Here is a 72,089-nt window from a genome sequence, read left to right as displayed (position 1 = left end):
CAAACCAGTTAGCATACTAGAAAAACTTTTCTGCATAACTTTGAAAACTTTAAAACTTTACACCAAATCATAATCAAATGCTTTTAGGCCATTGATGATATTTAAAAGAAAATAATTGAGAGATTAAAAATAAGTGTTATTGACTTCTACTCCTCAATTATTTTCACAAGTAATCCTAAAAGTTAAAACTAACTTCTATACTACACGTACCTTCAAATTTAATCTTCAATGCAGCTTTGGAATGTAACTTTTTCTTCCTTTTTCTTCTTTGATTCATCCTGTGTTATCTTAAAATGTCATCTTTTCTTTAAAAGCACAAATCTATCATGAATTCCTTGAGTCTTTGTTCTTTGAGAAGCACAACACTTAAAACAAGGTTAGTTTGATTCTTAGTTTAGTTTTGTTATCATCAAAATCTATGCTCCTTTGAGCTCATGGGGTCAACAAACTTAAATCAAATAAATTTCAACTATTAAACTATTTATTTTCTTTATATAATAACAAAAAATTTAAATACTATATTAATGTGATTTAGCAATATTTTATTTAAACCAAAATAACGGATTAAATTAAAAATTAATTTTAACACTCCATTTTATGATAAGAAATTGATTATTATAAATAAATTATTAAATTTAGTTAAAAAAATTACAATCAATCTAAACTTGTAATTTCATTATGAACTTTTTGTAATTTTTTTAAACTGATTTTAAACAATAATTTGATGTGTACAAAATCAATTTATAGTATTTTGTTTTCACCTAGAAAACTAAAAATCTAAAAGAAAACCAAAGAGTTTTAGTTTAATGGTACTAAATTTGTCACTAAGGTTATAAGATTTCCAGTTCAAGTCCTAATCAGAATTATGTGTACCAAAAACACATAAAAAAAAAAAAAAAGAAAATCACTATGAATTACTCTTCCAAATCTCAAATGATATATATATCAAATATATTTTTTTTAATTCTAAGTATTTTGTAATTTAAGTAAAATTATTATTTAAAGATTATCTAATAGTGTCTTTCATTTTATTTTATATTTTAAATTTTAATATCTATATATTTTAAGATAAAATTATTCCATTGAATATTATCTAATAGTATTAACTATAAATATAAATAAAAAAAAGATAAATTAAAGTAAATTTAAAATTATTAATTATGTTATAAACTTATTTAGGTCTTTCCATATAAAACTAATTTCACTTTTTAAAAAATAGCAATTTAATTTTTTTTTAAATTTTAAATATTTTATATACACTAATAATTAAAAAATAAGTTAAAAAATTAAATTTCAAATATATATTTTATCTTTTTTAAATTTTAAATATTTTATATTTTTAAAATAAAATTATTATTTTTTAATTATGCCAAATGTTAATTATGGCAAATACACTTGTGAATAAATTTTGAATATATATATATATTATTGTTTAAAATCAATTTAAGAGAATAATATAAAATTTTATAACAAATTTATATTTATTGACTGATCTTAATTTTTTAACTAAATTTAATAATTTATTTATAATAAATAAATTTCTTTTATATACATAGAGAGAGAGGGACGGAGTCAGGGATGGGAAAGGGGGGGTATTTGGCCCCATTGAAATTTTAAAAATTTTCAAGGATTTAATGGTAATTTCTCAAAAAAAAATTTTTTTCTATCTTATATTAAAATTTGATGAGTATAGGACTTTGAAGATTTTAAAAGTTTTAAGTAAGTTTAATAGTAGTTTTGTATAAATTTTATTTTATAGTTATGAAATGGTTATTATCATTAATTAATCAATCCCTTCAATCGACACTTAAGTAAGTAATTTATTAACAAATCACGTATTTTAATTGGAGCCCCCTAAACTAAAATTCTAGCTCCGTCATTATATATATATATATATATATATATATATATATATATATATATATATATATATATATATATATATATATATATATAATTACAATATATCATCACTCATAAATTTAAACAAATGAAAAAATTCAAAAAAATAAAATAAAAGTGTCATAATGATCAATAAATAAATAATAAAGAAAAATTAAAAAAAGTAAAGATAAAGAAAAAATTATGTAAAATCAACATTGAAAGCTTATTTTCATACACATTTACAAATTATTACATTTGCCTTGTTACTATTGCTTTTTTTTTTAATAGTTAATGCTACTTGATCTTTTGGTTTTTAATTCAATGGATTCTTTTTAACATTATAAGGAATCAGAAATTAACAGAAATGTAAAAAAAAAAAATTGAGAATCAAGACCCACAAAACTTGAATAGAAATAATAAAAAATAGAGCAAATAAAAAAAAAAACAATTTGAAAGCATTAGATGATAGAAGATAATTTGGTAATCTTCAAATAGCACAAAATGCTTACTATTTATAAGCAAGATAATAATAGAAATTTAAAATAAATTTAATTCAATCATTAAAAAATTTTAATTAAAAAAAAAGAAAAAGTTACACCGTTAACTTTGGTATTCAAAGTTTGACCCCGTAGGTTATAAAACAATAGTTATAAGTTACATATCAATGGACACTAAATGTAATTTATTATTTATTTTAAATTATAAGTTAACATAACTGATTAAAGAAAAATTTAAATATTAATATAATAAAAATAAAAAAATTAATAATTAATAATTAGAAAGCAAAGCTTTTCTTAAAAAGTGTCACGTGGTAGCTTTTAAGGAAAACTTCGTTTGCTTTTGATAGATTAGCATTTCAATGAGAGTTGATTCGGTTGTCAAAGCTCAATCAGGGCTCCAATTAGGAATTAAGAGTTCAAATCTTTCTAGTTGTCTCTATTACTGGCTAATAGATAAAATTCACGATTAATCCCTCAATAAATACTCAATCTAAAAATTTAAATTGATAACTGAAAGTCTTAAAAATTATTTTGTATCTTTAATATATTATGCACGTTATGTGAAAGTCTACCAGACTTTAAATGTAAACAAGCACCCAAAATGTACTCTTAATTTTATTTTAACTAATAAATGCGATAGTAATCAATTTAATTGTTCAAATTTTTTTTTATTTGAATTTGATTGAGTTTTGAATTCGAGATCTCATAACTTTAATATAACTAATTTAAATCTTATTAATTTTTTTTTTTAAACTTTGATATGATATTAAAAAAATTACACCATCTAAAAAATTTAAAATTGTAATTATAGACAAAGATTCTAAACATAATTTTATATCCTAAACAGATAAAAGAAAATGAAATAGACTTTTATTCATTTAGAGATTAATAAAATAAAGAATTAATCAAGTTTTACTGATAACCGGGAAAAAGTATAATATTAAGTGAAATTCTTATCTAAAAATCTAGTTTATCATGTATTTTATATGTATATATGAGTAAGATTGATATATTTGTACCTTAATCTATATATAATGAATCAATTTTAAATATATTTTTCAAAAATTAAAGATTAGAACGATGCTGAATATTTTGATAAGTAGCATATCTTAAATCATTTTACTACTAGCTTAGAGAATTTCTTTTTTTAATATTTTTTCGAAGAAGGCTTATATTTAATAATTTTCCCTTTGTATATATAAACCAAGATTGAAGATGGAAGAGATTTATGTGTAAATTTCAACCATGAACTCCATTAATTGCGGTTTTGAGCTAAAACTAAGGGTTGATAATATATCATTGAGATCTTGCTGAAAGGAATTCATGTCTGTCAATTTTTCTGGTACTTATGGTCAGGGGTAGGGGTATTTTTGGTACTCTAAAATTAGGTCTTCGCTTCAAGCAATTTTAAGAGTGCATTTTCCCCACAATATCGGCTTAGTGTACTCAGGATAAATACTATTGTAGTACTCAATAACAGAATCAAACTCTGGTTAACAAGAAATGAGAACTCTCATATTTACCAGAAGACTAACTCTATTAGATATGCTTTATAAAAGTGTCTTAAATTAAGACCGGTCTAAATTGAAAAGGGGAATGATTAATGCTACCTATTAAAAAAAATTAAGATTGAAGAGGTAAAATGCTAGACAAATTTGTAGGACATGAAGTTAATATTATTTAACAAGAATATGAAAGGGGCAGGACATGAAAGCGCGTGCATGTTTATGAGAATGACACTCATCATAGGCTCAAGACTAGACCATTATCAGTACCTGCACTCTGTAACCCTCTGAGTCTCTCTCTCCATAAAATTGGGACCGCCACTGATCTACTATATATCTATAACAAGTATATGTATGAACCTTTTCTGCATTTCCAATTCAAATTTCAGCAAATCCACACTCAACACCACATGGGAGATGAGAGATGAGATTCTAAAGTGAAGATGTGTTCTTGCAGGTCCAAGATACACTTTCCATCTTAGTGAAAACAAGAGAAAAGGGTCTCTCTCTTTCTATCGATCCCTTTCGCTTATCATCATCTTCGATCACTTTAGTACCCCAACAATTATGTAGCCAGTAAGTGATAAGCTTTTTCCACCAACCCAGCAACCAATCCAATCTAATCTCCACCTCTGCCCTCTCTATCTAGCTATCTATCTCGTTTTCAGTACAGATTTTTGGCATTTCCTGTCATTCTCTACCCACGTCCTATTCTCCAACATGCTACTCTCTATGTGAGACAGCTATGTAGTGCACTACCTAGAAAGCGAACACACACACACACACATATAAAGGAGAGTCCATTATGTGCTTTGGTTGAGACATTTGAGAGGAGAGAGCATCCAACCCACTTAATCACTTTTTCCCCTTAAAGAATATTCTTGGATGATCATCGTTGAGTATGCTTGTCTCCATAATGCATGTTGAAAGCTAACTAGCTAGAGGTTTTTCATTTTTTCCCCATTTGAAATGTGGCGAGTTAAAATAACTCTCTTTTTCTGTATGATTCTTTTCTGAGCAAGACATGCATATGCCATAGCTACAGCTACATCTACCTCCTCTCTTTATTGCCATTTTCACCAATATCTAGCTCGTTTGAATGTTTGTTATTGCCTGGTCAATTCCTTCATGAAAATGGGTACTCAAAATTTTCCACTAAAATTTAACGTACCATATGCCCACTATTATTAAGATAAGATAGGCACAACTAAAGCAAACCCAAGAGAGTTGGTGAGGTAGGTAGCTGGCTACCCTTCTAATAACAGAGCATACAATATAAAAACAACGCTTGTGTGCTTTTTTATTTATGGGAATTAATGGGATATTATTAAAAGAAAGCTGCAACTCTTGGTCCTTTATTTTGATCATTAGGGTAGACAGTGTCACCTCTTCTTTAATTTTCTTTACATTTGGTTCGTTCTTTTTGTTTGGGCGTTTGAAACCGCAACCTGCACGAATAGCTTTCTTGATTTGTGGTGAACAGCCTTTCTTTCTTGTTTTATTGATCTGGACCTTAATTATAAATTAATTAATTAATTTCTGAAGTTGCTACAAGAAATGTCAAATTTAACGGTAAAAATTTTTATTGTCAAAAATATAAAATTTATTGCTATAAATTTATTATAGCAATATATGAACTACTGCTATAAGATTATGATTATAGGAATTTTATAATAAAATTTTTATTGCTGTAAAAAAAAAATCATTGGAAGCAATAATTCATTGCTGTTGAAAATTTTCAATTATAATAATAATTGCTATTATACCTTTTTTATACATTATCAGTAGTAATAATTTAGCTTCTATAAGATTTTGCCCATAATTTTAAAAAATTAATTTCTTTAATGTGATCCGATATTAATTGATATTTACTTCAATTAAAACAAATTATAATTCTAATTGTATAAGGATTACTTGATAGATGTATCAGATTAAGTATCGAGTAGAGAGATGACCCAGCTTATATATATATATATATATATATATATATATATATATATATATATATATAAAAGTTGGGTCATCTCTCAACCCATAAGGTCACACACATCCTTTTTCATAAAGTTAAAGATAATAGGGTCATCTCAAGAAAGTTTTTTATCATGAAAATTTTGTGTGTGAATCAAGAAAGGTTAAGAGGGAGAAATCGGTTTATTGAATCAATGGGTCTCTCTCAATTATTACCATGGCTCAATTAAACTCCGTACCAGATACGTTTTCTAGATTTGTGAGAATTTATTTATTCAAAGTCTATTATTAGGATAATAGTTGAATCTTATGTTTGTTATTCATATTATGTTTAGATTATTATGATATATTAAGAATTATTTTATAGTATCAAAGCCCTTGGTTTGAACAATTAAATTTCTTTATTAAATTTATGATGATGAACATGATGTTGATATTTTTGCTTGTTGTTAGATCTGGGTAAAATTAAAGTGTAGATCGTGAAAGTTTAATGATTAAGATTATTGATTAAAATAATAATAATAATAAATTGACCCAATTAAGTTTTGGACATGAGTATTATTAATATGACAAAAAATCGTGTTACACATAAATTTAAGTTTGAGATCAAGTTCCCTTAAAAGAAAGAAATTAAAAGAAACAAAATAATAATAAATATATTAAAGTAGCTAAATTGTTTTGATCATGAATTTCAAATCACATGAAATCGTGTTTGTGATAGAAGATGCTTAAAATTAATAAATTAATAAATTAAAGTTTTGGTCCAAATTTAATTCGGCCATGAAAGTTCAACACAATGACGTGTTGGAAAGAATATTTTTTGGGAACATGTTCCCTCAAAAGCAAAATAAATAAATAAATAAAATTATATTTTTTACTCAATATTAAGATTTGTAATTAAACCTAATAAATGAACAAATATTAGGTTTATTAAGATATAAAATTTATATGCATGACTTATATTTTTTATTTTGGTTTGTTAGTCATCAAAGTGGCCAAAATAAAATAAAATAAAATTAATAGTTTATTAGTCATCAAAGTGGCCAAACTATCAATGATGTTTATATGTATATAAAAATTATTAATTATCCATACTAATAGATGCCTATAATGAAAAATGGATTAATTGATACCTACTAATCATTAGAACTTAATGATTTTACCCAAAGGTAAATCAATTATTATATGAATAGTAAGAATTATGAGGACAATAATATTTTATTAAATATATATTAGATGTCCAAAGACAATATGTATAATTGATGCAAGTTAATTATTGTTCAATCAAGTTTAAAGGCATTTAATTTAGGATAGTATATTATAGTATCTACCCAAAGGATAAATGTAGTGTATTCTAATTATTTAAATTATCTGATTCTATTTTGAATATATAAATATCATATTGCAGTTGTTTCTCTTCATTTGCAAATTTAATTTGTTAATATTTTAATGGGTTGAACTTCTTTGAATGGTGTGACCAAGTTAAGTTCCATTTAGGTGTCTTGGACCTCGACTTGGCATTATTGAAAAACTAATTCATTGCTATTATGGATACAAGTAGTGAGGAAAAGAAGTTATACCATAAGTAAAGGAAATGGTTAAACAGATTGACCTTATATTTTCAAATTACTATTACCAATAATTTTAGGGCTACAATTTCACAAACTGAAAAAGCAAAAGAATACTTTAACCTTGTGAAAGATAAGTTCTCTTCTAAAGTTAAGTCACTCACTGGTACTCTAATGGCATAACTCATGACCATGAAGTATTATGGTTCAAAGTATATGCCAGAGCATATTATTAGAATAAGAGATAGTATAGCAAAAGTAGAAACTTTAAGGATGACAGTTGATGATTCCTTCTTCCTGTAGTTCATTCTGAACTCATTATCTCCTGAATATGAGTTATTTCAAATTAACTACAATATTATTAAGGATAAGTAGAATGATAATGAATTGGCCAGTAAGCTAGTTTAGGTGGAAACAAGGCTGAAAAATCAAGGGACTCATTTCGTCAATATTATGGATTAAGAAGCTGATAAAAGACTTAAAGTTAAAGCTTACAAGTTTAAGAAGAAAAAGACAGGATCTTCAAATGTTACTCAAGCTTAGGAAAAAGAACTAATGGTAGATAAGTGTCACTTCTGTACGAAAGTAGGAAACTATCAGAAATATTATCTGAAACATAAAGCTTGATTTGAAAGGAAAGGTAATCTTTATGCTTATGTATATTTCAAATCAAACTTATTTGAAGTTCCTAATAATACTTGGTGGCTTGATTTTGGTGCTACTATTTATGTATCCAATTTGATGAAAAGATTCCTCACGATCCAAACTAAAAACCCAATTAGGACTTCCTATATGGGGAACCATATTAAGGTTTCAATTGAAGGCATAGAGACTTACTGTTTGGTCTTAGATAATGGCTATCACCTAGACCTATTATAGACCCTCTATGTGCCTTTTCAATTTCTAGGAATGTCATTTTGTATCAAAACTTGATGAATTTGGGTTTAATGTTAAGTTTGGGCATGGATGTTTTAGTTTGTTTAATAATAATGATAATTCCATTATTGTTTCTGGAATTCTTACTGATGGTCTATATAGACTAAAACTTGATGATAATTTTGTTAAACCCTTGCCTATCATTTATAGCAATATTGGAGTTAAGCATAGTAGACTGAATGAGAATTCTATTTTCTTGTGGCATAAGCATTTGGATCACATGTCTAAAGAAATGTTAAAAAGGTCAATAAAGAATGAGATTCTACCGAGTATAGATATTACTGATCTTGATGTGTGTGGATTGCATTAAGGGAAAGCAAACAAAACAAAATAAGAAAGAAGACACAAGAAATAGTAAGTTTCTTGAAATAATACACGCTGACATAAGTAGGTCTTTTAATGCTCCATCTTTTGGTAGTGAAAAGTATTTTTATCACATTTATTAATAATTTTTCACGTTATGTACATAATTATTTGCTTAATGAGAAATCTCAATTAATATATGTACTAGAAGTGTATATAAATGATGTTGAAGGTAATTAGATAGAAAGGTAAAAATAATAAGGTTAGATAGAGGTGGTGAATACTATGAAAAACATAATGAATTAGGACAATATGTTTCTATGTATTTGTAAAGTTCTTAGAAAGTTATGGCATATATGTATAGTATATTATGCCAAGTACTCCTCAATAAAATGGGACTAGAATGAAACTTAGTTTAAGGCACTTGCATATTTGGGTTTGTCGAGCGAAAGTAAGAATTTATATTACACATGAAAAGAAATTAGATTCTCGAATAATAAGTGGATACTTTATTGGTTATCCATAAAAATCTAAAAGGTATAATTTTTATGTTCCAAACCATAGTCCGAGAATTATGGAAACTAGTAATGCTAGATTCCTTGAAGAATGATGAAGTTAGTGGGAGTGTTAAGAGACAAGATATGGATAGACAGAAAATTAAAGTTGATTTTCCTGTGCCTATTAATATTTCTATATCCACCCCAACTCTATATGTTGCTCTAGCAGTTGTTGAATGTTCTAAAATGTTACACAACATGATGATGAAGCACCCTTAAGAAGCTAACCCATGAAGAACTAACAAACGCGAACCATAAAAAAAAAATGCCATTAAGAAGATCTCAAAGAGAAAAAATATTGCCAATCTGATGATTATGTGATTTACTTGGAAGAGTTAGATTTTGATATAAAGAATCAATAAAGATTCAGTTTCATTTTTATAAACCATAGGAAAGTACTGAGTCTAACAAGTGGTTAAATGCTATGAAAGATGAGTTCAGATATATGGAACAAAATAAAATATGGGATATGGTCGAATTGCCTAAAAGATCTAAATGAGTTGGGTGTTAATGGGTTTTAAGACTAAGGTCGACTTGAATGGCAATATATAGAATGATATAAAGTAAGACTTGTTACTAAGGGTTATACTCAAAAGTATGGTGTTAACTATAAGGAGACTTTATAAGAGACTTTCTCACCAGTTTTAAAGAATTAGACTCATTAAGAATTATTATGACATTGGTGGCTCATTATTATTTAGAGTTACAAGAAATTAATGTGAAAACAAACTTTCTAAATGTAAAACTTAAAGAGGAAGTTTATATGGACCAACCTAAAAGTTTCTTAGTTGAAGAAAAAGGCCATATGATGTGTAAACTTAAGAAATCAATATACAGACTTAAGTAAGCTTCCTACCAGTGGTGTATTAAGTCTAATGATACCATAAAGTCTTTTGATTTAAAGAAAAAGTCATTGATCGATGTGTATATCTTAAGGGTAGTGAAAGTATGTTTATTTTCTTTATTTTGTATATTGATGATATCTTACTGGTTGCAAATGATTTGGGTGTATTATATAAGACTAGAGATTTTCTCTCAAAGAATTTAGAAATGAAAGATATAGAAGAGCCATCCTTTGTGATTGAAATAGAAATTTTCCATGATATATCACAAGAACTATTAAGATTGTCTTATAAAGCCTACATTGATAGAATTTTAGAGAAATGTAATATGCATAAATATTCAACAAGAATTATTCCCATACAGAAAGGGGACAAATTTAGTCTCAACCAATATCCAAAGAATGATGTGAACTATTAAGAAATGGAACCAATTCCTTATGCTTCAATTGTGGGCAATTTGATTTATGCTATAACTTGTACAATTCCTTATCCTGGAATTGATTACTAGAAAGCTGTAAAGAAAGTTCTATGGTACCTGCAATGAACTAAAGATTTTATACTCACTTATAAGAGATCTAATCATTTAGAAGTGGCTGGATAGCATATTTAAATTTTAAAAAATATATTGACAGTAAAAGTCTATTTTGGCTATCTATTCCTAGTAGTTGAAGGAACAGTATCATAGAAAAATGTAAAAAATTGTTTGTTATTACTTCATCCATTATGAAAGCATAATTTGGAACATGTTTTGAAGTTATAATTCACGCATTATGGACGCAGAATTTTATCTCAGGACTTGAGGTAGTCAATATTATTAGTAAGCTGCTGAGAATTTATTATGATAATTATGTTGCAGTATTTTCTTCATAAACGGCTGTCGACACCATATTTTGGCCGATCCCCAAAATCAATAAACTTCAAAACCGATTCCCAGCACTGAGTCTCCCTTTTGCCAGCCAATCACATTTCCGATCTCTCTTTGCCGGACAACCACATTTCCGATCTCTCCTCAAAAGAAATCGAATCAATACCAAGTCCCCATATCATTCAAAGTCTCACCGACCTCTGAAACCAATTTTCAAGTCTCCTAATCAGTCAATCACATTTCCGATCTCTCCTCAAAAAGAATTGAATCAATACTAAGTCCCCATATCATTTAAAGCCTCACCGATCTCTCAAACCAATTGTCAAATCTCCTGACTAGTACATTTCTGATCTCCCTTTTAAAAGTTTGGGAATAGTCAAGTTAAGGTTCCAATCTGGTTTAATAATGATTCCGATCTTAAGTAGTGAAATCAAATTTCCAATTTTAATCGAGTCCCGTTTAGCATTTGTTCTCAGCCGATCTCATGCTTATAGAGTTTTCCGACCTCTCACACTTAGATTAATAATCACTTTTAGTTGTTGTGATATGATCAGACAAGTGCTTAGGCTATTCAGATACTTTCCGATCTCATTCATTCATTGAACAAAAAGGGAATTTCATTTCATTTCATATTAAAATTTATACAAGTCATTCGGCTGGGGGATCTCCCCCAGCCTGATCTACATTTTGTTCGCTCCCTCTCTCACCTTCAGCCTCCTCCTCACTATCTTCACCTTCGTCCTGGGGAGCCAGATCTACCATCTAAGAGAAGTCCTCCTTGGGATACCGCTTCTTGAGCTCGGCCAAGAGATCCCCATGAGCGTTCACATAGGCACCGGCCTCCCTCGTCACTGCCTCTTCTTCTTTTGCTTTAAGCTCCTCAGTAAGGCGAGCGACTTCAGCAGCTCGAAGCGCCCGAACCTCTTCAAGAATGTGAGCCTGCTCGGCCAGCTTATCCTCATAAAATTTCATTCGCCCCTCAATTTCAAATATGTAGTTTTGGGAGGACGAAAGTTGAGATCGGAGGGAAGCAGCTTCCTGACCCACTTTCTCGACATCCTGCCTCAAGCGGTGAGCCTTCTCCCAGATAATATGTTGGTTCACCAGACTCTCCACGCTTAGGCTCATGGTTTGTGTCAGGATATCGTCAAGGCTGTTCGGGGTTAGCTTATCCCGATCTTCCCAAAGGCAGATAGAAGATCCCAAAACCTTGGCAAAACCCGGGTTCTCTCAAACCGTGCGGTTCTTCTCCAGCTAGTGGATCAGGATCTGGGCGTCGCGGGAAAGGGTCCTCACAGGTGGTTGGGAAGGACCCCCTTCCGCACTCGAAGGGACTGGAGGAGGTGGAGGCGGCTCTTCTTGGTGAGGAGGAGACCGGACCACTTCTATGATCGGCGGTCTCGAGGGTTGAGACGAACCTCCTTGCATCTCTCCGGGATCATGGCTGGGCGTCTGAAGCAGATCGGCTCTCTTCATCTCCCGCACTTTCCGGGAGACCTCTCTTTTCCGCTTCCGGCTCTCTTTAGACGCCTCGTCGCTTGCCATACCTGCACAGAGAAAAGGTCAGTGAGATCGCTAAGGCTCAAAGATCAGAGATGTAAAAAGTACCGAAGCCGAGGTCAGAGAGCTGAAGCCCGCGTTCTTGACCGGTGATCAGCTGCATAGTCCAATGATGCAGTTCGGCCGTCACTGCATCTAAACAAGAAAACTTTTGCCTGGCCACCTGATCTTTCAGTTCCATCACCATTAGGCCCTCTTCTCTATTCAGGGTGATGCGCTTCGGAAGTAACGGGCCTTGGTGTAGCCAGCTATGGGGGAAACCCTCAAAGCCGTTCGGAATTTTTCTCCTCAGGATAAAAAAATGATTCTTCCAATTCTTCAGGGAGGAGGGCAGATCGGTAAAGAGCCCGCAGTGTGGCTTCGCCTGAAAGAACCAGTACTCGTCGTCCTTTCGGCGAGTTAGCCTATGTAGCTCGACGAATACCTTCGCCGTTGGACTGAGTCCTTTGGCTCGGCAAAGGCCTCTGAAGGCCACTAGGATCCGCCATGAGTTCGGGTGAACTTGGGCTATGCACACTTGGTGAAATTTTAAGACTTCCTTGAAGAAGTCGTCAAGAGGGAACCACAGCCCAGATTTTAATTGCTCTTCGTATACCATAATCATGTCATTCTCTTCGAAGAAGTGATCGGCTCGGAGATCGCTGTGACACCGGATAAGTTCGTATGAATCAGGCTCAATGTTATACTCCTCGCTGAACGACTGCAGGTCGATTTCTTGAAGGATTGATGGCAGCTTATCCATAGGAAGATTTTCTCTCCCTGAAGAATGCGCATGCCTTGAGGGTGCTGCTTGACTGCGGGCCGGAATGGAGGTCCTAGGGGGTTCAGATCGCTCGCTTGTTCCAACTACCTCTACCTCATCTAACGACCATGAGACCTGAACAGAAAGGGGGCTCGCCGCTCTCTGACCCTCGGCGCCGCTCATTTTCAAAGAAAAGAGAAAATTTAAACTAAAAAAAAAAAAGATCAAAACCCTTACCAGAGTGTGATCGGTGTCGGAAGAACTTGAAAAATGAGAGGATTTTTGGAATTGTTCGTGAGAGGCCGAAAATGACATAAGGAAGCAAATGGCTGACCCATCCCCTATTTATACCCGTCCGAGCATTTAATGCTCACGGTGTCCCAAGCGACGCATCGGTTAGCGGGATTCGCCAGCCTTTTCTGACACGTCTCGGCAATATTCCGGAGATTCCTTAAGGAGATCGGCTAGTTAGAGATCGGCAGATTGAAATATATATTTTGAATTACAGATCGATTAAGGGTCATTCAAATTAAGAGTTCGGATCGGATAAACACATCAGAGAGCGGAAAATAATCGGTGCAATAATAATAAAATGATAGTTGTCAAAATAAAATTTTATTTCCGAAAAGGTCGGATTACATCATTTGGGCAATCTCTAGAGATCGGATTACATTAAAACTCGAATTACATCATTTGGGCGATCTCTAGAGATTGGATTACATGGAAGGTCTGATTACATCGTAGGGGCGATCTTTAGAGACCGGTGGAACATCCTATCTAAAAGGCCTATGTCAAAGCCTAGTCTTGTGGCTGAGTCAAAAGATGTGTTTGACCAGGAGACCGGCCGTCGACATCGGATAGATGTACAGCTCAGATGGGGGGACTATGACTCATAAGAATGAGAGAGGTCGCCATCAGTGTTATCGCTCGGAACCGAGCCGCTGTCGGGACACCCAATGTGGTGGGAAGCCGAATAAACTTTGAAGAGCAGTTACCAAATATCGGAGGGATATTAGCAGTTTTCTCGCCCAAAATTAGTTCGCCGATTATATCGGTCGAACGATTTGAGATCTGCGTAATCGAGGTCCTCGATCCAAGTCGGCAAATTAGTCCGGTTCTCTCACTGTCATCAAATGAGGTTGTCATAATTCTCCGATCACCGGGATTGTAAATTTTCAGTCGGGGAATAAAAAGGACAATCGAAAAAAGATCAAAAGCAACTATCATGGCCGAGATTATTGTCGAAGCGGTTAGAACAGGAAATGTGAGAAGGAAAGAGGAGAAAATCAAATGCGGAGAGGTTTCCTGTTGAAGGTATATATATAGAGAAAGTCTGAGCATTTATTGCTAGCAGAAAACGAAGCGGACGCTTCGGAAATCGAAGGAATAAATGCTTTGACTGGACCGGACCAGATAAAGGAGAAGACTGGAGTGATAGAGATCGGAAGAGGGGAGGCCGGCATGAAAGATCGGAAAGGGAGCATGTTAGGAAGACTGAAAAGGAGGGGAGGTCGGAGAGCAAAGAGAATAAGACAACTTCCGCTAACTGTCGTCATAATCAGAGCCGAGGTAGTTAAAGCGTTGCAGACGAGATCTCCACCGCACGCCTCAGAATCGCCCACATTACTGACAGGTGCCAGAATATGTCATGACAGTCCTGTAACTATCTCCACCGCTACTCTGCTATTTTTAAGCTTTCGAAATAGGAATACTTCAGAAACCATTTTTCTAAAGTATTATCTTTGAAGGAGTGTTGGACACTGAAACTCTTTATTTTCAGTTTGTTCATTGCTCTGCGATACTCTCTCTTAGATTCAGTTCTGTTTTCATCACCTTTACATCCACTCTTATTTCGCGAGAACAATCTCATTCAAGTCCGGGTATTTTCATTTCGCTTCGACTGCATTTTAACTTGGTACTCTTTATTACAAGGCAAAAATTAGTCCCCAGACTATTAGCGCGTAGCCCTACTATATTCGTGACTCCATAGTTAGTTCAGTAGATTCAACTCCTTGCAGGTAAGATTTTAGACCATGGCTTTATCAAGTGCATCATTTTCTTTATATTTATTTTCTTTATTTTTCATGCTCACAATTTTCATCAAAGTTTATGTTATGTTAAAAACCCCACGAAGATGGTTATCCTCTTGAGTTTAATTTTGTTCACCCGCTCATGTCATTTACCTTTTTAGCCTTTATTACTTTCAAACGTAGGTGTTTTGGTCCCAAGTAACGTGTAGGAAGCTGTTAAGAAAGTTTCTTCTAAATAATAAAAGTTTGGATGATAAACCAGAAGAAAATTATTAAGTCGAACCACTAGACTAGCTTAGGAGATGACTGGGCATAGCGGGGAATCGAAGTAAAGTCGGATCCAAAACTAGTAAACAAAAGAGATCAAATATTGTGCGTCGAGAAGCACTGGTAAGGTGATCATATAGGAGATCGGTAAAATTCAGTCTAGTATCCTTCCTTTAGTTATAAGGTGCCAATGGGATAAGAGAAAGCCTCGTTCGGGTCTCCGATGTCTTTGAGTGCCAGGACCCTTAGTCTGAGGATCTTATAATACGTAGCTGTAACCAAATTTTAAGAGGTCGAAAAAGTCCTTATCCGACCCTCATGCCAACAGAAAGAGATCGAAGGAGAGTTCTTATCCGATTCTCAATCTAAATTTTTAATAAATACCTAAAAGAGATCAGAGGAGAGTTCCTATCCGATTCTCAATCTAAATTTTTAATAAATACCTAAAAGAGATCGGAGGAGAGTTCTTATCCGATTCTCAATCCCATTTGTAATCAAATATTTAAAAGAGATCGGAGGAGAGTTCTTATCCGATTCTCAACCAAAAATTTTAATAAATATTTAAGAGAGATCAAAGGAGAGTTCTTATCCGATTCTCAACCCAAAATTTTGATAAATGTTTAAAAGAGATCGGAAGAGAGTTCTTATCCGATTCTCAATCCAAAATTTTAATAAATATTTAAGAGAGATCGGAGGAGAGTTCTTATCCGATTCTCAAATCGAATTCTAACAAATATGCAAAATAACCCCTTAAACAAGACCGGTATGCAACAACAACTCACTAAGGGTCGTCTCATTTACTTATGTATCTGGGTGATCCGAATTAGTGAAAAATCAAATATTCCCTTTTATCAAAAGGATTAACATTTCCATTCGACCCCCCCCCCCTAACTACCAATTTTAGTTTATAAAGAACGTAAGGTTAAATCTGCTCACCCTCATTGAGGGACGAGGTGTTGTGCCTAACACTTCCCCACCCGTTTACGGGCCCTGAACCTAGAATCTCTGTATTTGAAGTGGTTTCATTTTAATTTGCATTTCACAAATGGTTTTCTTTAATTTTCCTCAAAATTAAAGTGGCGACTCCTCACTCTTTCCCACTTCGGTGAGTATTCGTCCAAGCGACCGCAAAACACCTTACGACAGCTTGGCGACTCCACTGGGGAGACCTGACTTAACCCCGGTCCAGAGGTCCAAAAGTAGATTTAATTTTGCAATCAAACCATAGTTAGGTGGGCTCACTCCGCAAAATTCTATACGTTAATTATTGTTATTCCTACTAACAGTTTTGCTTGTCTTGCTTGTTTTACTTCCTACAGCGCTCTCCGTTTAAAAGAAAAGAAGAGAAAATTTCCCCATACTAGGAAGAGGTAAAGGTGTCCCTTCACACACTGAACACTCACACGATGTCCTCACACACTTCAGCCCTATACCCGGGCTTTCTTACCCTTTTAGAAAAGTAGGAGGGGGTCATGTAGCGGTACCCATGGGTTTTACCCCGTTAGTATCCGTGAAGACTTCTGCTCAGATTGAAACTCGTTCTATTTACTGTGATACCCGTGGAACTTTCCCGACAGTATCATGGGGGATAGAATGGGGCTCTCTTGTTCTGATGAGGGGCAATTTGGGAACCTGTGGCTTTTAGAAAATTAGACCTTGAGCTAAACTATCACGATAGCTGGAAGCCATAGCAAGCTACCTTATAAGATAGAACTATCCAATTAGGTAGCACCTAGCCGGTACTAGGACTCTCCTTCTTTTAAGACAAAAGGGGCATACTTACTCTTACCCTATTCTGCTTGTGTTTTATTTTATTCTTATTTTTGAAGGTAATCTTGAATCATACTGTTAAGAAAACCTACACACTTTCCTACTTTGATAAATGTGTAGGTGTCACTCTGCCAACAGTATAATTCAAAATTACCTAAATTTATCCTGCTAATAAGTTTTTCCTGCAGGCATCACCAAATTAAGGTCTGTAAAAGGATAAGCATTATTTTTTAACATGGCATCCTCAAGTCAGTCGGCAGGAGAAGTTCTTAAATCAGAACAGAATGCTAAACCATGGCCCGAACCGCCTCATAGTCTAGTGCCTCCACAAAGTGATACTAGCTCATTACCTCCATTGGACTTGAGCAAAATTGAGGTCAGAATGAACAGTCTTGGGGGTCTGGCTAATGGTTGGAAGTCATTTCCCGATCAGGTCAAAGCATAATTTGAGAAGAGATATGGGAGGATTGCAACCTTGATATGAGTTAAAGTTCAAGTCCCGGTATTAAAGGCTATGTTGCCAGTTTGGAATCCTAAGTATGGGGTGTTCTCTTTCAACGATATCGATACTGCTCCCACTATGGAAGAATATCAAGCATTGCTAGAAATTCCTTATGCGGAGCAAAATCGGATTTACCTACACCTCGAGCATAGGCAGACCTGGAAACGGTTCGCACATATGATGAGGATTCCACCGGAAGAAGCAAAGGCGAGGAAAACTGTCAAAGGGAACACGCATGGATGGTATTGGACTTATCTCAAGAAGTGGCTGGATCAATGCATCCAAGATAAACAGTGGGATCAAGCTTCACTGATGCTCGCTTTAGCAATCTACGGCCTGATCTTGTTCCCTGGACCTTCCGGAATCATAACTTGCGGCATTGTGGAAATGTTCTGGGCAGTAGAGAAACAGAAGGTCAATCCAGTACCGGCAATTCTTGCTGAGACTTTCTTAACCCTTACTTACTGCAGACAACAAGGCAAGAGATCCATTAAGTGTTGTTCTCAATTGTTGCACCTCTGGATCATTAGTCATATGTTTCCTGTGGAGACGAAGAGGTTGACTTGGTACCTTGACCAGCCTCTCATCGAGAAGATGACTAGATTAGTAATCAGCTCAAAGGATGAGCCGCAGTGGCAAGAACGGATTTTGAGCTTCAACAGCCATGACTACTGTTGGAGGAAATTGTGGACACCGGGTCAATCCATTTTGGTCAGCACGGGGGGTAATCAATCAGCATCCCTAATCGGAGTGACTAGATACACAAGTTACACTTCGGCATTAGTAATGAGACAATTCGGCTCAACACAGCTCAGAATCAACATTGAAAAATACCACCGAGGTCATTTCTACCATGAGCTCAATGATGAGGAAGGATTGAAAATAGCTCGCAGATCCTAGGAAAACATCACTATGATGGAAAGGTTACCTAAAGGTCCGAGTGCCACGGATGATTATCTTGAATAGAGGGCTGGTAGGGATCAAGGACACTTAACTGTAGATCCAACCAAATTCGAAGCCAGCAACCCTCGTCAAAATGTCCTTTCAGAAGAAGCTAGTAATCATTTGGCCAATTCCCTACAAAAGGCAAACACCGAAAACTCGCAACTGCAAGAACAAATAAAGCAGTTGGAGGACCAACAGCAGATCTTCAAAAGAAAAGTAAGAAGGCTCAGGGAAGAGGTAAAAATTGAAAAGATAGGGTTCGAAGAGCAAGAGACATGGTGGGAAAAGGAAAGAAGCTCTCTCCAAGCTGTCATAAAAAAAGCAGAAGTACAGAATAGCAAGCTTTAGGAGAAAATGAAATATCATGAGATACTCATGGAAGAGTATAAACAAGAAAGCAAAAAGAAGAAGCTTGAACTGAAGGAACAAGCACTGCTTATCAACGATATTCTGAAGGAATGTGCTAAAGAAAGGAAGGAAAAAGAAAGACAAGCCGCTTTCTATCAGGAGCTGAAAGGAAATGTTGACCAGCTGGAGAAAATGATAGCACAGGGGAAACAAGAACTCCTACCTGAATCCGAGTATGCTCTGAAAGTGTTCAACCCAGCCAGACAAGAAGAAAGGCTATATGAGTATCTCAGAAAATGTCATTACATTATAAAGAACCTCCCTGAGCCTAGGCCGATGTAAAAATGCTGTGTACGAATTATTCAGTTAATGGAATAACTTTTGGCCATTGTTTAGCAAATTGTGAATGAATACTATAACTCCAGTAGGAACCCCCTCGCTAGGGTTATGCGAAAAATTGGATGTGCCATATGGACAAGTATCATATATGCGCATTCAATCCAGTCATTCACAGTCGAACTATCGAACGATGCCATGATAAAATTGATGCAATCATTCTTCCACAAATTTTATTTTGGCTCCAAAATGCCACTGTATCCTTTGTCCGAACCAGGACCTTTAATTTTTTTTTTTACGAAATTCAAAATTCATTAAAACTTTTTTTACTCCTTGCAGAAAATCAATATTGCTTCAAACAAAGCAAGCCTGACTAGACACGCAGTTCAACCTAGGCGAGTGTACTTAACAAGATCACGAACAAAGAAGATAATGGAGGACCAGGAACAAGTCCAGAACCTACAAGGGCAGGTTTTTGAATTGAAAGACCAAGTCTCGGAGCTCATGAGACTAATGAGGAAAATGTCCCATAATAAGCCTGCTTCAGACCCTAACTTACCACTACCTCCCCTGCCTCCTACAATGGTTGATTCTCACTATGCTTCAACTTCTTTCATTTTCCAGCCATCGATCCCGGATCCAACAATCAATGTCAATCCGGCCCCACTAAATAATGAACCACCTTTCTCCTATTATCCGGCTATCTCAAATGTTGAACCATCCCCTTCAGTCCTGATCCCTCTAATCCATTCCGCCCCTCATTTCCCAACTGGGGGAGTACCTCTTGCAATGGGAGGAGAAAATAAAACGAGAGAAAACGAGAAGCTGTCCACTCTAGAAGAGAGATTGAGAGCTATAGAGGGGCTGAACATGTATGGTTCAGTCGATGTGGCGTCACTTAGATTGGTTCCTGATGTGGTGGTGCCGCCCAAGTTCAAAGTCCCGGACTTTGACAAGTACACCGGGAACTAAAACCCCCGCATTCACCTGGCCACCTACATTGCCAAGATGTCCGCCCTGACAGATGACGACAGACTTCTAGTCCACTTCTTCCACGAGAGCCTCTCCGGGGCAGCCCTGAGATGGTGCATTCAGTTGGATAGAAGCAAACTGCGCTCCTGGAAAGATTTGGCAGATGCTTTCCTGAAGCAGTATAAATTTAACTGTGATGTGGCCCCCACAAGGAGAGACCTTCAAAATCTAGTACAGAGAGATAGGGAAAGCTTCAAGGAATATGCCCAAAGATGGAGGGAGAAGGCTGCAGAAGTATATCCTCCAGTAACCGACAATGAACTATGCTCCTTGTTCATTGAGACGTTAAAGGCTCCTTATTTCAATCTGATGATCGGAAATACCTCCAACAGCTTCTCAGACATCATCCAAGCTGGTGAGAGAATAGAAGCTAATTTAAGGATGGGACGACTACAGGAGTTGACTGAGAATCCTACGAAGAAAACTGCCGGTTTCAGCAAAAAGAAGGAGGGTGATGTCCATTCCATCACCCGTCAGAACATACAATCTTCATTACCTCCAAATAACTACCGGCCATATCTCCCCCCTCATGGCCAAACCATTGCAAACATTCCACCTCCTTTCCCAAATTATCCTCACCCACGCCCACAGTATCCACCACCTACAAATTACCAACCCAGACCACCTCCTCCACCTACTCAATCCAGACCACCTCAAAATAACCCGAGACCACCAAGAAATCCTGATCCACCTCTTCCCCTACCACTTAGTGAAATATACCAATAACTCGTCGGTATAAACCAAATAGTGCCGATTCCCCTCGACCCAATTCAATCGCCATACCCCAGGTGGTATGATGCCACTGCCCGGTGTGAGTATCATGGAGGGGCACAAGGGCATTCAATCGATAATTGCGGGGCACTCAGGGGAAGAGTGCACACCCTGATCAGGAATGGCTGGTTGAAGATTGAAGGGAATGGTTCTCTCCCCAATGTTACCTCAAACCCATTGACCAATCATGGTACAGGCAATGGTGTAAATATGATAGACTCAGATGGAGAAGGGTCAACCCCAGAGATAGATGAACTGATTCCTCACTTTGAGGAAATTTTTAGAATGGCCATGAGGGAGGGTTAGCTCCACCCTCAAGTACCAGAACCCAAAGATGGGGCAATATGCCCCTATCATGGAAGGGCAGCTGACCATCAGCTACAAAATTGTGAAGAATTTAAGCAAGAGGTTCGGAACTTACAGTCCCTCAAAGTCTTAAGATGCCAAACGAGGTCAAAGATGGAGAAGGGAGTAAACACAACCCGATTCAGCCAAAAGACCCCTAATCACAGAATCACTTTCTCACCCCCAATATCATCCCCACCAGTAACAATCATCCGAACCCCGCCTCAACTCCCTGTCACAAACACCCATGCCATACCTTGGAATTATAATTTCCAAGTTTTCACCCAAGGAGCGTCAAGCAGTACATTGGCTCCTAATCTCGCTTCACCTTCGGCACCTCCAAAACCGTGCTTCACTCCCCATGAACATTTCAAAATGACTTATGCCGGACCTACCAGCAACACTACTCCCCAAGCTAATCCTCAACCCGTCGCTACCACAAAATCCTCCCCGCTTGAGCCAGAAGTTGAGTTTATAACCAGAAGTGGGAGGTGTTACGGGAATGAGGAAAAGGAAAAGAAGAAAGGGAAAGTAAAAATGGGAGAGCCACGAGAAAATACTGAAGAGGAAGCTGAGAAAGCAGAAAGGGAAGAACCTACCAGACCTAAAGAAGAGGAGGAGCTGTTGCTTCAAATAATGAAGCAAAGTGAGTACGATGTGGTGGAACAGTTAAGAAAGACACCTACTCGAATTTCACTGTTGTCGCTAATTCTGAGCTCTGAGGTGCACCGTCAAGCCTTGCAGAAAATTCTGGATCAGGCCTTTGTGAACCCCGACATCACACCGGGGCAGTTCGAGAAGATAGTAGGACAAATTCAGGCATCCAGTTTTGTCACTTTCTCAGAAGAAGAGATAGACCCTGCAGGCTTAACGCACACTAAAGCTCTGCATGTGACGGTGAAATGTAAAGGTTGTATAGTGGCCAAGGTCCTTATTGATAATGGATCCGCACTCAATGTACTGCCTAATGCCACTTTGGCTAGGCTACCGGTTGACCGTTCCAATATACGTCAAAGTGCTATGGTGGTAAGAGCCTTTGACGGTACAAGGAGAGAAGTGCTGAGAGACATTGACTTGCCCCTCCAAATTGGTGCATGCACCTTCAACGTCACATTCCAAGTGATGAACATTGAACCTGCCTACACTATGTTGCTGGGGAGGCCTTGGATCCATTCAGCGAATGCCGTTCCTTCAACTTTGCACCAGAAGATAAAGTACATCATGGATGGCAAAATCATCACTGTGAGAGGGGAAGAAGCCATGTTGGTCACCAAGCCACAATCACTTCCTTATGTGGAAGCTGCTGAGGAGTAGTTGGAAAGCTCCTTCCAAGCCCTCGAATTACAAGAAACCATCTCAAGAAATGAAGGGGCTATGGCTATGGTAGCCAAGGTGATGTCGAGGAATGGGTATGAAGAGGGCAAAGGGTTAGGCGCCGCATTGCAAGGGATTGTTGAACCTATACCGGCTATCCAGAAGGTGGGCCGTTGCGGTTTGGGCTATGAGGAAGATGCCCTCATGGATGGGCGATTCTGGATGAGAAATATGCTTCGGGATTGAAGATTTGATTAGAAAATCGAGAAAATGAAGATAGTCCTGAGAATCACGGAGGTATTCACTAAACCGGTCATTGAAAATCCGGCAGAGGTCGAGGAATCACCCGATGAACCATCCATCGATGTCATCCATCTTGATTCCTTGTACGAGGCTCTGGTCTCGCCGATAGCTGAGGGGCAAGAACTGGACAACTGGGCAGAAGAGGACATCCCTGCACTTAATTTCGAGTAAAGTACTTTTTGTTATCTACACTTGATCATTTTGTCCACGGTGGCAAGTGTAATATTGTAAATGGACCCTTTTCTTATGCCATAAATGTTAATGATTAATAGCGCATTTTATATCCAATTCTCTTTTTCTTTCCTTTTGAAATCCATTCTTATAATATATTCCATTTTCGTTTATTCAGGACCATTCATCAATTAACACCTAATAATTCAATAGACTCAGAAATTCCTCTGGTTAATTTTGAAATCCCCATAACTGCCATTACTTCAAGTGATTCTGAAGTGGAACTCACAGAAGAAAGAGATGAAAGAGATGAGCATTCCCTAGTGCCTTGTGGGGACAAAACGCACACTGTAAACTTAGGCACGGAAGAAGTGAAAAGGGAACTTAAGGTTGTGGAGAGTGAAAAATTAGAAGCTATGATTAGTTTGCTCAGGGAATTCCTAGACGTATTTTCTTGGAGCTATGATGACATGATTGGTTTGGACCCTCATATAGTGGCGCACAAAATTCCCCTAATTCCGAGGACAATCCCGGTAAAGTAGAAATTAAGAAGAATGAATCCTGACACACTGCTCAAAGTTAGGGATGAGGTCAAGAAACAGTATGATGCTGGGTTTCTGGAAGTGGTCAAATATCCCCAATGGATAGCTAACGTCGTCCCAGTGATGAAGAAGGACGGAAGAGTCAGGGTGTGCGTTGATTACAGGGATCTTAATAAAGCAAGCTTGAAAGATGATTTCCCTCTCCCTCACATTGACATGTTAGTAGACAATGCTGCGGGATTGGGCAAGTGTTCATGTATCGATGGGGCATCGGGGTACAATCAAATCCCAATGGATGAGGAAGACAAGGAGAAAACTGCCTTTATCACTCAATGGGGGGTATTTTGCTATCGGGTCATGCCTTTCGGGTTAAAGAATGCTGGCGCCACCTACCAACACGCTATGGTCACATTATTCCATGATATCATGCATAAAGAAGTGGAGGTGTACGTGGATGATATGATCATCAAATCCAGGGGAGAAGAGAGCCATGTGCAAGTGCTGAGAAAAGTATTCGCGAGACTCAGGAAATATCAGTTGAAGCTGAACCCTGCCAAATGCATATTCAGAGCTAGATCTGGAAAATTATTGGGATTCATAGTGAGCGAGAAGGGAATAGAAGTTGATCCAGACAAAGTCCGAGCCATTCAAGAGATGCCATCCCCAAAAACAGAAAGGGAGGTGCGCAGTTTCCTGGGGAAGTTGAACTACATATCAAGGTTTATTTCCAATCTCACTGCTAAAGCTGAGCCTATTTTTAGACTACTCCGAAAGAACAACACCACTCAATGGGATTCAGTTTGTCAAGAGGCTTTCGAGAAAATCAAGCAGTACCTGTCAAACCCACCAATATTGGTTCCGCCGGTGGCGGGAAGGCCTCTGATTCTGTATATGGCAGTCCAACAAAGCTCAATGGGATATGTTTTGGGGTAACATGATGATACCAGCCGAAAGGAGAGGGCTATTTATTACCTGAGCAAGAAATTCAATGATTGCGAGTCGAGGTACTCTTTCCTAGAGAAAACTTGCTGCGCGTTAGCCTGGACAGCAAATCACCTCAAACACTACATGTTGAATCATAAGACCTGGCTCATCTCCAGGATGGATCCTATTAAGTATGTATTCGAAAGCCCATTCGTGCCAGGAAGGATAGCCAAATGGCAGGTCATACTCTCCCAATATGACATTGTCTATATGACCCAGAAAGCAGTCAAAGGTAGCGTGATCGCTGATCTCCTAGCAGAAAACCCTATCCAGGATTATGAAGCTCTGGATTTTGAGTTCCCTGATGAGCATATTAATGAAGTAGACTGCGGAGAAGAAGAGCCAGCTGATGTATGGGAAATATATTTCGACGGAGCTGTCAATTTGTCCGGTAATGGAATCGGAGCTGTATTGGTATCCCCGGAGAGGAAACACTTCCCGATAGCTATCAAGTTGAGATTTGACTGCACCAACAACGTCGCAGAATACGAAGCTTGTGTGATGGGTCTACAGGCTGCCATCGAAATGAAAGTCAGGAAGTTAGAGGTATATGGAGACTCAGCCCTGATCATTTATCAAGTCAAGGGAGAATGGCAAACAAAGGATCCGAAGCTAATCCCATATCAAAAGTACTTACTGGAGCTGATTAAGAAGTTCGAAGAAATCTCTTTCACTCACCTTAGTCGAGATAAGAATCAATTTGCAGATGCCTTAGCTACCCTGGCTGTTATGGCTCAAATAAAAGAAGGGCAGACGACTCAGGTACTAAAAATTAAAGCAAGGAGTGAGCCGGCATACTGCTTCATGATCGAGGAAGAACCTGATGGTAAACCTTGGTATCATGACATCCTGCTTTACATCAGAACCAGAGAATTCCCCTCAGGGGCGAGCAAAAACGAAAAGAGGATGATTCGGAGATTAGCATTGGGATACTTTCCCAGTAGAGAAACTCTATACAAAGGGAGCTCCAACGGCGAATTGTTGAGGTGTGTAGATGCAAAAGAAGCGAAGAGAATCCTTTTCGAGACTCATGAGGGAAACTGTGTAACCCATGCCAATGGGCATATGATGGCTAAACAAATCATGAGACGAGGATATTTTTGGACTATCATGGAAAAGGACTGCGTCGAGTATTTCCGAAAGTGCCATAAGTGTCAAATCTACGCGGATCCGATAAATGTTCTGCCTCACCAATTGTTCAACCTCGTTTCACCATGGCCTTTCGCAATGTGGGGCATCGATGTGATTGGTCCCATCAACCCTAAGGCATCCAATGGGCATAGATTTATCCTGGTGGCTATTGATTATTTTTCTAAATGGGTCGAAGCGACATCATATGCCCACATTACACAGAATACATTTCTCAAATTCCTCAGAAATAATATCATCTGCCGGCATGGCCTCCCCAATGAAATCGTCACTGACAACGCCAAGAATTTGAATGGTCCAAAGATTCAGAGATTGTGTGATCAATACAAAATTCGACATCTCAATTCCTCACCATACCGTCCCCAGATGAATGGAGCAGTGGAAGCTGTAAACAAAAATCTCAAGAGAATAATTCGAAAAATGACAGTCACTTATAAGGATTGGCATGATGTGCTTCCTTACGCCCTTCACGCATACCGGACTTCTGTAAGAACATCAACTGGGGCAACCCCATACTCACTGGTTTATGGGATGGAAGCTGTATTGCCTATTGAGGTAGAAATTCCTTCTCTAAGAATTTTGAAAGAATCAGGGATTGATGAGTCGGAATGGATCCAGTCAAGGTTGGACCAATTAAATTTGCTAGATGAGAAAAGGCTAGCGGCGGCGGCTTGTCACGGGCAGTTATACCAAAGAAGAATAGCCAGGGCATTTAACAAAGGTGTTCGCCGGCGTGAATTTCAATCAGGGGACCTAGTCCTAAAGAAAGTGCTTCCGAATCAAAACGATCCCCGAGGTAAATGGTCACTAACCTATGAGGGACCCTATGTGGTTAAAAAAGCATTTTCTGGTGGGGCCTTGATCTTGACCCACATGGACGGTGAAGAATTCCCAAGACCTGTGAATGCTGACACCGTCAAAAGATACTATGCCTAAAAAAAAAAAGAAAAAAAAATCTAGGGGTGAAAACCTGAAAGGGCATCCCAAGAACCAAAAGGGAGAAATAAGGAACGGGGTATGAAACCGAGTATGGAAATAAACCGTTATGGCATGAGGCTTCAGAGTACTTGAAATAATGGCAGTTAAGAGATTTCAAAGCCAACTGAAAGGAATGTGTGAGATCTATCCCTGTACCCTTGTTTCTTAAAACCATAATAGAATCATACTTTCTTCACGTTTGTCTCTTTGCTTTTATCTTTTCCGTATACTCACTCTTTAATATTGTCCTTCTTCAATCTCTTTATCTAATGCGCTATTAATCAGTTAAAATTTTGCCATAAGATTAGGATTTGAAAATTGATAACCTCACATACTTTGCTATGAGATTTGAAGGAAATGACCTAAAAAAAAAAAAACTAGAGGTGAAAACCTGGAAGGGCGCTTCTAGTCAAATGGGCGAAAGGAAAGTGAAAACCCGCAAGGGCGCTTTTCGCAAAATAAGAAGAAAGTAGAGAACAGAAAAGGGGCATCCGAAGAAATGAGGTCGTAGGTCAAGTCTTGTTGCTCATCCTCCATTAATCATTGGCCTTCGAGATCCTGTTAAGTACACTTCGTCGTGGAGGAACTCCTCGTGTCGAGATTAGACTTGCGTTGTAAGTTGATTTTAATTTTCCTGCACTTTAAATTTCTTGTCAATCAACCTCTGGTTCCTTGATCTAAGTTGATTTTAATTTTCCTGCATTTTAAATTTCCTGTCAATCAACATCTGATTCCTTGATCTAAGTTGATTTTAATTTTCTTGCATTTTAAATTTCCTGTCGATCAACCTCTGGTTCCTTGATCTAAGTTGATTTTAATTTTTCTGCATTTTAAATTTCCTGTCGATCAACCTCTGGTTCCTTGATCTAAGTTTATTTTAATTTTCCTGCATTTTAAATTTCCTGTTGATCAACCTCTGGTTCCTTGATCTAAGTTGATTTTAATTTTCCTGCATTTTAAATTTCCTGTCGATCAACCTCTGGTTTCTTGATCTAAGTTGATTTTAATTTTTCAGCATTTAAATTTCCCGTTAATCAACCTCTGGTTCTTTGATCTAAGTTGATTTTAATTTTTCAGCATTTAAATTTCCTGTTAATCAACCTCTGGTTCCTTGATCTAAGTTGATTTTAATTTTTCAATATTTTAAATTTCCTGTCAATCAACCTCTGGTTCCTTGATCTAAGTTGATTTTTAATTTTTCAGCATTTAAATTTCCTGTTAATCAACCTCTGGTTCCTTGATCCAAGTTGATTTTAATTTTCTAGCATTTTAATTCCTGTTACCAATCTCTAGGTCACTAACTTAAGAAGGCCTTAGTTTCCTAACCTTGAATACCCAATCGCCCAAAATATGGGTCTGAATCTTTACATAATTCCTACACGGGAAAATTTTTCCTTCAATAGAAATTATGTAAAAAGGGGCAGCTGTCGACACCATATTTTGGCTGATCCCCGAAATCAATAAACTTCGAAACCGATCCCCAGCACTAAGTCTCCCTTTTTCCAGCCAATCACATTTCCGATCTCTCTTTGCCGGACAACCACAATTCTGATCTCTCCTCAAAAGAAATCGAATCAATACCAAGTCCCCATATCATTTAAAGTCTCACCGATCTCTAAAACCAATTGTCAAGTCTCCTAATCAGTCAATCACATTTCCGATCTCTCCTCAAAAGGAATCGAATCAATACTAAGTCCCCATATCATTTAAAGCCTCACCGATCTCTCAAACCAATTGTCAAGTCTCCTGACTAGTACATTTCCGATCTCCCTTTTAAAAGTTTGGGAATAGTCAAGTTAAGGTTTCAATCTGGTTTAATAATGATTCCGATCTTAAGTAGTCAAATCAAATTTCCAATTTTAATCGAGTCCTGTTTAGCATTTGTTCTCAGCCGATCTCATGCTTATAGTGTTTTTCGACCTCCACACTTAGATTAATAATCACTTTTAGTTATTGTGATATGATCAGACAAGTGCTTAGGCAATTCAGATACTTTTCGATCTCATTCATTCATTGAACAAAAAGGGAATTTCATTTCATTTCATATTAAAATTTATACAAGTCATTTGGCTGGGGGATCACCCCCAGCCTGATCTACATTTTGTTCGCTCCCTCTCTCACCTTCAGCCTCCTCCTCACTATCTTCACCTTCGTCCTGGGGAGCCAGATCTACCATCCAAGAGAAGTCCTCCTCGGGATACCACTTCCTGAGCTCGGCCAAGAGATCCCCATGAGCGTTCACATAGGCACCGGCCTCCCTCGTCACTGCCTCTTCTTCTTTTGCTTTAAGCTCCTCAGTAAGGCGAGCGACTTCACCAGCTCGGAGCGCTCGAACCTCTTTAAGAACATGAGCCTGCTCGGCCAGCTTATCCTCATAAAATTTCATCCGCCCCTCAATTTCAGATATGTAGTTTTGGGCGGACGAAAGTTGAGATCGGAGGGAAGCAGCTTCCTGACCCACTTTCTCGACATCCTGCCTCAAGCGGTGAGCCTTCTCCCGGATAATATATTGGTTCACCAGACTCTCCACGCTTAGGCTCATGGTTTGTGTCAGGAAATCGTCAAGGCTGTTCGGGGTTAGCCTATCCCGATCTTCCCAAAGGCAGATGGAAGATCCCAAAACCTTGGCAAAACCCGGGTTCTCTCGAACCGTGCGGTTCTTCTCCAGCGAGTGGATCAGGATCTGGGCGCCGCGAGAAAGGGTCCTCACAGGTGGTTGGGAAGGACCCCCTTCCGCACTCGAAGAGACTGGAGGAGGTGGAGGCGGCTCTTCTTGGTGAGGAGGAGACCGGACCACTTCTATGACCGGCAGTCCCGAGGGTTGAGACGAACCTCCTTGCATCTCTCCGGGATCATGGCTGGGTGTCTGAAGCAGCTCGGCTCGCTTCATCTCCCCCACTTTCTGGGAGACCTCTCTTTTCCGCTTCCGGCTCTCTTTAGACGCCTCGCCGCTTGCCATACCTGTACAGAGAAAAGGTCAGTGAGATCGCTAAGGCCCAAAGATCAGAGATGTAGAAAGTACCGAAGCCAAGGTCAGAGAGCTGAAGCCCGCGTTCTTGACCGGTGATCAGTTGCATAGTCCAATGATGCGATTCGCCATCCGTGCATCTAAACAAGAAAACTCGCGCTGTGCTGATCTTTCAGTTCCATCACCATTAGGCCCTCTTCTCTATTCAGGGTGATGCGCTTCGGAAGTAACGGGCCTTGGTGTAGCTAGCTACGGGGGAAACTCTCAAAGCCGTTCAGAATTTTGCTCCTCAGGATAAAAAAGTGATTCTTCCAATTCTTCAGGGAGGAGGCGGATCGGTAAGAGCATGCGGTGTGGCCGCTGAAAGAACCGATGCTAAATCGTCCTTTCGGCGAGTTAGCCTATGTAGCTCGGCGAATACCTTCGCCGTTGGACTGAGTCCTTTGGCTTGGCAAAAGCTTCTGAAGGCCACTAGGATCCGCCATGAGTTCGGGTGAACTTGGGCTATGCACACTTGGTGAAATTTTAAGACTTCCTTGAAGAAGTCGTCAAGAGGGAACCGCAGCCCGGCTTTTAGTTGCTCTTCGTATACCATAATCATGTCATTCTCTTCGAAGAAGTGATTGGCTCGGAGATCGCCGTGACACCGGATAAGTTCGTATGAATCAGGCTCAATTTTATACTCCTCGCTGAACGACTGCAGGTCTGTTTCTTGAAGGATTGATGGCAGCTCGTCCATAGGAAGATTTTCTCTCCCTGAAGAATGCACATGCCTTGAGGGTGCTGCTTGACTGCGGGCTGGAATGGAGGTTCTAGGGGGTTCAGATCGCTCACTTGTTCCAACTACCTCTACCTCATCTGACGACCGTGAGACCTGAACGGAAAGGGGGCTCGCCGCTCTCTGACCCTCGGCGCCGCTCATTTTCAAAGAAAAGAGAAAATTTAAACTGAAAAAAAAAAGATCAAAACCCTTACCGGAGTGTGATCGGTGTCGGAAGAACTTGAAAAACGAGAGGATTTTTGGAATTGTTCGCGAGAGGCTGAAAATGACATAAGGAAGCAAATGGCTGACCCATCCCCTATTTATACCCGTCCTAGCATTTAATGCTCACGGTGTCCCAAGCGGCACATCGATTAGCGAGATTCGCCAGCCTTTTCTGACATGTCTCGCGAATATTCCGAAGATTCCTTAAGGAGATCGGCTAGTTAGAGATCGACAGATTGAAACAGATATTTTGAATTATAGATCGGTTAAGGGTCATTCAAATTAAGAGTCGGATCGGATAAACACATCAGAGAGCGAAAAATAATCGGTGCAATAATAATAAAATGATAGTTGTCAAAATAAAATTTTATTTCCGAAAAGGTCGGATTACATCATTTGGGCGATCTCTAGAGATCGGATTACATTAAAACTCGAATTACATCATTTGGGCGATCTCTAGAGATCGGATTACATTAAAAGTCGAATTACATCATTTGGGCGATCTCTAGAGATCGGATTACATTGAAGGTCTGATTACATCGTAGGGGCGATCTTTAGAGACCGGTGGAACATCCTATCTAAAAGGCCTATGTCAAAGCCTAGTCTCGTGGCTGAGTCAAAAGATGTGTTTCACCAGGAGACCGGCCGTCGACATCGGATAGATGTACAGCTCAGATGGGGAGACTATGACTCATGAGAATGAAGAGGTCATCATCAGTGTTATCGCTCAGAACCGAGTCGCTGTCGGGACACCCAATGTGGTGGGAAGCCGAATAAACTTTGAAGGGCAGTTACCAAAGATCAGAGGGATATTAGCAGTTTTCTCGCCCGAAATCAGTTCGCCGATTATATCGGTCGAACGATTTGAGATCGGCGCAATCGAGGTCCTCGATCCAAGTCGGCAAATTAGTCCGGTTCTCTCACTGTCATCAAATGAGGTTATCATAATTCTCCGATCACCGGGATCGTAAATTTTCAGTCGGGGAATAAAGAGGACAATCAGAAAAAGATCAAAAGCAACTATCATGGTTGAGATTATTGTCGGAGCGGTTAGAACAAGAAATGTGAGAAGGAAAGAGGAGAAAATCAAATGCGGAGAGGTTTCCTGTTGAAGGTATATATATAGAGAAAGTCTTAGCATTTATTGCTAGCAGAAAACGAAGCGAATGCCTCGAAAATCAAAGGAATAAATGCTTTGACTGGACCGGACCAGATAAAGGAGAAGACTGGAGTGATAGAGATCGGAAGAGGGGAGGCCGGCATGAAAGATCGGAAAGGGAGCGTGTTAGGAAGACTGGAAAGGAGGGGAGGTCGAAGAGCAAAGAGAATAAGATAACTTCCGCTAACTGTCGCTATAATCAGAGCCGAGATAGTTAAAGCGTTGCAGACGAGATCTCCACCGCACACCTCAGAATCGCCCACATTACTGACAGGTGCCAGAATATGTCATGACAGTCCTGTACATTCCAATCTCCACCGTTGATCTTATTGGTAAGGACGGGCCCGGAGCCTTTGGATCAAAGAAGAAGACGACAAGACCGGCTCTTTTTATTCCCAGCCCTCGGATCGCCCTGGACAAGAAAATTAGGGACCATCAGATTAGAAGAGAAAAAGGACAAATATTCTGAAAAGGATCTCAGCCGTTCATTCTGATTCTCTTTAATCCCCAAGCATCAGATCATGTCCTTTAAAATCCAAACCTTCCATCTCCCTCAAAGAAAATCCTGACCCTTCATTGGGAACACCCGGTCCCTATAAATACCTGCATGAAAACTGTAGCAGGGGGGGACGAAAAAAGAAAAGGTGGTGAATATAGTGGAAAGGCTCTGAAACTTAATTCAGCTTTGCTACTCTGCTATTTTTAAGCTTTCGAAATAGGAATACTTCAGAAACCAGTTTTCTAAAGTATTATCTTTGAAGGAGTGTTGGACACTGAAACTCTTTATTTTTAGTTTGTTCATTGCTCTGCGATACTCTCTCTTAGATTCAGTTCTGTTTTCATCACCTTTACATCCACTCTTATTTCGCGAGAACAATCTCATTCAAGTCCGGGTATTTTCATTTCGCTTCGACTGCATTTTAACTTGGTACTCTTTATTACAAGGTAAAAATTAGTCCCCAGACTATTAGCCCGCAGCCCTACTATATTCGTGACTCCACAGTTAGTTCAGTAGATTCAACTCCTTGCAGGTAAGTGTTTAGACCATGGCTTTATCAAGTGCATCATTTTCTTTATATTTATTTTCTTTATTTTTCATGCTCGCAATTTTCGTCAAAGTTTATGTTATGTTAAAAACCCCACGAAGATGGTTATCCTCTTGAGTTTACTTTTGTTCACCCGCTCATGTCATTTACCTTTTTAGCCTTTATTACTTTCAAACGTAGGTGTTTTGGTCCCAAGTAACGTGTAGGAAGCTGTTAAGAAAGTTTCTTCTAAATAATAAAAGTTTGGATGATAAACCAGAAGAAAATTATTAAGTCGAACCACTAGACTAGCTTAGGAGATGACTAGGCATAGCGGGGAATCGAAGTAAAGTCGGATCCAGAACTAGCAAACAAAAGAGATCAAATATTGCGCGTCGAGAAGCACTGGTAAGGTGATCATATAGGAGATCAGTAAAATTCAATCTAGTATCCTTCCTTTAGTTATAAGGTGCCAATGGGATAAGAGAAAGCCTCGTTCGGGTCTCCGGTGTCTTTGAGTGCTAGGACCCTTAGTCTGAGGATCTTATAATACGTAGCTGTAACCAAATTTTAAGAGGTCGGAAAAGTCCTTATCCGACCCTCATGCCAACAGAAAAAGATCGGAGGAGAGTTCTTATCCGATTCACAATCTAAATTTTTAATAAATACCTAAAAGAGATCGGAGGAGAGTTCTTATCCAATTCTCAATCTAAATTTTTAATAAATACCTAAAAGAGATCAGAGGAGAGTTCTTATCCGATTCTCAATCCCATTTGTAATCAATTATTTAAAAGAGATCGGAGGAGAGTTCTTCTCCGATTCTCAACCAAAAATTTTAATAAATATTTAAGAGAGATCGGAGGAGAGTTCTTATCCAATTCTCAACCCAAAATTTTGATAAATGTTTAAAAGAGATCGGAAGAGAGTTCTTATCCGATTCTCAATCCAAAATTTTAATAAATATTTAAGAGAGATCGGAGGAGAGTTCTTATCCGATTCTCAAATCGAATTCTAACAAATATGCAAAATAACCCCTTAAACAAGACCGGTACGCAACAACAACTCACTAAGGGTCGTCTCATTTACTTATGTATCTGGGTGATCCGAATTAGTGAAAAATCAAATATTCCCTTTTATGAAAAGGATTAACATTTCCATTCGACCCCCCCCCCCTAACTACCAATTTTAGTTTATAAAGAACGTAAGGTTAAATCTGCTCACCCTCATTGAGGGACGAGGTGGGGTGCCTAACACCTTCCCCACCCGTTTACGGGCCCTGAACCTAGAATCTCTGTATTTGAAGTGGTTTCATTTTAATTTGCATTTCACAAATGGTTTTCTTTAATTTCTCTCAAAATTAAAGTGGCGACTCCTCACTCTTTCCCACTTCGGTGAGTATTCGTCCGGGCGACCGCAAAACACCTTGCGACAGTGACAAATATATCAAAGGTACCAAGCATATGAAATTTAAGTATTTTGTCTTTAAGGAGGAAGTTCAAAAATGAAAAGTGTCTATTAAGCATAATAGTATTGATATCATGATAGCAAACCCGTTAATTAAGGGTTCACAATCTAAGACATTTAAAAAACATTTTTTTTTATAATGGGTTTTGATTGTATTAACGCATAATGTATTAGTTTTGACACTCTAAGCTCATTAATATGTTTCTGACATATATTAAACTATTTTCTGTTTCTCATGATTGTGTAAACATAACATTTTGAGTGAATGATAACGGAAAAAGTCTTTTTAAGATATTATTGTGAATTATGATGTGATATACATATATCTATTATGAACCTACTATGGTAAGTTGTTAGTGTTGTGGTATATGGAAAGGAATATGTGATTAAACAATGCACAACTGTCATAACCCACACTTAGTAATTTATTATAAGAAAATAATTATGAAATATATTGTGAAAATGATTTATTTATTTTATGTGTACCTAATATTTATACTATTAAAGATTATATCACTTGATTATTGTACCAAGTGGGAGAGTGTAAGATTTACCAATAACTTTAAAAAATTAAATAGGCAAAAATTAATTTCTTTAATATGGCCTGATATTAATTGATATTTACTTTAATTAAAATAAATCATAATTCTAATTGTATAAAAATTACTTAGTGGATGTGCGTATATATATAAGATTTTACTTGTAACTTAAAAAAATTAAATAGGCAAAAATTAATTCTTTTAATATGGCCTGATATTAATTGAAATAAAATAATGAGGTACATTTGTAAATATAATTATAAATTATTATTAAATTATATTCAATTTAATAATTATAAAATAAATTTAGAATAAAAGAAATTAATTCGTTTTGCTTCCAAATCAAAGAAGCAGGCTAGGGAAGAAACATAGTCGCCTTCCCAGTTATAGTGTTTGTTTAGTATTATAATTGGAGACTCAATTATTTTTCAAATAAAAGAAATTATGTTATGGAAAAAATAATTTTATTATTTTAATATTTTTATAATTAATTAAATTTAATTTTAAATTATTTTTTAATATTTTTTACTTAATATATTTTAAAAAATATTATTTTCAACAACAGTTTCACCGGTAGTACTATACAGGCTCTGTAATATTAGCTCCCAAGTACTAAGTTAATGGAGCCCGGTCCTTGTGTCTTTTTAAAACTTTGAATTGTTGACATGGGCTTTTACATAAACCTTCTTGGGCCGGCTACTAATTTTTCATAATCAATTATTCATTTGCTTTTTTTTTTTTTTTTTTTTTTTTACTTTTTAAGAAAAATATAAAATCCATTGCATTATATATTTCTATAACTTTTTAAAATTGTTTAAATATAACTTATCGTATTTGTATAATTTTAGTCTTTAAATTTAAAATAAATTATTGAAATTTTATTTTTAAATATATAATCATTTACTTTTAAAAATTAAAATCTAATTTTTAATAAAATCTCAATTATCTATTTTAATTTAAATTTTAAATTATATAAATATGTAAGTTATATATTGTACTTGAAATCCTGTATAAATAACACTCCCCTCTTTTAATTATCATTCTATAATTCAATTAATTAAACAACCTTTATTATTAACATTTCTTTAGTGGATTTTTAATAATAGTCGTATTATAAAAAAATATTTCATCCAATTTCTCATTTTTAAAATATTAAAAAAAGACAAATAGAATCATGTAATATTAGATTAACTTACGAAAATCAGTTTAACTTACAAGCATTTAAAATTTTAAACAGTTATATGTTTAATTAAAATATTTATAGGACTGATAAATAATTAATGAGTTTAATAAAAAAATAGCATATAAGCATATTTATTATTAAAATAATTAAAAAGGATATTAAATAAAATTTATAATAAACTTTTAAAAATTAAATAAGTATAATATAGTAAAATATTTTATTAAACTAACTTATAAATACAAAAATTAAAAACACCACAATGAAAAGTTAAATTTTAACTTATTTTTTTAACTTATAAGCTCAATTATAAGCTAAAAAAATTATTATAAATAAATAAATCAATCTATAAATAAGTCAATTTATTTTTAGAACTTATATATTAATTTAACTAATTTATAAACTAAGACAATCCCTTTATGTCATAAGTTTAAAAACTTAAATTTGAGTTGCCCACTTAAAAATTTAAAGGCTTAAACTTGAAAATTATTATACTTTTACAATCATCTTTTTCTTTTATTAAATTTTAATCGGAGCTAAAACTCAATTTAAATGTGGAAAGAGTTTTAATACTATTAAATTAAATTTTAATTTTTTTATACTCAAATATTATTATAATATAATTATGTAAAATAAAATACACTTTATTATATATATTTTGGAAGCACCATGATTTGAGTCTAAGTCTAGGGCCATATTCTTTATGTCAATTTTAACCCATATTCAATCCAAACTCTACCCAAGCCCATCATCCATAATAGATTACTCAGAAGTCCAACAAAAGAAGAGTTAGAAGATGCTGATGATGAATATGATGCCCTAAATTTAATTAGGTCCAATTTTCGACCTAATTGCCGGCCCATAAAGACAGACCTAATCATCCATGGCCACTGCATTCCCTAACGCAACTCTGTCCATTCTCAAAACCCTACAGATAAATACCTCAACCTCGATGTGCGGCAACTTTTCTCCGCTCACCATCTTATCGGCGGGTCGCTGCAGCTAGAGAAGAAATGGTACTCTCTTGTTTTTCGTATCCTATTTGTATTATATAGATTTAGCATGGATTGGTGATCAGTGATTAGATGTAAATTTTGTTTGTTAGGGGAAAGGGACAGGAAGCTTTGGGAAGAGGAGGAATAAGACCCACACCCTCTGCGTTCGATGTGGTCGCCGGAGTTTCCACCTTCAAAAGAGCCGTTGCGGTGCTTGTGCCTATCCTGCCAGCCGCGTCAGAAAATGTAAGGGCTGATTACAAAGCGTTATTATATTTGAAAGTATATATTTTTTCGATTTCTTTAATTGGCGGATTAGAAAATAAGGCAAATAGGTAATAGGATTGGAAAATTAAGCTAGATAATGAGGAAAAATATAGTGTTAATTGGTCATGTCCTGCTTAGATAATGAGGATTGAGAGGTTTCCATATTTTTGAATTTTATGCGTTTTGATCATGAGGAAGATCCTTAATCATCTGGGTATCTGTGATAATGAATTTTTGAATTGCTTTTTGCTGCTTTTGAAGGTCATTTGTTGTTTCTACAACGATCAACGAAGAAGGTTTTGATGATAGGAACATGGTGTGCTTAGTTTGACTATAGGTTTTTTATGATAATATGCACAGGCAAATTCTGATTGTGAGTTTGTAATTGTATTATTGTTGTGTTTGGCTTCAGATAACTGGAGCGTGAAGGCTATTCGCCGAAAGACAACTGGAACCGGCCGCATGAAGTACCTCCGTCACGTCCCGCGCCGGTTCAAAACTAACTTCAGGGAAGGTGAGTTGTTAATATTGAAAGAAATTTTGAGCTTGCTATTAAATTCTGTTTAATTATTTAGAAAACAAAATAGGAATATAGGATTTCCACGATCTATCAATTCATTTCCATTTTATTTTCATTTTCAAAACATTGCTGTTTTGATCGAATATTTGTTATTCTGTATTTGGTATAGGAACACAAGCAACTCCAATGAACAAGGGAGCTGCTGCAGCCTCTTCGTAAGCCTTAAAAGGGCAATGCAAGTCTGTTTTGTTTTCATATTTATCACTGTTTAATAGACATTCCTTGTATGCTGAGAGTTTTTTCAGAACATTAACAAGTATTTACTGTTATATCATGATTTTGGGTGCTTATTACCTTTTATTGCACTCATGGCATGTTCAATTATACTCAACCATTGGGCTAGAAACCTAATGGTAGAATACTTGCCTAGGTGGTTAGTGTTCAAACCTTGACAATGACAAAATCCTCTTTAAGAATTTTCAGAGTACCAAAACAGAATTTCCATATTTTCATAATCATCGTTTTCAATTGTGTAAGATTACAGTGGTTCATTTTAATATTTCAAACACAAATAGACAATCCAACAGCTGCCTTTCAGATATTGAAGAACCGAGTCCCTGGCCCTGCCTTTTGGGATCGCTTCTTTCATTTCTCAATTCGCTGTTTAGGCGATCTAGTCTGCCTCAAGTAAGTTGAGTAATCGCTTCTGCGTCTAAGGGATTCAGACTTAAAAGAGTTGAGCTTGAGTGAATCAATTTCTAGCCGTACAAATATAACGACAACAGCTTTATTCCCAAATCATTTCTTGCCATTTCTTGTAAAATATTGGAATTTGATATCCAGATTAAGGAGGTAACTATGCCAGTAATCGAAAGCAAACACCTCAACAAGAAAGGTCTGCCAGTACAACAAACCAATGCAGAAGGTTTTTAAATTCAAGAAGACATACCAGTAAGACTAGAAAAAAATTCTCGATTCTGCATTATGTTTATGTTAGTGTTTGAGCCAGTAGTTCCGCAGTTGAGCCATGTGCAAAAGTATCTCATCGCGACCTTGATTGGTAACACTACTGGTCATAATCCAAGGTGGTGCTGTCTCGAAGAATCCATTTATCAACTCCTGAAAATCCTTCACATTTTCTTCGGGCCTTTTCCCTCCATTCTTTTTCTTCTTTCTCTTGTCACATTTGGTAAAAATCAATGTCATGGGTATCTGAAAGACCACAGATTAGCCTCCAGTTTTCCCCTTTATCCAATCACAATTTATAGTGAACACCAAAATTATCATCTTTGAAAAGTTCTAAATGCAGAGTTGGAACACCATTGTGCATTTTATAGCAATTTGGAGGGAAAACAATGTATCTGACAACCTGACAAGTTTTACTTATAAAATTTCATGAAGAAAGAGAAGCCGTAATTGTATAAATATCATCAAGAAAAATTGCTAATTAAGTTAAAAATGACAGGATTAAAATTGATAATAAGCCTAATGTATCTAACGTGGGGTCAAACCATCATTTTGTATCATTTGCTTTTTTACTTGAATTAGATAGGGGGGAGTAAATATAAAGAAAAAGACTTTACCTGATTCTGACCCAGCCAACTGGCATATTCAAGATCTATTTTCTTTGCAGGGATACTAGCATCTATAAGAAGGAACACTGAGACCAAGGATGAATGATTGAGAAAATAATCTTTTGTAAACTTGTCCCAATCTGTCCGAAGTTCCTGGGGAGCAGCTGCATACCTGTTCAGAGAAGAAAAAAGTGTTGTACCATTACAACCTGTGACATGAGTGATGCAGGTAAAAGTCCTATGTTTTAGTTAAATGAAATTGATAGTACAACTGCAAACAACATGACTAATATCATAAGAAAATGAAATAAACTCAGCAAACAAATGAACTAATGCAATTGAAAGGCTGCACTACTATCACCAATGAGAAAAACACACAAGTATTTGTAAGGGATACATGGTAAAGCACATTGAGTATAGATCAAACAGATACACTTAATACACAGGAATCTCTCTTTCTTATTTCACTTGGAACATGAACTTCCAGAGTAGATAATTGCGAGAAGCATCTCAGATTGAACAAACTGGATAAAATCAATAGTAAGGATCAAGAAAATGAAATAAACAATTACAGGCGTCAACATAAAAGATAGATGCGTTCATGACTAACTACATTATTAAACAGGATACATCTCACATGGCCAAAGGTGTTCCACTCCCTGAAAAATATTAGAAGTGCACTACACACTGCTAGCAGAAATACTAATGATCACACACTTTAAGGTTAACTTTCATCATCATCCTTGCATTTAGTGAATATAAAAGCCCTCCTTACCTATTATAATCAATTTCCCAGTTACAAAACTGATCTGATATTTAAAAATTAAAAAAAAAAAAAAAAAAACAAACCTTAAAATATCTTAAATAACCTAATATAAAAGCCTATCCATCTTCCCCATCCACCCCAACCCAACCATTTCCGATCCTCTGGGTTAATTTTCGATTTCATCTCCTTTTCTATCGATTTGTTCCTTTCTTGGCTCCTTCCTTACCTAGCCCTTTGCCTCCCTTTCCTGTTTCTCAATTTGGTTCGAAAGTGAGGAACGAAGGTGAATCCTTCTCTGCTTTTTCCATGAACCAGAAATTAAAAAAGATATAAATTTCAATTAAAAAAATGTCTTGCTTGTGCGGGTTTGTGAATTAGATTTGTTGTTTGTATGGTTTTGTCAATTAGAATTGTTTATTTGGGAAGTTTGAGAGAGAGATGTACGGAGATGGTGAGAGAGGTAGAGAAGAGATAAATTGGGTTTCAAGAAACCACCCAACTAATCATGCGATGGACCACCAGATCATAGGTTGCATAGGTGAAAATGGAGGTAAATTTGAAACCATTGATGCAATGGCATGTGGGGATTGCAGTCTTTGAGCTTGTCCAAAGCTCCCAATCAAGTTATGTTACTGGTTCTCAATAAATCTCGCCAGCTGTGATTGACTGATCAGCCATGGAAACCAAGAAAAGAAGGTTTAAGTTTGGTAGGTCATTGTGAGATGATTAGAGAAGCATATTAATAAATTAATCTTTTGATTTTTAGTTAATTTGTGTTTCTGCGACGTGATTTTTGTAATCATTCGGAAATGGATTTGTTTTCAATTATTGAATCTGTACTAATTTTCTTTATTTTTTTTTTTTACTTCAATTTTAAAAACTTTCTGTAAAAATTTTTGAGAAATTTATTCATGAATTAAAAATTTTGTTTAGATTTGTTAATGGGTTGAATTCTTTGTCAATAGTTTGTGATTGTTCATTGCTCAGTTTGGAACTTCAATTTGTAATTTGTCCATGGTTGATAGAGATTTGATGTTGAGAAGAGACAGAGAGAATGAGATAGGGAAGGAAGAAGGCTGAGAGGATTGTTACAGAGTGAGAGATACAGTGGGTGGGGTAGGTGAGGTGTAACATGGGCATTTTCATAGTTACTAAAGGCGTGTCTCAGCTCAAGACTTACAAGGCTCCAACCCTAGTTCCTTTACAGGAAAAAGGCAAGCGACATTCACCAAGCCCTCGCCTTATGCACTTAGGCGTACACCTTGTTCCAAGTACAAAAAGGCGCGCCTTCTTTATTTCCACTTTCGGCGAGTAATTTCATTGACAAAAAGCACCATCACTCAACTCGAAATTTGTCTACCTACCAAAATCCAATATTGACGTACTAATAAGTTTTCGAAATTAGTATTACTAGTGATAACTAGTTATCAAAATCTCGTCAAACCACCACACCTAAAATCACAAACCTTCCATATTTTCATTTTCAACACTACCACTCTTATTATCTTTTTCATATATATATATATATATATATATATATATATATATTGCATTTACACCTATTTCAAAATCTATGCCAAAAAAAAAGGGAAAACATCATCCACTAACTTGAGAACTAAATAATACTTCTTTAATTCTTAAAGATGAGGAAAATGATGAAAATATTGATTTTGAAAATGAGTATCAAGAGAATGAAGGTATAGAAGAAGATGAAAAAGATTATGATGCTAATCTTAATGAAGTTTGAAGAGTTGTTATTTTATAATTGCTTGACTTTATTTTTTAAACATTAAAAGACTATTTAAGTTTTAATATATTAGTACTTGAATGCTTATTAGTTATTATTATTTTTAGTTTAATGTTATTTAAAGTTTGATAGAATATTCACATTTGTTTGACTTTTATGATTTTTTTTTTTTTTGCCTCACGCCCTCACCTCACTCAGGCTTGCACCTGCGCCTTATGCATAGGCTCCAAGACCCCTTAGCACCTTAGTGCGCCTTGAGCCTTTAATAACTATGGGCATTTCATTTTTTTTTTTTTTTCCACATCAGCAAGATAACAAGGAAATTGGTTATCTCAAGTTAGAGGGGCTTTTATGTTCAATCAACTAATGTTAGAGGAGTTTTACGTTACAAATTGAAGTTTATAGCGGCACAATTACAATGCCTTAAATTTAAGGACAACAGGTGAAATTTATCCCACAGTGTAAGTATTGAACTCTGCACTATAAAATTTATGTATTCAATTCCAGGGGGAAAAAAGTCTTATGAATCAAGATGTAACTACAGAAAACTTTGAACCATACCCATATCCAGGCAAATCAACAAGGTACCAGCTATCATTGATCCGAAAATGATTGATGCATTGCGTCTTCCCTATGAGAGGAAAGAATAATTAACAGTGATTGGTGAATCTTTACCATACCTAAGATGCAGAACCAAAATTAAAACTTAACAGTTATGGTTAAGTTCAAATAAAAACTCCTCAAAAGAAAGTTCAAATAAAAACTAATACTCTAAACTATAGATGAAAGCTACAAATGTCATCTCAATCATTAGAATGAAATCACAGTTTCAAAAAGTAATAGGTTTTTTGCGAGCATAAGCAGAGAATTAAGCACAACAATAATATTCCATATACAAAGAATTAATAGATAGTAAGCCAATTTAGCCCTTGTATTTGCACCAAGGCTTAATTAGTCATAGAAATAACCCTTGCGGGTTGCGGCCAAACTAAGATTTAGTATGGTAAATTAGGTCAATTTGGCACAAAAATGAAATGTGTGCCAAACACACCCCAGATCAAAATTGGCATTTTACAATTTGGACCCCTAAGTTTATAAAAGCTACATTTTGGTCATCTCTTTGTGCTTTTTATCTCCCAACTTGGTCTCCCTTACTCCATCCATTTCTATACCTTCTCTTCCAAAAAAACCGCAAAAATACAAAACATAATTAAAAATTAAAATAAAAAATACCATCAATTCTTTTTTAAGTACCTCAATTTCCCCTTCAAATTGAAATCAGAAACAACAAATTAAATAAATATTCAATAATTCCTAAATCAAAAATAGTATGTAAAAAATATTTTCCTTAGAGAACAATATTTTTTAAAAAGTCCTTAAAAAATAATGATTTAATTATCATTTTCATAAAGTATCAATGACTAAAATGTAATTTGCCAACCCTCACGCACCTTTGTTATGTTGTGTGTCTAACAATATGTTTGAATGTAGTGTATGGAGGTTTTTAAATTAGAGGTAAGGTAAGGTAATGGAAGATAAAGTATTAAAATCTCCCAAATCCACCAATTTGATAGATTGAAAAAGTGGGAGTTTTGGAGGTTTTAAAACCTCCAAAAACCTTACCTCCTTTAAAAAACTTTTATCCCAAATAATCTCACTACTTTAAAAACCTATATCTTACCTCCAAAATCTTCCTCCCAAACAAGCCGTAACTGTAAGTTTCCAAATCTATATCAAATTGATTCAATTTTCCAAATTAAGTGTCAATTTGGCTAGAAAAGTTATTTTTGTGTCTAATTGAGCTTTATTGCCAAATACAATGGCAAAATTCGCATTTTGTCTGAGAATTAATTGTATGAACTATAAAAGTAACTTATTGTGTCTTTCCAACATTTCGTAGTAAACTCTTAAATTACACTTGTCATACATGAACTTAAGGGTCTATAGTAGCGCAGTACCTAAACTTCAATTTATAACACAAACTCACAAATTTAATTTAGTAAACACAAAAGTTCTTCTTACCTTTGATAGTCAATTTCTCAGTTAGAAAAATTTATCTGGCACTTAAAAAAATTAAAAAAAAAAACTTGTAATGTCTTAAATAGCCTCCAATAAATATCTATTCCTCACCATGCTCATCTCTCTTCTCCAAATCCCTAAACATTTCTCTCTCTCTCTCTCTCTCTCTCTCTCTCTCTCTCCACACATCTCAGCCCAAGCATTTCTTCTTCTTCTTCTTCTTCTTCTTTACATATCTCAACCCAACCTTTTCTTCCCCAAAACCCCAACCATTTCATCTTCTTATCTGGCAAATACAAAAATTCTTCTACCTTTGATAGTCGTTTTCTCAGTTATAAAAATTCATCTAGAACTTATTAATAATAATAAAAAAAACCTTGAAATATCTTAAATGCCCTCCAATAAATATCTATTCCTCACCCATGCTCCTCTCTCTTCCCCAAATCATTAACCATCTCTCTCTCTCTCTCTCTCTCTCTCTCTCTCTCTCTCTCTCTCTCCACACATCCCAGCCCAACCTTTTCTTCCCCAAAACCCCAACATTTTCTTCTTCTTCTGCTTCCCACCTATCCCAGCTCTTTCTTCCCCAAATCCCTAACAATCTCCTTGTCTTTCTCCTTCTTCTCCTTTTTTTGGTGTCCACTTATAGCAATAGAGAAACCCAAATCTAATATTTAATCACATATTTTACTTTTAATCTTTTTTTTTTTTTATGATGATGAATGATGATACAATGTTTCTTGGTCAGTTTGGTTCTAGTTTTGTTGTTTCTCTACCTCTTTTTCGCCTACTTCTTCTGCTTTGTCAAGGCCCAAGGGTTTATCCATTTTCTGTAATAGTGGCTTTAGAGAATGAGGGGTTTGTAAGTATGATGAGATGATGCCTATTAGGTTCTTGCTTTGATTGGGTTTGTGGGTATGATCAAAATGGGGGTTTTGAAGAATAGGGCTTTGATTGGTTTCTTGTTGAATTGGGATGGATGATAAAGCATGGGAAAGGCATTGCAGAAACAAAGTGTCCTCCACACGATGAACCACGAGCAATAATTTAATAAGCTCGAATTGCAGCAACAAAGCTTCTTGGCATAGCTCCAACCCAATAAACAATCAGCCTTCCTTTTTCCAATTGAGTTTGTTCAAGCCAGATTCTTTGGCAACAGTGAACTAGTGATCTGGTGTCTTTCTTTAATTGTTGGGATAATGAATGTGGAGTTTTTTTTTCTTTAAAAAAAAAAAAACAGGTTTTGTTGATTTTATTGTAATCTTGTGTTCAGTTGAATACATTTGTTGATTTTTTATATTGAAGTTCTCAAATTTATTAAAAGAACTTGTTATTTTATGATTTGAGAAATTTATTTGTAGATTGAAAATTTTGTCATTCTGATTTGTCCATGGGATGAAAAATTTTTCATTTTTTAAGCAGAGAGAGGGAGAAACAGGGTAGAAAGTGGGGGAAGAGACAAAAATGAGAGAAGATTAGGATGTGGGTGGGAAAGAAAACATGTTTGTTTGTTGAGAAAATAGAAAAAGACGGAAAATAGAAGAAGATGGCAAAGCTCCTGTGTAGGAGAGTGAGGTAGATGGTAAGGCTATTTAGCTCTTTTGTTTTTTTAACATGACGCCACATCAACAGAAAACATGTAAACCCATTATTATAGGTCATAAGGACTTCTATATTAACTAAAAACTAAATTAAAGTTGGTGGGTTTTTATATTACAAATTGAAGTTTAGATACCGCACCTAAGTTCAGAGACCACTTGTGTAATTTACCCCTTATACAATATAAATTTGCTTTCAATTTTGGTAAGACACGAAACAGCTACCTTCTCAGTTCTCAGAAACATATTTTCAAACACATAATTAACATCAACTCTCAACCATAACTTCTCAATAATTTCTGGCTAAAGCATCTGCTAATACTAGCAACAAAGTTTCCCACAACACCACAATAGAACAACAGATATAATCAGTAAAAATAATGTGACATTGACAAACCAGGTTTCTTAGAGGTAAGCGCAAGCCGCTTTCTTCTCACAAGCGAATTGAGCAGTGAGGATTTGCCAACATTAGACCTTCCCACAAGCGCAAACTCAGGCAATCCATCAGCAGGGCAATCCTCAGTCCTCACGCTGCTCTTCACGAACTCAGCCTGCACAATCTGGGCATTCCTCGCGTACTTACTCAATACTATGTTGGACCCTTTCAAGATTCTGGTACTCAGGGAAGCATCATTGAGAGAAACCTCAGTCTCTGGCGGCACGAAGAGCCTGTCAAGTGAAATTTGGATTTGGGGGGAATCCAAAATTTCCTGGTTGTTTGAGGAGATATGGGAGATGGGCACAGGCTCAGTAGTGGATAAAGTGTATTTGGGTCTAACAACGGTGGGGAGCTTCAGTCTGGGTAAGAGATTTAAGTCGAAGTGAGTGTGCAGGGGGGACGGTGGACGGGTGAAGATAGAGAAGCGGAATCTTGGAAGATGAGTGAGAACCATCTCTCCGGTTATCTCTCTAGCTTTAGGTTACGAGGAGGAAACCATGAGCAAGATTGCAGAGGCTGTAGACTGAAAAATCTGAGAGCGGAGAAGAAAACAAGTTAGTCCTTGTTTGGACGAAAACATCTTTAATCCGGCCCGATTTGAAGTCGAACCGGAAATGTTATTGGCGGGCCAAACAAATCCTACACCCAAGCAAGACGCTGGCTCCTGCAAATGAAAATCAAGGGTGTGTTTGGAACGATAACTGTCTAGTAATTAGAGGTTGCGATTATATTTATTAATAGGCAGTAAACATAATTTCCTCTCTCTCTCTCTCTCTCTTGTCTCTTTTTTTTTTTTTTACAGACTCCGGTTTCTTCTTTTTACAGCATTTGGCCGCCTTTTTTGATCCAGTCAGTGAATTTCCCTCTTCACTATTGAATTGGATTGTAGATAGGTTTGTTGAGTGAGCAGTGGTAATGAATGGGTTAAAGATAGGAGCGTGAAGGAACTAAGCTGAGCCGGGCGTTAACTTGTTTAGGCTCAGCTCGTAAGTATTGAATCAAATTCAAACTCAAGCTCAAGCTCAAGCTCAAGCTTGAATTCCATTTAAGTTTTAACACTAAAGTTTGAGTTCGACTCATTTAAAATATATTAAATTTGAGTTCGATTTGAGCTGGACTCATTTTAAATTCATTTATTATATTAATAAGTTAAATTTAAGCTCGACTCTTGAAAAGCCCGATAAGGTTATTAAAACAAAGTAGAGCTTGAGTTCTATTAGTTCGAGCTCGATAAGTTTGTTTTTGAGTTCGATTTTATATCATAAATTTAGTTTTTTACTACTTTTAAATTTAATTTATTTAAATAAGTTTAAAATGATTAAACATATTAAATTATTTAATTTATTAAATTATATTTGGGGCTTTATATTTTTTATTAATACTCTATTTAAAATATGAATAATTTAATTTATGTAGAATAAGTAAACAATATTAAGTAGGATAATAATCATAAAAGTATATATCTAAGTTTAAAAGCACATATAGAGGGGGAGAGAGACATGCTAAACTTGAACCTTAACATTTTAAAGGTTTACGGTTCACACACACACAAATTGTAGAGATAGAGATAGGAGAGGAATAGTATATAGAGTAATAATAAATTAATAATATATATGGGTAGATTAGTTAGTATTAATAGAAAAAAATAGGAGAAAGACTGCACAGAGAGAGAATAATAATAATAATAATAATAATAATAATAATAATAATAATGATCGAATAGATTAAAGAGAGAGAGGAAGAGAGGTGAAGAGAGAGATGAATTTATATTCTAAATTATATGACCACCACCAAAATTACGTAATTAAGTTTTCATTATTTATAATTTAATATGGTTAAAATGGTTCAAAATTTTTATACATAAAAATTATAATAACCTTTTAGGAGCAGCTACAAATAATTATATTTTATAAGTGCACTTTTATTTTAATTATATCATAAATTTATATATTTAATAATATATTATTTTATATTCAAAACATATATTTCATATTCTAATTTTATTTTTCATATACAAATTAAGTTTATTTTTTTAAAAAAATTAAATTACAAATAACTATATTTTATATATTAATTATATTATAATTTTAAATAATAGAATAATCGTAAATAAAATAAATATATTTACTAAAGAAACAAAATACAATTATTAGTGTAAATGTTTTTATAGACGAGTCAATTCACAGGCTTATAAACGAGCTTGTTCATTAACAAGCCAGTTTGTGAGCCTGTTCAATAAGCCAACTCCTGAGCCTATTCAACGAGCCTACTAACGAGCCAACCTCCAGTAGCTCCAAGCGCCTTAGTTCATTTACCCCCCTAGTTAAGGATGATCTTGGGCTGCCAATGATTTATGTATGCTGTTGTTTTCTTTCCTTATGTCATTCTTTTGTTAGTATTTTAGTAATGTAGTTGTATGTTTGGTGGTGCCTAAGAGAATAATTTCTAATAACCTTGTTTGCACCAAAAATAATTTAATTAGCTCATTAATTATTTTAGACCCATGATTAATTAAATTAATTTTTTTGTGAAATTAATTTAATTAATTTTATTTTATTAATTAAATTATGAGGCCTGAATTAAATAAGACGATATTATTTTTAGGTAGCTATCAAAAGGGAGTTATAAGGAATTAATCAGCTAAAGGGAGTTACTAGATCATGGGAAGTTATTAGCGGTTAAGAGAAACAGGTGCTAGGGAGTTACAGGAAAATATGGGACTTGAAGGAAATGCTTATTCCAGAACCTTTATAGGAACCATTAGGTGCTGCTATAAATATGTTCTACTATGCAATGTTAAAGGTCTCAACCACTCAATCAATTAATCAACTACAGACTCCAAGAGTCTATTTATATTTACTTTTATCTATCTTTTATTTTTTCAGCCTTGTATTTCTTCTTTAAGCTTTGTACTTAAAATTCCAGCAATCAATATAATTTCCTGTTACTTTAATTGCCTATTTGAAGTGGGATTTTGACAAAGCTGCGTTCAGCCTAGTCAGGTTCCCACAACCATTTGAGAGAAGTTAAAAAAGTGCACAGCTAATACACTCCATATCTAGCATGCCCACATTCCTAAGCTGTTAGCCAGCTAAATTTTTTTTTAAGGAAATAATTTTCGGCACGCTTAGTGGAACTTAGGTCTCATTCCACCATTCGACAACATCATTTTTGTAGGTAATACCATGCCTCCAAAAATCAGAAGCAAAAAAACCACCAGATCTCAGGACGCGGAGAGAAGTCCTACTACAATTGGTCCAAACGTGCAGGTTTAGCTCATGGTGGAACATTTCGAATGGTAACCATCACAGGGAGAAGAAGTCCAGATTCCATATGCAACAGAAGCTATACTTACCTTGCCCACTGACCCAGGAGTGGGCAGGAGTAGTTTGTAATGTTTATGATATGGAAAAACTAGTGTCTACCATCACGAATGCTTTGATAAAAGGCATCAATTAGTGGGTGGAGAATCTCATCAATTGGATGCATAATTTATTTTTACAAAATATACCATTCTAATTTATGTGTTACTTCTTGATGACTAGGTTACTAAGCCAGAGGAGTCCGATTCGACATTCAGGAGCTCCAGGGATATCAAAGGGCAGTCCTTGCCATGAGCTCCCCAAGCCAACATTAAGGGAAGTTGAGTTCAGATTGAATAAAGGTGCCAGCCACCTCACGGGAGAGACGAGCAGGTGGTAAGACAACCCAGAACGCCAGTGCAAATCAGCTGCCCCAGCGGCAAATCAGGTGTTTCTATGCAAATTATTGGAAACACTAACCCTGTGACTCATCCGAGCAGTTATGATGCAGATACTATTACAGGTCCTCAGACTGCTCCAATGCCGGAGCAGGTGCTTACACTGTAGTTAACATTTGGCTTGAAGGGCAATAATCATAGAGGAACCAATATCCTTGTGGTGCAAGTACTGCAACCAACCATACCTAAGCCCCAAGTGCTAGCACCTATGGTTCAGGTTATAGCAATCCCAATCGCACCATAGGTGAACATCGATGCAATCAGGGATGCCATCTAGGAGCTATATGGGTCGGGCCTTAGTCAAATTGGTTGCCCAGAATTTCACAAGCCATATCCTGACACCATTGATAGGGAGAACCTATATCCAAGAGGGTATCATATCCCTGAATTCAGTGTCTTTTCAAGGGAAAATGGGTAATCAACTGTGGAGCATGTGGCAAGATTCATGATATAATATGGGGAATTGGTGAATTATGAAAACTTTGCCAGTTACAAATTAAGATCGTTCCCAAATTCACTCACTGGAATCTCCTTCACCTGGTATTCAACTTTTTTGAGAAACTCTATTTTTTCTTAGCAGGAAATGGAGAGATTGTTCCATACTCAATTCTTCTAAGCTGCACCCGAAGTGTGCATAGCTAAGCTTTTTAGAATGACCCAGAGGAGCGAAGAGTCGGTAGATGGTTTGATTGCATGGTTCAAGAAGATAAGGAACAAGTGCAAGGTGTTCCTGCTTAAAACTGAATATGTCAAAATGGCCTAGAGGGGGCTAGACGTTAAGCTTTAGAAGAAGTTCCAGGGTATAGAGTTCAAGGACTTCTACAAGTTCACTACTAAAGTTGCTGAGTAAAAAGAGTTATTAATGGAAGAATGAAATCGAAAGAGGATGGCTATGGGTACATATTACCAGGAGGTAAGCATTCATGAACTTGTTGTGCTTGATTTGATTGCTACTAGTACTTGTGCATGTCCTGCTCTAGGAAAACTAGTTAAGGTGGTTCACCAGAGGAAGAGTTAGATGACTGCAGCCACACCTCCTCAGTATGCCTTTGACACAAGTAAAACTGAGAAAATATTTGATTTCTTGCTAAAAGAAAGGCTCATTAATCTCCCTCCTAATCACAAGTTTCTAACTAAGGAGGAAATGAGAATGAGAGACTACTGTAAGTATCACAATTCCTGGAATCATGACATGAATAACTGTTGGGCCCTCAGGAGAGTCATCCAGGATTGTATCAATAAAGGGGTCCTAAAATTCCCTGAAAACAAGGACTCTAGGCTAATTAACGAGGATCTTTTTCCTTTGGTGGCATCTATCAGCACGGCCACAATGGACCTTCGAGAAGTCATCATGGAGCTAAGAAAATTACAGGTTCAAACTAAGGTGATCAGAAAATCCAGAGGCCACTTCAGGGATTTTCAACTTATGGAGCCCTTCCTAAAGTTCCAAAGAGGCCCAAGAGGAGGCAGACACGATATACCACACCACTTGAAATGAGCCCTAGGGAGGTATACAGAAAACCCTACAGCAAACACAACTAGGAGGCTGGCCACTATCCAAGCCATTTCCTGAGGAAGGTTGAACCTGCTATATCTATGGAACTTGCAGTAAAATTTCAGAGGAGCTAACCCAGGTTTGTGGCACTGCCATTGGTCGAATCGAACAAATAGTGGCGACTAGTGTGCCATTCTAAATTTCCACAGCCATTAAACCAGACGCAGAAGAGAAGGCTCCAGAGATAAATGGCTGTGGAAAGAAAATAAAAAGAAGAATATAAGGTTCAGCCCCTACAAAAAAGCAAATTCAATAGGAAAGCAACCAAAGACTTAAAATCAATGGTGAGTTCAGAAGAAATACTTGCTCAAAAGAAAGAAGGTAGAGCTTTACTTACTAATTATGATGTTGCTTGCTTAATTCTGCCTGTTACTTTTCAGAAGATAGTGGCAAAAGCATATGAGAAAATGCAGGGGATAGCAGATCCTTTCGATGCTAAAATGTGCAGTGAGGTTACCATCTAGTGCACTAATCTAAGGGAGCTGAAGAAAATTGTGATTGATAAACCATCGAAGTGAATGACCAAATATTTATGGCCTCTGTAAATCACGACCCATCTCAATGGCCAACCCACCTCTAGGGCACTCATTGGCAATGGGCCAAGAGTAAATATAATGCCGATCAGAATGTTACTAACGCTGGGGAAGTCAGAGGAGAACCTTATTACCACTGATGTTTCGATGTCTACGTTCACTGGAGAGGTATCCAAGACTCTCAGAGTCCTTTCAGTAGAGGTAACTAATAGTAAGTCTTTCGCCACTGCTTTTTTTGTGGTTCATTCCAGTGTAAATTACCAAGCACTTTTAGGGAGAGATTAGATACGCGTAAATTAGTGTGTCACATCATCACTTCACCAATTTCTATTTTTCTAGAAAGGGAATGATGTGGAAGTCGTATAGGCGGATGCTAAGCCATTTATGACCCACTGTGATGCAGTAGAGGCCCAGTACTATGACAGTGACATAAGCTCGATCTAATTTTTGAAGAAGAAACGTCACCACAAGGCTTAGGGGGGTAGTAGCCTGTTACTTCCCTAACAGGAATCATGTCCTCTGTGCAAAGACTGCTATGACAACTGGGCCCACTATTCTTGAAAAGGGACACAGAAAGCAGAAATAAGGGATCCAACGAAAGAAACCGACACTGCACTTGCAATCATGCCTTACAAATAGCCGATGGTGGAGCCCGTAATAGAGGAGCTCCATGATGAGTGACAAATATACGCAAAGGGAAATGGCAGTAGCTGTAGCTGCCATAACCAAAATTCAAATGTAGCAACTACTTGATAAGGTAGAAATAGAAGGAACTCTAGAGACAGAAGGTGCTGAGGTCATTTATAAAGAGGAACCAGAGGAGAATGACCCGGAGGAAATATAGTTTCAAGACCTGGAACTTGCACCTATAAAACTGGATAACATACCGACAGGAGTTTAGGACCCCATGGAGGAGGTCAATCTCGGCTTGCTTGAGGAGCCTTGGGTAACTTATATCAGTTCTTTATTAAGGAGTGATTTGAAATAAAAAATAATCTCACTTTTAAATGAGTATAAAGATTGCTTCTCATGGAATTATGATGAGATGCCAGGTTTATAGAGGAGATTGGTTGAGCATAAATTACCCATTAAGGCATATTATATGCCGCATCGATAGGCTCCCAGAAGGATGTTAAAGGAGGTGGTCCTAAAAGTGAAGGAAGAAATTGAGAAGCTATTAAAAACAGGTTTTATCAGACCAACTAGGTACAGTTAATGACTTTCTAATATTGTGTCGATTATTAAAAAAAATGGGAAGTTACGTGTGTGTATTGATTTCAGGGATCTGAATGCCGCAACCCAGAAGGATATGTACACAATGCCAATAGCAGACATGTTTGTTGATGCTACTATTAAAAATGAACTATTATCCTTCCTTGATGATTTCTCTAGCTACAATCAAATCTTCATCACACTGGAGGATGTGTCTAAGACTGCCTTTAGATGTCCCAGTTCCATCGAAACATTTGCACAGCTAGTCATGCCCTTCGGGTTAAAAAACACTAGTGCTACTTATCAAAGAGCCATGAATGCCATTTTTCATAACATGCTTGGACACTTCATGGAGGTGTACATCGATGACATAGTGGTAAAATCCGGCAAAGTAGATGAATACCTGGAGCACGTGATGAAGAGTTTCTAGAGGATGAGATAGCATCGGCTAAAAATCAATCCCCTTAAGTGCGCATTTAGAGTAAATGTTGATAACTTTTTGAGATTTTTGGTACAACAGGGAGGGATTGAGATTGGTCAAAACAAAACCAAAGCGATTCAATAAGCTAAGCCACCTCAGACCAAGAAAAAGTTGTAGAGATTCTTAGGGCAGGTAACTTATTTAAAGAGATTCGTCTCCAACCTTACAACAAAGGCAAAAGAGTTTTTTGATATGCTGAAACTCAGGCAAGAGAATGAGTTCAAGTGAAAGGAGAAGCACCAATAGGCCTTCGATAAAATCAAAGACTATCTCACCAGGCTGTCAGTGTTGGTTCCTTCCAAGGGAGGTATTTCATTAAAACTCTAATTATCTACCACATTTGACTCTATCGGTAGTCTGCTAGCATAAGATAACTAGACGAGTCATGAGCAGGCAGCATACTATCTTAGCAAAAATCTTACAGATATGGAAAATAGGTACTCTCATTTTGAGAAGCTCTATTTAGCTCTGTATATCTCTCGTATGAAACTAAGACATTATCTAATTGGGTCTATATGTTATCTCCCAAACTGACTTAATGAAGTATATGCTATCTAAACCTTTAATTACTGGACGGATTAGGAAATAGTTATTGGCATTGTCCAAGTTTACTTTAGTTTAATATCCTCAAAAAGTTGTGAAAAGACAGGTGCTGGCAGACTTTTTGGTAGACCATCCTTTTCCAGATATGGCAGAACCAATCAGGCAAAACTTAAATATCTTCAATGCTAAGAAGGTTCCATGGACCCTCTGGTTCGATAGTTCTAGTACGAAAACTACAGCAGGTGCTGGAGTTGTAATCACTTCCCCTGCAGGAACCATGACAGCAATATCTTTTAACCTAGAATTCTAGTGTACCAATAATCAAGCCGAATATGAGGCACTAATAATCGGTCTAGAGATTCTTAGAAAGTTAGGAGCTAAAGAGGTAACATGGGAAATTCACAACTAGTCATCAAGCAGCTAATAGGGGAGTATAAGTGCGGTAGCTTTACCCTGGCTTTGTACTTCACCTCAACAGTACAGCTTTTGGATAACTTCAGAGAGGTAGCTTTTACACATGAGCCTAGAGAAGTCAACTCGGATGCTAATGAGTTGGCCCAATTAGCCACAGGCTTGAAGATGTCTCAAGAACTCAGCCACAGAATGATCTTAGTTCGAAAGAGGAAACACCCATTTATAGAGGAAAGAGGTATTCCATTTGCTTCATTTACCACTGACCTGATTGTTGCAGATGACAGGAGGACCTTACTAATGAGGTACCTGGAGAATCCTATGGCTAAAGTATCTCACTGGATCCTTGAACTATTTATTATTGGAAGGACAGTTGTTTTGAAAAGGCTTCAATGGCTTATTGCTTCGGTGCCTTAGTCCTTATGAGGCTTTGAGGGTGATGCAATAGTTGCATGAAAGTATCTATGGGGTGCACCAAGCAAAGGTGAAGATGAGATGGCTTATTAGGAGGCATGGCTATTATTGGCTAAAAATCCTAAAGGATTGTATAACCTATGCTAAGGGATGCCAATGGTGCCAGAAGTAAGACGCGATTAGAAAAAGGCCAGCAAGGAAATGCACCCTATCTTGAAGCCTTGGCCGTTCAAAGGCTAGGCGATAGACCTCATTAGGATGATCCACCCCGTATCTTCAATGGGAGACACCTTTATTATTGTTGCAATAGATTACTTCGCTAAGTGGGTAAAAGCGGTACCTGCAAAGAAAGTTGAACAAAGGGATGTAATTGATTTCATCAAAGAACATATCATGCACAGGTTCGAATTTCCTTAGACTATCACAACTAACTAAGGGACTATGTTTACTGGACAGGACATGATAGACTTTGCAAAAGATTATGGTATAAAACTACTCACTTTAATTCCATACTATGCTCAAGCCAGTGGACAAGCAGAAGCATCCAACAAATATTGTTATGTATCCTGGAAAAAATGATCAAGGAGAACCCAAAGGAGTGGCATCGGATACTGTCAGAGACCTTGTGGGCATACAGAATCTCTAGGAGAGATGCAACAAAACTGAGCCCTTTTGCCCTAACCTACAAACATGATGTTGTCCTTCCTATGGAGGTAGTAGTGCCCTCACTTCGAGTGACAAGATAGAACAACTTAAGTCTAGGAGAATATATGGAGTCAATGGCTATGAAATTAGAAGAATTAGATGAAATGCCCATGTAGGCCTTTAACCATATGGTCGCACCAAGGAGAAAGGTATCAAGGATTTAGAACAAAATGATTCGTAGATAGAACTTTCAAGAAGGTGACTTGGTTTGGAAAATTATAGTACCAATAGGAGCTAAGGATAGGAAATTTGGCAAATGGTCTCCAACTTGGGAAGAACCCTTTCTAGTGCACCAAGTACTTAGAGGAAATGTATATTGGTCAGCTAGCCTTAAAGGGCTACTGATTCTTCTGAGGGCACTTCCACCACAGATACCTCTTTTTCCTAGGATGCTATTTCTAGTGACAGTGGAAGAACTACTATACTTGTCCTTGATCAAAAGGGTGACACTGAGGTAATAAAGGAGGCTGATTCTTTAGATAACGTACAGTTTACTTCTCTTCCTGAGGTTTGTAACTTCACCCTTTGTGTATTGCTTAGGACCTTGAGGCAGCAGGAATCACAATAGAACTCAAGGGAGAGGTCTTAGGACCTTTAGTCCTTAGAGTCGTATGGCCTGAGCACCTGGGAACAATGAAGATAAGAGGGTCGATCTCTAGTCTAGTAACAGAAGGTGAAGTGCTCCAAACCTTAGGCCTAAAATGTGGTGCAGTGGACTTTATTTTCTTGGCAATAGGAGAAAGTTAAGAGAGGACCACCTTTTATTTCTGGACAGATCGAGAAATAAATAAAGCACTTATAAAAGACAGCAAGTTAGACATATATATATATATATAAGAAACAGAAACAAGGTAGAAAAATTACCTAGTGGAATCTGAGCCCTTACATATTCTTGGAACCTGCGAGCCCACCAACTATGAAAGGCGAGAATAGTAGAGTCAGGGGAAGACACTAAACACAACTGGGCTGTCTCATTGAACTTAGAGTCACTATAAGAGTGAAGAATGATCTAGTCCCGGTGAAAAGAAGCTCTGGTCCCATCGATTTGGTTATAGGAAGGTACTGGTGATGGGATGCCCTATATTAAACCAAACTGCCGAGACTAGAGAGAAGGCATATACAACACCAATCCTGAGTGAGTCACTCCTAGCAAGGTACCAAAGGTAGCGCCAGTATGCAAAGGCCTCACAGCAATAAAAGATGCCTAGGTGGGAATAGCGGTCTCACTAAAAGGCGTGTTTCTTTGATTCAACCACTAGGTAGCTGAAGTAAAGCGAGATCCTCTGAAGAGTTGAAGGGTGTAAAGTCATCATAGCCTCTAGGAGATAGGCTAAGGAAAAACTGTGACACCTGATCAGTATTTCAGTCACAGGAAGAGGAAACAACCCTAGACCCAAAGACCTTAATCAAAGGAGTTAGGGGAGAACTCAACAGTTGAGGGAAGTAAGAAAAGAGCCATAACTGGACTGCCCAAAAACTCCCATCACCTTAGTTAGGGGAGCATCAAGAGTTATCTGAGCCAGTGCCTGATAAATAGTGCTAAGAAGCATGCTCCTCAAAGCACACTCACCTCCTATGGCTATGAAATGAGCCAAACGAAGAAGCTCAACAAGACGGCCAAATGCAGGATAGAACAGGTACTTAGATAGGAGGCACCAAATAAAAATGATGTGGTCAGCAGTGGTGGTACCTGTCCTGGCTAAGATCAGAGCTGAGTAAGAAGTAAACTTCCCCTTATGTTGATATTTCAGTTCAAGCTCTACAATCAAACTAGGCGCATTGTCACCAGTCACTGGTAGACCTGTCAATATGTAGATGTCCTTCAGGGTAATGGACATGGGTCCCATAGGCAAGATGAAGGAGTTACAGGTGCAGGACCAAAACTGAAGAGAACCCAAAATTAGTCCAAGGCAGAATAAAGGAGCAAAGCGGGTCAAGTAGATGAACTTTTCAAATGCTAGCCCTCTGCCAAAGGCTTGAATATATGGGAGAAAATCTATCAATCCACTCAGCCCACCTAGGTGTGTATCTCGGCCAAGATTTTATTTCCCTTGATTTTGGGATGGCCCAATTCATCCGCCTTGCTGAGAGGAAAAGGAGGACCTGAAAGATCAATAGACGTATACAACGGTCCAATACTAGCATTAGCCACGCTCAGGTTTTGTATAAACAAAGGAAGGGAAAGTCAAAGGAACACCAAGGGAAGTAGCTAAAGAAATTATCAATAAGATAGGAATACTTATTGTCATGGGTGAACTAGTAGAAGAAGACCCGATACCTGAAGAACTACCAAACGAAGAGAATCCTGAGGTAGCACTTGCAGAAATAATGATAGCACCTGGTTAAAAAAAATTTAGCAGAGTTTTCCCTGTACTAGGAAAGAACAAAAAATTGGCCTATTAGAACAAACACCAATCTTCAAGAAAAAAAGTAACAAACACAACCTGCAGGGAAACACGAAAGCACAATAGCAACAATTGACACAGGAAAGAGCAGGTGGAGTAGGAATTTTTTTTACCTCTAACTACTATGGAGAAAGGGTTAATACTAGACGATGGGAAGCTGGGAGGAGAGAAAGAAGAAGGAACACTAAGTCTTGGAACAAAAGAACTCAGGGGAGATACTATCAGAGGAGATACTACACTAGCACTAGTATCAGGTGAGACACCAGGTGTTGTACTAAATATTGTACCAGGTGCAATCACAGATATAGTACGAGGTGCAGTAGCAGGTGCTATACCAAAAGTGACACCAAGTGCTATACCAAATGTGACAAGTGTAGTGCCAGGTGCAGTGACAGGTGATATAGTAGGTGTTGTACCAAAAGTGGCACTAGGTGCTATACCAAATGTGATAGGTGCGGTGCCAGGTGTAGTGACAGGTGATATAGCAAATGCCATGCTAGGTGCAGTGGCAGGTGCGGTGGATGACATATTGACAACAAAAAAATATGAAGAAAAATATAATGCAACCAAGGTATCCAACATACCCTAAGTGCACAAAAAGAGTCAAAATAGCACAAAGGTACCAATTTCATCTCCAAAGAAATGAAATTCATAGTACATGTAGTTCTTTTCAAATCCTTCTCAAGTTTTCATATTTCATATAAATCAACAACACCCAGGTAATACCCAGTGTCTATATAATCAAGAAATGGCTCCCATATCCAAGATTAATGCAAAAGAAAGCTTGAAATCGAAAAGAAGAGAGAGTACCATATTTGTGTCAATCGAATGAAATAAAAGCGCACTAAGAATGTGCATCAATGATGGTCCACAAAGAGAAATCAATAATAGCTGTAGAAATCCAAAGAGCAATGGCAAGAATGGAAGTCGTGCGATGTGGTGTGGCCAGTGAACGGTGGTCGAACGGCAAGAATCGCATGAGGAAAGAGGTAGCACACTGAAGAAAGAGAAAGAGAGAGAGGAAAGAAGAAATATGAGCCTTGGTTTCTCTTTGTAAGCTTATGGTCTTGGTTAGAGATAGCTTAAAAGAAGGAATAGGCGGGTTTTCTTTAAGAGGATTTAAGAGAAAGAAGAAGAAGGAAGGGATGAGTTGCAGTAAAAGAAAGTAATTAAAGAGGTAGTAGCAATTATGTTGGGAAGATAAAAATGTTATTTAGACTTTTGATAGAAATCTATTGGGATTAGAGAGTTCATTTAGATAAAAAGGTTAATTAGACTTTTGATAGAACTCTATTAGGATTAGGAGAGTTCATTTAAATTCCCAATGGGCTAAGTGATAGCCTACAAGTAAAATTACAGTGAATTATTTGAGTAACAGAGGAGCAAGTGGTATTTAAGGATAATTAATTTACTACATTAGAATGGCCTCGTCGGCCAATCAATGTGCGTGGGGCAATTGTTTGCACTAAAAAAATTTAATTAGCTCATTAATTATTTTAGGCCCGTAATTAATTAAATTAATTTTTTATGAAATTAATTCAATTAATTTTGTTGTATTAATTTAATTATGAGGCTTGAATTAAATAATAAGATATTATTTTTGGGTAGTTATCAAAAGGGAGTTATAAGGAGCTAATCAGCTAAAGGGAGTTATCAGATCATGGGAAGTTATCAGTAGTTAAGAGAAACAGGTGCTGGGGAGTTACGAGAAGATGTGGGATGTAAAGGAAATGTCGATTTCGGATCCTTCATAGGAACTATTAGATGTTGCTATAAATATGTTCTACTGTGCAACGTTAAAGGCCCTAACCAATCAATCAATCAACTAAAGACTCTAACAATCTATTTATCTTTACTTTTATCTGTCTTTTATTTTTTTAGCTTTATATTTATTTTTCAAGTCTTGTACTTAAATTTTCAGTAATCAATATAATTTCATGTTACTTTAATTGCCTATTTGAAGTGGGATTTTGAGGAAGTTGCATTCAGCCTAGTCAGGTTCCCACAATCATTTACGAGAAGTCAGAAAAGCATACAGTTGATATACTCCGTATCTGGCATGCCCGCATTCCTAAGCTATAAGCTAGTAAATTATTTTCTAAGGAAACAGACCTATTACGATCTATGTGGATTGCATGTTCATTTGAGCACTTATGTGGACTTGGTCGGAGCAAGTCTTTACTACTGTGAATGAAGGAGCAAGTATCCTTAAAGTTTAAAGAATTGGCCGAGTGAGAGTCGCCACTCTGACTAAACGAGATTAAGAAACCAATTAAGCCCTGCTCATCCTTAGCTTCTTCCCTCCTATGCAAGCTATCAGTCTTAAGCTTGAATGGTTTTTTCTTTCTCTACAAGATTTATAGTGGCTCCTAGTTATAATTATTCTTATGGTGTTGCTTGGATTGGACAAGCCCTTCCTTGGCCTCATTAGGTTTGGTTGGCCTTTGTTAGGGGTTCTTCTCTGCCAAACGATACCTAGAGTCATGATGCAAGTTGATTTGAAGCGGGTCCTCTATTGTGGATTCTTTACCCATTTTACACTCCCTAGGGTTCTTTAGAAATGGCTGAGGCATCTAGTTTTGCGCTTTTTATGTATTCATTTAGGCTTGTGTTCTAAGCTTTCATTGATTATAGCTAAGATCTTTCTTAAGGGCTATAGGACCTATTTTTAAGCTTATAATTCTTTGCTTATTCAAATGCCTTCTAATGAAACTTTTATCTCTAACAAAAAAAAATACTAATCAATATTTATATTTTAAAAATTATACTAATTAGATCTTATAATTTAATTTCACCAACAAAGTAATCTCTATATTCAAATTTAGTTAGTTTTTTCATAATTTCACCAACAAATTAATCTCTATATTCAAATTTAGTTAGTTTTTTCATTAATTTTACATGAAAACATAAATTTATTCTTACTCACATCCTCTCACATCACCACCATCAATTTCTATGATTATCAAATCCAACACCAACCACAATCTATTCCTCAACTAAAACCTACTCTCATTTCCAAATCCAAATTAGGTTTAGACACAGTCGAGACCATAAACAAATGCTAGTGTTATAATGTATGATTAATTGTAAAAGATAAATTCACCATAGTAGAGTAATGAAGCTACAAGTCATGGCATTGCATGAACAACCTCTAAAGTTTAAGCATGATTGCATATCTCCACTACTAAAAAATGCAAAGCATGTTGCATCACGACCCGATTCCACAGGCCAGATCGGCACTAGTACCTAGGCCGGCATAAAACCCCACGAGGCTCGTAGTAAGTCTCACTCTATAGTCCCATTTAGGACCCTATTTTATAGGTCATTACCACCAGTAGTAACCTTCTGTCCCTCCTAAAAGGATAAGACCATGTCCTACATCACAATTAACTGCAAAGGAGATACTGCATCTGTCATTTTGCCACAACCATGTCAGGTTATCTGCTCTCTTATCATACTGTAAACTCCTTAAAGCGTCATTTCACAGGCTATGAACACCATTCATAGCATTCAGTCTCCTTTTTAGGAGAGCAAAATCGTACTATGCGCCTTGCTATCACACAAAGAAGATACTATTTTTACTAAACTTTAGGCAAAACGTCCATTGTAATGCCAAAATTGTCCAAGACCCCATATTGGAAACCAGATGGTCTCACTCTACAGGTGCTACCTTTACTTGCGACTATACTGAAACCTCTAATCTTATGGCAACTCCTGATTTAACTCTAGCTCATGCTAGGGTAATCGAGTCATTTACTCTAGTTACCGCCTAATTGGGACCCTCGATATTCTAGCTCAAGGGTTTTAAACCCCTAACTAGGAGTCCTAAACTCCTTTGCAAAAATAGAACTCTATTTTGGTATATCCATACCAAAACAAAAGCTAGCTATAAACATCCGCGTATAACACATTAGAGATGTACGTAGTTCTCTACAATAATCCCATATCGGTACTGTAATATGCAGCTTACCGCACAAACAATGAGAGCATTATGTAGGTTATTATAGTATCTCCCAACAGATCAAGTTTCCTAATCTCTTATCTCTCTTGAACCCACTAATATCATAAACTTACTCTGACTGGGTTATCCACTGATGACTGCTAGCAGTGTTACCCTCACCCCTATATAGGACAACTATACTGCCATAACTCACATTTACATACTCGTGCCTTACATTAGATAGGCACACCATTTAACCCCACTATGATAAAAACACAATATTTCTTGGAGTACGTATCCTTAAGGCAAAACTCAATATGTTTGCTAGCTTTGACTCACATCACCATGTACTCCATGAAAATTGAGACACTAAACTAAAGCATTCTTATACTACCCAAGAAATAACGCAGAGTCTAGAAATAAGAAATTACAAAAGAAGACGAAATAAGATCCTATACTCCGCCTGTGATAACTCTAGGTACACACTTCCTATAAATCTAGAGCCTAAGCTCTGATACTAACTTTTTCATAATCTACTTAATGGGCCAGATTGGCACTAGGACTTGGGTTAGTATAAGGTCCTCGAAGTCCATTGTAAGCCTAACTATTTCTAGCCCAACCATAAAGCCTATAAATATAGTCTAATTTCAAGAAATTAAATGGATAGAGTCTGGCCATAAATTAGACTATCTAATAGGGAGCCTTAACTCACCCGACCTATAAACTAATAAAACAACAATATAGGGAGCTCAGTCACCCTTATAATCCTCAAAGCAAATAAAAAATCAAATGGGAGCTTAGCTCCCTCATCTAAAGGAATGAATATCTCATGCATCCAAATATTTTCACATAAATAAGGTCACAACTCTAAAAGTTTAGTTAATACAACCTCAAATAAGGATAATACACTACTGGTACATGCAGAGTTCTAGAATTTAATAAAAGACAATAAAAGTAAACTGAACTTTTCTAGTTTAACCTGCTAGAAAAGAAAGCAAGTTATTTTTAACAAGTCCACCTGTCACCCGAGGAACAATAGTTGAATAGGAGTGAGTGTACGACTCATAGAGTAAGATATTGATTATAGATGTAATTTCTATAACTATCTAAGACTAGTGCAATCCTATCATGAAATGCACATCCAATACATAAAACAAATAATTCACCCAATTTCACACTAGAAGATAATTTGGAGCTACTCACATACCCTGTGTATCACATCAATATATACATATAGGAGTTGATTTCCTATATAGCTTTCTTGATCAATACCTGCCAGCGAGGTCAACTCAAGTTGACTTTTGCTTAATAATCCAAATGTGGGGGTTAACGATATCAACTCAAAGCCGTACTCACCCCGACTTATGCATATATAAGGATCAAGTCCTAGCAAGTCAAGCTCCAGCCGCGACTACCCATCCTAGCCATATCCATATCCACACCATACTCACGCTAATATACACACATAGCTCCAAATTATCCTCAGGGCAGCAATCACAAATAAATAATAATAATTAATTATGCAGCAACCAAAATGTCCCTAATATATTAACTATACATGTCCATAATTAGATATTTATAAAATGCATGAGCATGCCAGATATATAATTAATATTGAAATTGTAAAAATAATCAATATCCAACTCAAAATAAAGAACTAAAGAGCCTAAGATATCCTAGGTTTATGCCGGAAATCCAATGGAGTTTTTCCTGTACCTAGGATCTACCCAACCTGCAAAATAACTCAACTAACACTTCTCAATCCAAAAAGTCTCGAGCTCACAACACAACAACTACACAATGCCCCTCCTAGGCATGCCAAACCAATCAATTCCCACATAAAATAATTATTTAAAAATTTAGGACGTTACATGTTGTTTGAATTTGCTTGCTCTTCTAAAATTTTCTTGTGTTTTCTTTTCCCTTTTAGTTTTCTTGCATTTTCTTAGCAATTAAATAAAGCCTTTTTTTAATATATTTTATTAACTCTTGGATTGGGCTTAATTATCAAAATAATGTTAGATGAAAAAGAATTTACTAAAGTAATGTGAAAAGAAAAGTAAATATCAAAGTAATGTTTGCTAGATGAGAGGGGGAAAAGCAAGAAAATGCCAATGTGAATGGTGTATTTTAAAGTTCAGAATAACAATCGAATACATCATTTCACACCTGAATTTTATCAAAAAAAATTTCGTGGCACCCTGAACTTTTGAAACATTCTATGACACACCTCAACTTCTGTAAACATCTCATGATACATCTTAACTATTATAAAGTGGAATTAAGATACCTTGCATATTCTAATTAGTAGACTACCATGTCAACAGACTGAATCATATTTTAATTCTACTTTGCAAGAGTTGAGACGTATCACAAGACTTTTACAAGAGTTGAAGTGTGCTATGGGACGTTTTAAATATTTAAGGCGCCACGAGACTTTTTTTAGTAAAATTCAGGGGTTAAACTCATGTATTCCACCCTAAAATAATACAAAGTGGTAGCTTTTTGGGGCATAAAAAATGCCAAATCAAGTGGGGTCTTCTTTTTTGGCTCATTAAATGCCAAATTAAGTGGGATTTTCTCAAGTTAAAAATGAGCCAAAGGAGTAGCTTTTTTTTTTTTTTTTTTTTTTTGAGAGAGAGAGAGAGGGGAGGAAGCTAATATAATTGGCATTTTGGAATAAAAAAATAAAAAAACAAATTAATCGGCATTTTCCCAAGCCTTTGTAAACACATGAGAGGGTTTTGGGCATAAGAAACTACCAATCAAACTGAAATGTTCTTTGAGCTTTCTTCCTTAATTAACAGAGGTTCTCTCAGCTAGTCTCTCTCTCTAAAAAGAAGCTTCGTCCCTTAGCTCTAAAGTAGGTGCTCTTGCTTGTCCGAGGCCTCCCCTGCCCCTTTTGAGCAGGAGGAGGTGCTTCTTTTTTTCAAAAATATGGGTTTAGCCTACCCATTTTCTGGGTTAGGTTATAGATACTTTTTAGTTTGATATTTTGTAGATCTATGGTTGCATGTGGGGCTTTATATGATCTGTGTTTAGGGCACCATAGGGTTGCTTTAGTTGTGGTGCTATTATTCCTATTCTTTGTTCTTCGTATTATTCCTTTTAGCTTGATGGGTTGCATGCCTTGTTTGGTTGTGAGGTGAAGTGACAGGTTGAAGTTTTAATGGTGGTGAAAGGCGAGGAGGCATCTTCGTGGGTTGAAAAAGCTAGCCGATTAGGAGCTACCGCCTTCTAGCTATACCAGATTGAGAGGCTAATTGGGCTCTACCTCCTCCCTGTTCTTCCTCTCCCTCTACTTCTTCCTTGAGTAATTGGTTTTCTTGGTCTCCATGGCTATGCTTCATAGAGTTCAATTGGATTCCTAGTTATGATCCTACTATTGGTTGTAATGCTTGGTAGCGAACGAGTTTTCTCTTTCCCTGTTGGAACAACCACCATTGGAAGAGCCTCTATGGTTGGCCGATATGTGGGATGACAGCGCCGGTTGTTGATGCTATAGATCTTTTTGTTTTGGGTCTCCTCAACCGGTTGTTTGGCGCCCTAGGGCCTTTGTGGTTTGAGCTCAAGTTTTATGCATTTCATCTGTTGTTTGGTAAATCCATAGGCTATTATTGTACTGTGTTGTTTGGTAAATGCTTAGGCAATTCTTGTACTGGGCTTAGCTTCCTCTATGTAATAGTTGGTTTCCTTATTTTTTGGCATGGACATATATGGTTCTTGTATCTCTCGGCCCTTTTTAAGGCTTCTTTAATACAACTATATCTTTTGAAATGAAAAAAAATAGAGGTTCTCTCTTATTGTCTCTCCATCAATTTTCTTTAAGTGTTAATGTGTATTACTTATTTGTGTTTTACATTGTTTTTTTTTTAATATTGAATTAGATTAAAATTTAGTTTAAATTAATATTTAATCATTCATTTAAGCAACAAATTGCACTACAATTCAATTATTTTACTTAATGGTAAATTACAATATAGTCACTAAGATCTAGCATAACTAACAATTTAATCTTTGTATTTTCAAATCAAACAATTTAGGCATAATTATCACACGTAGTCACTCAATTTTATAAGTATTTTTATAAAAGTTACTGAATTTTAATTTTTTTCGTAAAATTTACTAAATTTCAATTTAATTTTATAAAAGTTACTATAATTTTTTTTCTATTTCCTCTCCACCAGCAATCACACGTTAGGTAATTTTATTTGTAAAATAGTTAGTATGCCAGTAAGTTAACTTGGAAACTTTTAATTTCCAGTCATAATAATTTTTATGAAATCAAATTAAAGTTCAGTGAGTTTTATGAAAAAAATTAAAATTCATTAACTTCTATAAAAATACTTATAAAGTTAAGTAATCGCGTGTAATATTTACCCAACAATTTAGTCACTCACTTTTATTTTGTTCACAAAATAGTCATTGCCATTAAGCCACCATTAAGTTTCAATTGAAACAATTAAGTCTCCCACATTTTGACAAACTAAATAATTTAGTCCCTATATTTTCAAAATCAAACAAATTAGTCCTCACTTTTCAAATTTAATGTTTAAATAGTTAATATATTTTATATTTTAATAATTATATATATTATATTTAATATACGTATACTTAATGAGTGCATAGTTATAAATATGAACACATATTGTTTTTTTAAAAAACAATTTGGCTTGCTAACAGCATAGGAAATGCGTCGGCATGTTAGATACTGAGTATATCACCTAGTATAATGCTCTGACTTCTAGATCAAATAACTGTGGAAACTGACTACACTGAACGTTGTTTCGTCAATTTCACTCCAAAATTAAAAGGTAAGTAAATTGTAAATTGAAAAGACGCTTTAATTAATTGAAAAAAGAGTACAAGACTTGAAATTAAATGCAAGAGCTTTGGAAAAATAAATGACTGATAAAATAAAGATAAAAGACTGCTAGAGTCTAATTGAATTGTTGTTGTTTGATGTTGCTGGGGATTTTCATGTTGCAATATATCTGCCTTTTATAATTCTATCTGCAAGTATCCGAAAGACTCCGAAACCTACTTTGCCACGTTCTGCAGTTACTTATAGTCACTCAAAACTGCTTGTAACTACTATCAATTCTCTTCTTTCAAATAACCCTCTAGTAACCATCATTAATTTAATTATTAATTATCTCAGGCCAGAAATTAATTAAATTAATTTCACATAAAATTAATTTAATTAATTTTTAGGCCTAAAAATAATTAATAAATAAAATAATTATTTTATGTAAACAATTGCCCACCGCACTTGGATTGGCTGACTAAGCCATTCTAGGTGGATAAGATCTAATTTTAGCCTACTTTTTTTATGTTCAAAATTTTAAAAATAATCAAATATCACTTGTGTTCTTCCTTGGAATTTGAAATTTAAATTAATTCTATCCGACATGAGTTCAATTTCCTATAGAACTCTAATAACTGCAAGTTGTTATTCCCACAGAATTCTAATAACTGCTAAACTCTTAATTACTGCATACTTATCTCTCCAATTAAATTCCATTAACTTAATTGCCACTTAAAGAAACCCAAAAAAAATTTTTCTCTCTCTCTTTTCTCTACCTTTCTCCTACCCTTGACACGTCATTCTTATTCTATTTCTCTTCTTCATTCTCTCTTCTCTCTTTCCTTTTCCTTCCTTCTTCCCTCGGTATGCCATTCTTATGTGATTTCAAGTCCTCTTGCTGGTGTTTCATTCTCTGGTCACCTTTCCCGCCATTAACTCTTTGATTGGAATGACACTCCATTGCTGTTTGGGCGAGCTTTGGCCATTTATTTCACCTTGTCGACACATCACCATTCAATTTCCATTATTCTATTCAACGGCCATTCATCACATCAATCATCTCATCGGCCATTAGTTCGATTGATACCTCCCAATTGATTCCCCTTCTATCTTGCACTTTGTTGCAATTTTTCAAGATATTCTTCTTGCTATTCTTGCTTGAATTGATAATTTTGAGATTCTTGATATTTAATGATGGTTGAGAATGTGATTGGGCCATGTCGATTGCTTCTAGAATTAGTAATTTCACAAGTACCTGCCCAAGTACTTGCAATATATCGGTCAATACCTATAGTTGGTACCTACAAATTTTCTATATTTGTTAAATATGAGTGCTATATTTGAACTTGTATATCAGCACCTGTGTTTCTTGCTTGACTATTGTTGCTTGTGAATGCTCATTATATCCCTTGTATTTACAGAGATGGCATCAAACCCTCCTTCTAGTTCGCTGGTAGCAACTAGTACTCAAGTACCTGCCCAAGTACCTGTCACCTCGCAAGTATCTACAGCTTCGCATTTAAGTACCAGCACCTCGTGCAAGTACTTCTGTCACCTTTGTGCCTGCTAGATGAATCTTGCTCTATTTTATATTATGTGCTTCCCTTGCAGGTTATGTTGATTGTTATGTTGGAAATTGGCTAAATATTGAAAAGCCAATTTTCTGGATGTTTGTATTCCAAAGGAGACTCTGTCAAAATCTTTACTGATTGGGTACCTTTGTTTTCTCGCAAGTGTCTCTACAGTTGCCTTTGCAGGTACCTCTACAAGTACCTGGAACCTAGTACCTTTACAGGTACTTCTGCAGGTGCTTAGCCTTTATCTGCTCTTGTTAAGATTCCTGTAAGTACCTGCAGTCTCCTAAGGCTGTTGTACACTTGAAGAGCTAATTTCCTAATATGTTTTTCACAAGTACCTAACTTCATTTCTTTATTTTTATATTTGCAGAGAATGTAAGTGTAGGTCTCTGACACTTCTTCATTAGGCACGGTATCGGATATTGGGGAATTGCCAATTCAACCTTGTTCCAAAGTCGCCTATTAACTTCAAGCTTCCTACAAGAACTTTCCTGCATGCTATAATCATTGCATTTCAATGTAATAAATTTAGCATACATTTGATCACTTGAATACTTATTGAAAAATAAGCCGTGTTTTGACTTTTATTTGTGAATAAAAGTGGCTATAAGGCCTACTTGTTATATTAGACTTTATTTAATTACATGTGAATGTTCCAAAATGATAGTCTGTAACACGCTCAGATTAGGTAGTTTCGTACATTCTACTGTTCCGGTGACTAATGTTTGTTCGGACAGCTAAAATATCGAAAACCATAATTAAATTATAGAGAGAAGTCATAAATTAAATGAATAAAGATTAAATGAGGTTGGATAAAAATAATAGAAATGAAGCACAATCGGTTAAATGAGCCTGAGTTCTGAAGATGGGTGACCTGCACGGGAAGAGACTGTAAGATCAGTTGTTATCCTAGATTTTTGTGGAACTCTATAGAGTCCTAAATCAAGGATTAATTTAGACATTATTGGGAATTTGAAAATCAAAGAAATGAAAAGGGAATCTTAGAACTCATCGGGTATTATTTAAAAAGACAGACTATAACCCGATGACGGACATTTTGGTCAATTCACTATAAGAGTTGACTTTTGACTTAAATATCCATTAAAATGTGTGAGATTAAAAATATTGAAAAGAAATTAAAAAAAAATGAAGAAGTGTATGGAAAGGAATTTGGAAATTAGAATTTTGTAATTATGACATCATAATAACATCACCATGACACAATTAAAAATTATAATTTTAAATTATTTAATTATGGAAAATTATCTTGGTATAAAAGAAAACAAAAGACAATTAAAAAACAAAACAAAAATCCATTTCCTTCTTCCTCATGGCCAGCTCCCATTTCTTCCCCCCTTCCACCATTTTCAACCATTTAAGCTCTTAAAACCTTGATCTTCCCCACCAATTTCCATGATTAAACCCTAGAAAACCTCTAATTAGTCTATGATTGGAAGATTGGAAGGGAGAAACTCAAGAAAATTTGAAGGATTTTGAAGATTGAAAATCACCTATTGAGGTAAGTTTATGTTCAAGCTTAGTTTACTTTAGATTTCTTGAATTTAAGTTTAATTCTAATGAATTAGCATTAGAAATGAATGAAATCATGTTTGAATATTTAAGAGTAAATTTCGGTCAGCTTGGGTAACCTAGGGTTTTGATTTGATGAAATTAAACTTGAGTTTAAGCTTGTATGAAGTTATATACATGATTGGAGTAATGAAATTACATGGAATTGCATTAATTTGGAAGATGGAGAAATTAGGGTTTTGGTGAAATTAGGGTTTTTATTGTATGAAGTGCAATTAGGGTTTTTGATACCAAATTAAGGTCATTGATGTGCAATTAAGGTTATTTGGTGTTGATTTGATGAAAAGAATTAATGGAATGGTAGGGTGCTAATGTGCTCGAATCTGGACAGCTTGTGTCCAATGCACTTAAATGCTCATAAGTTGAGCTATACAACTTCAATTGGTGTGAAACCAATGGGAACTGAAACCTAAGACATAATGCTCCAACTTTCATGAAGAGAGTGTACCTAGAAAATGATAATAAGATACCTCAAATTAGGTTTGAATCTGGTTACCAATTCTAGACTAGAGAAAATGACCAAATAAATAGTACTTATTCAATTAGGCATAACTCACTCTAGGAAACTCCAAATTAGGTGATTCTTGAACCAATAGAAACCTGAGACATAGGAGAACAATTCTTATGGTGATCATGAAGCCAAATTATGACCCTAAGTTGATCAAATTGCTAGACAAAGTTGGTCCAGCAAACTGGCCCTGATTATAGATTAACCTGGAAATCCTAAATAATTAGCTATCCGACTAGTTTTGGTAAAATTACCATAACTTGGGCTACAAAATTGCAAATATAGTAATTCCAAAGCCAAAATTCTCATAAGGCATAGAACTAAAAACTTTGTGTTTCGACCAGAACCTAGTTCTTAAGACAAGGTAGGGAAATTATTGGGATAAGTCAGGAATCTCAAATCTAGAATTCCTGCACCTTAGCTAATTGACCTTGTGACCTCTAAATGGTTATCAGGCCATAACTTCCTCTACAAAACTCTAATTGAAGTGAATAAAAATGATTTGGAAACCTAATACAAAGGCCTAAAACATTATTTTAGGGACCATGGCCAAATTATGAGCTTAAGATACCTGGATATAGAATGCAAGTTTAAGGTACAAATCTGGAAAACCTGGAATTTTAGGATATAACATCTAGAATAGAGTTTAGTAATTTGGCCATAACTTGAGATTTAAAACCCCAAATTGAGTGATTCAAAAAGGAAAATAAAACTAAGACATAGAGGAACAACTTTTATGAAGATCACTTTGGCAAATAAAGACTGAAATTATATTGAAATTGGATTCTAAAGTCAGGTTTTGAATCTGCCCTGAATTCAAAAATCATTAAATTGCATGGTAACTTAGGAAATTATTTAATTAGCTATTAGTAAAGGTTAGAATGAGTATTAAGATTTTACAATTGTGTAATTTTAGTGGAAAAAGGAGCCTCCCAAGGAAGGGAAGGATTAAGCCAAGAAAAGAGAAGTCAAAAAAGGTTTGTGCACAACTAACCTTTTTCTTTGTTTTTAACTTTGTAATTGATTGGAATGAATTTGTAATGAATGAGTTATGATTTTTCTTGCATTTGAGAACTTTAATATTGTGAAATGAATTTATATTATGGAAAGGCGGATGTTGACCCTTAATTTCAATGTAGCAAGGGGGTGGGCTGGTATTTGAATGTGTTTTGAAGTGTTTTTTGAGAATTTGATGTATTGCCAACCATGTGCATAAATTTACAATAATTAAATATGTTTATTAATTTGTAAATGCATTTTGTGAATGAAAATTATTTTGAATATGTTTTGAAACCACAATTGACATGACAATGTGATTTGTGTTCCTCATTAGCTTGCCTAGTGAGATGATATTTGATGAGATCTCCTCCACTTGTGGGGTTGAGC

General features: G+C 36.3%; 2 protein-coding genes and 1 long non-coding RNA gene across 4 annotated transcripts; 2 read left to right on the top strand and 1 right to left on the bottom strand.

The window, feature by feature from the left end:
* Positions 1-37,191: 37,191 nt before the first annotated feature.
* On the top strand, positions 37,192-38,472 carry LOC110669079 (60S ribosomal protein L37-1). Its single transcript, XM_021830564.2, has 4 exons — positions 37,192-37,353; positions 37,443-37,578; positions 38,012-38,113; positions 38,289-38,472. Exons 1-4 carry the CDS (start codon positions 37,351-37,353, stop codon positions 38,336-38,338), a joined length of 291 nt encoding a protein of 96 aa, XP_021686256.2. The 5' UTR covers positions 37,192-37,350; the 3' UTR covers positions 38,339-38,472.
* A 132-nt stretch (positions 38,473-38,604) lies between these two features.
* On the bottom strand, positions 38,605-46,983 carry LOC110669134 (GTP-binding protein At2g22870). Of its 2 annotated transcripts, XM_058129907.1 has the most exons (5): positions 46,221-46,983; positions 42,768-42,837; positions 39,703-39,865; positions 39,065-39,331; positions 38,605-38,877 (listed from the first exon to the last, which is right to left on the bottom strand). In XM_058129907.1, exons 1-4 carry the CDS (start codon positions 46,714-46,716, stop codon positions 39,113-39,115), a joined length of 948 nt encoding a protein of 315 aa, XP_057985890.1. In that variant the 5' UTR covers positions 46,717-46,983; the 3' UTR covers positions 38,605-38,877; positions 39,065-39,112. The 2 variants fall into 2 exon arrangements, with proteins under 2 accessions (XP_057985890.1, XP_057985889.1); XM_058129906.1 differs by lacking the exon at positions 38,605-38,877 and having other exon boundaries at positions 38,906-39,331; positions 46,221-46,981.
* LOC131170578 (uncharacterized) lies at positions 39,792-69,172 on the top strand. The gene is made up of 3 exons (XR_009141370.1): positions 39,792-39,922; positions 68,450-68,870; positions 68,976-69,172. It is a non-coding gene; the product is annotated as an uncharacterized LOC131170578 (long non-coding RNA).
* The last annotated feature ends 2,917 nt before the right edge of the window (positions 69,173-72,089 follow it).

This window comes from Hevea brasiliensis, chromosome 11 (genome assembly GCF_030052815.1).
Source record: "Hevea brasiliensis isolate MT/VB/25A 57/8 chromosome 11, ASM3005281v1, whole genome shotgun sequence".
Lineage (NCBI taxonomy): Eukaryota > Viridiplantae > Streptophyta > Magnoliopsida > Malpighiales > Euphorbiaceae > Hevea > Hevea brasiliensis.
This window is presented reverse-complemented; position numbering and strand designations above follow the sequence as displayed.

Coding starts and splice junctions, on each gene's coding strand:
- LOC110669079 (XM_021830564.2), top strand. Junction 37,579..38,011: donor TGCCAGCCGCGTCAGAAAAT/GTAAGGGCTGAT, acceptor GTTTGGCTTCAG/ATAACTGGAGCGTGAAGGCT. Junction 38,114..38,288: donor CAAAACTAACTTCAGGGAAG/GTGAGTTGTTAA, acceptor TATTTGGTATAG/GAACACAAGCAACTCCAATG.
- LOC110669134 (XM_058129907.1), bottom strand. CDS start 46,716: ATGGTTCTCACTCATCTTCCAAGATTCCGCTTCTCTATCTTCACCCGT. Junction 39,866..42,767: donor GTTGATTTGCCTGGATATGG/GTATGGTTCAAA, acceptor TTCTCTGAACAG/GTATGCAGCTGCTCCCCAGG. Junction 39,332..39,702: donor GTTGGCTGGGTCAGAATCAG/GTAAAGTCTTTT, acceptor GTGGTCTTTCAG/ATACCCATGACATTGATTTT.